The 72,089-nt window shown below is 45.4% G+C and overlaps 1 pseudogene; it reads right to left on the reverse strand.

Moving 5' to 3' along the window:
• Positions 1 to 7,167: 7,167 nt before the first annotated feature.
• LOC129690494 (60S ribosomal protein L24-like) lies at positions 7,168 to 47,803 on the reverse strand (annotated as a pseudogene).
• Positions 47,804 to 72,089: the final 24,286 nt, after the last annotated feature.

Consider the following 72,089-nt stretch of genomic DNA (forward strand, 5'->3'; position numbering starts at 1 on the left):
AGTACCTGTTGGCCAGTCCCAGGAGTTAAGATATAATGGCGGAGTTGGCTCTTAGGAACACCCAGCTGAAAGGCACGGCATATATGTGTGCTGAATCTCTAGACCAAAGGCAAAGTTTCATGTCTCTGTCAGAAGAAAGAAAGGTGCATCGACCTATCTAAACCATTTAACACTTCTCTAAGATTTGGGGACAAGTGTTCTTTATGTCCTTAAAAACCACAAGAATATGGCACTTGAAGGCCTACCTAAAGAGCCTCTTATTTGAACAAGTGAAATGCTTGTTCTTGGCACGTTTGTAGGGAGAGTATTAACGAAGAAGACTTAGATGTTGGAGTGATGCTGCTTCAAGCAAAGACTGTGCCCTAAAATAGTCACAAGGAAGTCAAAGCACCAACTCCTAACAGTTCTGGGCTGGTTTGAATAAGAATGACGCCGAGAAGCTCTTACAGGTTGGCCTGGTTGGAGTAGGCGTGCCCTTGTTGGAGGAAGTGTGTCAATAGGGGTGGGCTTTGAGATTTCAAAAGCCCAAACCAGGCCCAGAGTTAGTCAGTCCATGTGTCCATATAAAGCACACAGCTTTTTCAATGTATAATTAAATAACAAATGATGCTATGGGTGCTACAAAGAATTTATTTTTAATCATTCGTAAATTATACATCACTTTAAAGAGGGTTAGAAAACTGCCTACATCCAGAGACCCTGCTTCGAGAGTTAGGCCTTCTGTTTGAAAACAGCAGAAAGGAGGGAATGGAGGAGGAAGCGTCTATGTCTATGTAGCTGAAGAGGCTCTCCTTGGCTCTTAAGGAAAAAAAGTCACAGTACGGAGGCCACAATAGAGATGGAATTGAAATGAAAAATAACTCACAAATGTAAGGGTATAATGAATAAAATGTAAGGTAAAGTTTCCTTTGTTGGAGAAGAAGCATGGACGGTGGGTGGAAAAAATAATAAAATAAATGGCAATGGATAATAATAATAATAATAAAAAAAGTACTGGTTGGCCATTTGTATTTTTATTTCTTCTTTTGAGGATTGTGGAACAGACCCCTTTTCAGTCCAGCCTTTCTCTGCTCTTCTCTCCTTCTACAGTGTGATCTGGGATCAAGCTTTGTGCAGGAAGCACTCTCACTGCTGAGCCAACCTCAGCAGCCCACTCCTCAGCTCTTCTGCCTTTTTTGCTTCATTCCTCACTTTCCTCCCCTGCAGAGCCTCGGGCTTGCCCTGAGCAGTGTGGTGGAGCTGTCTGTCCGCCCCTGCTTTGACTTTCATTCCTGCTTCACAGCCCAGCAAGTCTTTATGTTTGCAGCACCATCCTGGACTTCCTATCTCCCGGCTCCTGCCACATCATTTGGGGTTCTGAGAGGCTCCCAAACAATTCAAGTAGGCTAAAACGCCATCTCAAGGAAGCATAGCTAGGGGCCAGAGAGATGGCTCATCAGTTAAAAGTGTTCTTGCAGGGGAGTGGAGGTTGGTTCCCAGCACCCAGATCAGATGGCTCACAACTATGTTGTTGGCAGTAAAATGGTGTTGGGCTAAAGCATGTTTATTATTAGCCCTGTGATTATCATGGTGGTATTATTCAACTATCACAATCAATAAGACACAGACACCTGTTAGATTTTATAATTCCTATTTACCTTGGGCTAGGCAAATATATCTACCTATGCTATTTTAATAACCTCCTTATCTACCTCCCCGCCCCCATCCAATGTCATCTGCCTTAGCACATTCCTACCTTCCATTTATAGTCTTATAAATACTTGCTTGTATTCTTCATCTAGGCCTTTCCACGCCATGTTTGGCACCCTTCCTCCTGGCCCACATTGTAGCCCGCGTGGTCGTCTTGCCGGCAAGAACGCACACGGACACCAGAATTCTTCTGCAGCAAGCGTTTATTCAGCAGTAATGAGAGGAAGACCCAGAGCCCCAAAATGGCACTCCTTTTATACCCTAAATGGTGACGTGTTGGTTCCTGATTGGATGCAGCCCATCAGGCCATCTTACATCACTAAGTGAGCCAATCCCAGGCTCGAATTCAGCTTTAGCGCATGCGCATAGGCAGTTGTTTACGATCTCTCACACACCGGATGCCGGCGCCATCTTGTAATGGCGTTTGCTTCAGGCTCTTTACACCACATGGTTCCTTCTCAATGTAAACCCATTGCTAACCCATCGTGGTGTCCTCCTGCCTTCTTTCTTCTTGTCTGTCTGCTTCCCGTGATTCTCCTGAACCCAAAACCTAGGGAGTCTTAGCCATGCCCACCACATTCTGCCCTGCCCAGGTTTTAGGCCTTTTAATCAACCTGTCATGAATAATGTCTTAGGCAGATTTACACAAGGATAGGTCAGTAACCAGATCTTGAAGGCCAGTAAGTAATATCAAAATACAAGCATCAGCCCAACCCCCAACACATGTGATGAGAAGGAATGCTTCCCAATTAATCCTGATTGGCTGATTAAAAGATCTGTAACTGGGCAGAGCAGAAGGTCCAAGGGCTTTGAAACAGAAGGGTCTTGGGAAGGAGTTTTAAGGTTTAAAACTCATGTTGACGCTAGGTTTAAGCAGAGAATTGGGGCAGTGGGGGCTTGTAATTAATTTGTGTGGACCAGTTGTTCTCAAGTCTGGTTGTGCAAGATGGTCGAAAGATACCCTTATTGCTTGAAGAGCCTAGCTCACACTCTGACTGCACCTCCACACCCTGGATGATTGTGTTGTGTGATCTGGAGTTGCCGGTCGTGGAAGTCTCTGTTTTCCTGGAAATGGCAGGATTAAGACAACACAAGACCGTGGGTACTTTTTGGAGTTCTGGAAGAAAACACTGTAAAAAAAAAGACAGCAGGAAAATACCTCATTACTCTTGTCCTTGTGCCTTCAGTCTTGAAGGGAGGGAGTTAGATTAACTAGCTTGGGGTTTCTAGAGAGAACATTAGTGAGTAATTAGCATGCCCAAGGGCCCAAGTAAGGAGTCAATGCTCTCTGGAAAAGATGTCCTAAGTGCTTGTTACACTTTGTAAGGCTGTGTCCCATTGACAGTCCCGTTTCATGGGAAGTGGCTAAGGGAGCTTCCATTCTGTGGCGCAGCCGCTGGTGATATCCGATGGGTACTAATCACTGAGATCGTCAAGGTGAAAGGGCTCTCTAACAGGCTCAAGCATGGCAAACATGGCTCCGGCAGGTTTTGCCTTCCTCTCTTCCCTCTCCCCTGCTTAAACTGTTAGATTGCATTCCTAAGCTAGCCCCCAAGATCCGGTCCCCTATTTGGCCACTGACTCATTTCTGATTCTAAACGCCAAGGTCCAGCAATCAAAATTCATTATTTGGCCACACTGGCGAACATGGCCAATCAGGACTTCCCAACTCATCCTAGCACAGGCTTCCTCCTTTTCTCCTTAAAAGCCACTCCTGCATTAACACCTGATGCTGCCTTTGCCCAATCCAAAGACACCTCCCCCTTGTCCTTTGAGCCGAGAATCTGGTGTCTGGGTGTATGCCGTATCTACTCCAGGGGCCCCCTATAGTCAACCCTTGGGGTTTAGAGCTGTGCTCCACTCTAGTTACTGTGTGATATTGGGCAGGTCCCCACCCCTGATCCTCTGTTTTCTTATATGTGAAATATACAGATATGCTGCAGGATTGTTCTGAGGACTAAACAAAATAGAACCCGTAAGCATTCAGTAAGAGTAAGAAGGTGAAACTGGGTCAAAAAGGAGGAATGGGACAATGGAGGTCAAGGCCTTCTAGTAACCATTGAAAATGGCCCATGGGATACAGTCCTGTTTCAGCTGAGTAGAATTCTCTTGCAGCTGTGATGGCATGGCAACCAAACCCCTTTAAGTCATAGTTCTATGTAATGAAATAGCTATAGTAGCTACTTAATAGGGCTTGTTTGGGGGCTAGGTGTGTGGCTCCGTTGAGGAGCCTTTGCCTAACATATGCTAAGCCCTGGGTTCAATCCCTAGTACTGTGTGTGTCCACACAGTTTTCATTTTGGAGTAACACTCAGATTGACGTCGAAGCTGCAAAGATGCTAGTGTCTCCGCTCTTTACATCTTACATTACCGTGGGAAATTTGTCAAAATCTCGGGTCTGTTTCATCGGCCCAGGATTTCCATCGATGTTGACTTTGTGTTCCAGGAGTCAGGAAACCACATTTCTTTTCCAGTCTTCTGTGGGCTTTGACAACTCCTAGATTTCTCGTTTTCCACAGCTCCAACACTCTTGAGGAGTCTAGCCAGGCATCCGCTGAGTGTGCATTTGTCTCAGTTCTTTCGGGCTTTGACCAGGACCAGGATTATCTCATCAGCATAGCATAGGGGTTTTGTGAGAGCATCTACTAAGTGGCCAGGGCGCTGTTTGGCAGACACTTCCATTATCTATGTACATTCTATAAGCAGAGAAAGTGACCCAGAGCAGGGGTTGTAAGCTGAGGTTTCAGCCTGCCTTCTGCATCCTCCTGGACAGATTTTTAATTTTAGCCTCTTATTCTACATTTAAGGATGTTTTTGCTATTAGGATTTTTTTTATAAGTTAAAAATTTATTATGTTTGTTTTATGTGTATGATGTTTTGCCTGCATGTATGTCTGTGTACCATGTGTGTCTGGTTCCCAATGAGGCCAGAAAATGTTGTCATATCCATTTAGAACCAGAGTCACAAATGATTGTGAGCCACCATGTGGATGCTGGGAATTTTGAACCCATATCCTCTGGAAGAGCAGCCAGTGATCTTAACCACTGAGTCATCTCTCTAGTCCCAGCTACTAGTATTTTTAATGATAAATGAATATTAGTTACTGATTGAAATAATAGAATGAGCTAGCGGCAAAACGAAGTACTTAAAAGGAGGCTTATTGGCAGCAGCTCTACGCTGCCATGCAGGGGAGGAGGAGGAGGAAAAGGAGGAGGAGGCAGAAAGAGCGAGAAGCATGTTCAGAGAAGAGGGAGAAGAAGAAGAGATACAGAAAGAGAGAGAGCAGAGGAGACAGACAGGAACCAAAATGTCCGGATTATATGGTGAAGAGCCTCCGGGAGAGGGGAAGCCCTGCCCATGTACTGGGGAATTCAGGGTGGAGGGCAGGGTGTGCCAGCCACGCCCTGCAGCAGGCAGCAACCCAGGATGTCTGAAACAGTTACTTTTATTTTATTTTGTGATAAATACCATGACCACGGCAAGCTATAGAAAAGAGAGGATTTTGGGGGCTATGGCTCCGGAGGGAAATTCTGTAATAGCAGGGGAGGCCTGGCAGCCAGAAACCGAGAGATCAGATCTTCGAATGAACACAGCAAGCAGGGTGAAGTGGAAGTGTGGGGCCAAGCTACCAACTCTGAAAACCTGCACCCACTGATGTACTTCCTCCGGTAGGCTTTACCTCATGAAGAAAGGTCTACTTCTTCCCCAAAGAGTGCCGCCAGCCAGGGCCTGACCACATGATTAAATTAATGGGCCTATGCAGGGGGTGGAGGGGGCATTTCTTATTTAAGCCACCACAACCAGTCTCTACAGAGCCATTTATCTGCAGTCACAAAGTCTGTGCGAGATACCCTCTGTGTCAGGAATGCCCACCTTGGGCACTGTGGGCAGATCTCAGGGACTCATAAGAAAGAACCTTTGGCAGTTGTTGTACTTAATGCAGCTTTCCAAAACTTTCTGTATTTCTATGCTAGCAATCCCGGGAGAGATTAGCTGAAAAGGAGGAGACAACACATGCCCAACCCTGCCACAAGGGCCTGACTAGACTCAAAGACCGTAAAGCGTGTGGAGGAAAGCTGCCACGATAGTTCTGCTTGAGATGTGGAGCCTGGCCTCCGTGGGGATCGGTTCTTCGACTGCTCTCCCTGACTGTCAGATCTCCAATAGGAAGCCTTTGCTCAGCTCACACAGAAAATGGAAAGCGACACTAAACAGCAGCGTAGCTTCACTCCAAACCTTCCACAGCCTTCTAAAATTATGCGGTTAAAGAGTCCACCAGATGGGTTGAGGAGATGGCTCTGTTGGTAAAATGTCTGTTGTGTGAGCATGAGGACTTTAAGTTCAGATTCTTAGCACGCACATAAAAACCTGTAACTGGCACCGAGGAAGTTGCCAATTTTGTCAACTCAATAACCTCCTCCATGAGAGAGCTTGTCTTAAAAAAAAATGAAACAAAATAAAGTAGATGCCAGTCACGGTGATGGGTGGCGCACGCCTTTAATCTTAGCGATCACGAGGCAGAGGCAGGTGGATCTCAGTGAGTCTGAGGATAGCCTGGTGTACATAGTGAGTTCCAGGGCAGCCAGGGCTACATAGGGAGTCTCTGTCTCCAAAAGAAAAAACAAAAAACTGTGTAGAATGAACCAGGAAGACACCACGTTGACTTCTGGCCTACACACACATACACACTGCAGGCAGCCATGTATGCATGCATTTTTGTTTTTTTAAGATTCTACTAGAATCAAGTGTCTAAGTAATATGATTTCAACAAGGGGATCAAAAGGGATTACAGTGAAACATTAAACCTGTAAAGACAAAGAAAATTGAAAGCAGAGGCTACCCTCTCCCCACTTCCTGTTGCCTCATTCCCGTGGTGCCTTTCTGTCTCTTACTTAGAGAATAATCTCCCCGGCCCAGGAGGGTTGTCACTTTGATTTCGGGGGCACCTCCTCCTCCTCTGAGAGCAATTCTTTGGATGTTAGAACAGCATCCTCGTGACCCACCACACCCCATCACACTCTGTGGGGTCTTCATTGCCTCCAGTGGTCCACCACTGTGCTTTGTGTTACAAATCTGAAAACCTTTAGCATCCCAGGTAACTCACCAAGTGACAGGTATTTTGATTTAACAACTGTCGGCTCAGCTCTACATGGCTGGGATACCTCAGAGAGCCAAACAGACTGGAAACCTGCTCTAAGATGCCTGATTCTCCCTGAAGTAATAGACAAGTGTAAGGTGTGGCTGACAGGAGGCACACACATGGAAATGATCACAGGGGAGCTGGGGGTGTGGGGTTGGAAGGGGGGGTTCCTGGTTCTCCCCTGTTGTCAGTACGAGGCTGCAGGGGAGGAAAAGCACCCCCATCCCAGATCTGCCCAAACTCCCAGTTTCATCTGTGTTGGACCCTTTCCTAGATCTCCCATAAAAATAGGCACCATATTAAATGTATCTAAGCACTCACATCCTGAAGCCGAGCTGTCACAGACAGATCTCCGGCTCAGCAGAATGCTTCTCTGGGTGACCCTGGGCAAGCTGCTCTCCCATGTCACAGGTTGTGGAGAGGGTGAAGTATGTTCCCATAGGACAAGTACAGCTGGGTCTGGAAAACAGTAAAAAGCAGACGTCATACTAACGAAAGAGTGTTGGCTGCCTGTACTGTAGGATGGGGGACGGTTTCTGCTCAGAAAATGACGGCAGCATGAGGTTGCAGGTCCCACTTCTGTCCCTCAACAGCTGTACAGCCAGCTGTGTGGGCTCCCCTGCTCGAAGCCAAGGCTACCTCACAAGGAACAATCGGGACTCTTCTTGTATTCATTGATGAGTCTCCAAGAACTGCTCTTGCTTTTCGATAGTGATACTAGGTTTTGTTTGGTTTTAACTTTATAAACAGAAGGTTTTTTCTCTCTCTCTTATAGTCATTTTAATTAACACGACACAGGCTTGGCAATTCAGTTCAGTGGCAGGCTTACCTAGAAAGCCTGAAGCCCGGGGTTGCATCTCCAATGTCCTGCTTCCAAGCAAATAATACATGGATCAATACCAGTTTGGAGAAGCAGAAGTTAACTTTCCCTTTTCAAGAACTGATGAACTATCTATCCATCACCCATGATGTTTTTGGAATTGAATAACAGGAAACTGTGAAAGATCCCCGGAGGGTATCTTCCGTCTGAGAGACCCCCTCCCAAGGAACAACGAGGCCATTCGGATGCAAACAGCAAAAGGCTTTTATTTTGATACACGGGTACCCGGGGCAGCAGACCTGCTGCCCCCCTGGGTGGAAAGCTGGGGTTTTTATAGGGTTTTAGAGCAGAAGCGTGGGTATAGAAGCGAGAAGCATGGTTACAGGGGGCTGATTGGTACGTTTACATGAGACCACGGTTTGCGTTAAAGTTTGGCAGGGACACCAAGATTCCAGGAACTGGGTGGTCAAAAGGGTCATGATGACCCCTTAACGTGGCCACCTGTTATTTTGTTTTTCCCTATCTCAGCTGGAACAATCTCTGACAGATATCCCATGAGGGTAGTCACAACAAGTTGTTTTTAACTCAACAGGGGCGGGCAGCCTGACCACAGATATCCCAAGTGGGTGACACAGCTAGGATTTCTCAGTAATTTTTCAGTTTCTCATCTGGCCTTCAGAGTTTTACAAAACAGTGGTGTCTCACAAAATGGCGTTAGCTATGTTTAACTTAGGGTGAGGCAGGGGTCTTTCAACTGTAGCCGCCTTTCAAACCATTTGACAGCTGTCAGATGTTACTGGTTACAAAATGCCCGTCCAATAAAGCTGGCAGTCCTGTGAGCAACCTTGGTTTGAGAAGGCCTTGGTGTGGGCATACTTATTAAAAACTCTTTTACTTACATTTTCAAAATGTTTTCTCCTTACTCCCAACACCAGGTAGAAGAGAGAAAGGGTTAGTGGGAGAGGGGGCACAGTTCTCTCAGCTACCTCCTGCTGGTTAGGGTCATCAGGTTCCTTGGAACCAGCCCAAACCTCATTTCAGGAGATCTCCAACTTCTTGTCTCACAACAGCAACCAGGAGCAGCAAGGGGGAAGTAGGAGCAGTCTTGTTCTTTCTCTGAGCTCCACATTCTCTGCGCTCTGGCATTTATTTTCTCTTCAGGGTCCTCAGATCTAAACTATCTGCAGCTGGCAAAGAGCTCCTCTCAGAACCAGCATGAGACAAATAGTTTGCTGCTGTGGACCATCTGAATCATTCCCACATCCCACACCTGGGATTAAAACAAAAACATGTTTATATCCACAACACCACAGGGATACTCAATGCTGGTAAACCTGCCATATTCACAGCTTATGTGAAAATATCCTGGGGCCAGGGGTGGTGACACATGCCTTTAATCCCAGCACTCTGGGACACTGAGGCAGATGGATCATTATAACTTCAAGGCCAGCCTTGTCTACAAAGTGAGTCCAGGACAGTCAAGGCTACACAGAAAAACTCTGTCTCAAACAAACAAACAAAACAGAACAAGAAAGGAAAGAAGGAAGAGAGGGAGGAAGGAAGGAAGGAAGGAAGGAAGGAAGGAAGGAAGGAAGGAAGGAAGGAAAAAGGAAAATACAGTTCTGGGCACTGAGTGTCCTGCCTCCCTCAGAGTGGTGAGGGTTAGCAGGATATCCACACCAGAGTCAAAACAGTCACAGAAATCATTCATGAGACGTCTCACTTTCTGTGCTCTGATGAAATAATTCTCACAGTTTTCTTTAATAAAAAGTTTCCTGAGGGAATAATTCTTCTCACCACATCACTGAACCCTAAGAGAAGTTTCTTTCTCTCAGTTCTGGGGACTGGAGATCTGCCGACATAGTAAGTTGCATGCCAGTCAGGGCTACACAGTGAGACCCTTTCCTTTACCTTGTTGAACACCTACCCAGAAGGAGCCATTGTTTTGATTTTATGTTGGTTGGCCTGTACCATGATACTGTTGAAAGCCATACCTGTGGCCCATTTTCAGAGGAATAAAATAGACAGCAAAAACTTCAGAGTATTGAGAAGGGATGAGAATGGCAAGACTGTCTCAGGTAGGAGAAAAAGCTTATGATTTTGCCTATGACTACAGATTTCTGTAAATCTCACCACCTTAAAATCCAAGAATGAAGCACTGAAGAGAAAATTCTGAAGGCTGAGTTAGCTTTCAGATGATGTGGCATTTCAGATGACACGCATTACTTAAAGGAAGGAAACTTTGTACTGGGCCATGGCCCCAGGATTCAAGCCAAGGTCAGTTAGCGCCATTCATTGCCTTTGAGCAATGCAGCAATCCGCAGGTAGAAACAAAAACAGAAACGTGCAATCACGTGGGAAAGGAAACCTGCTTGTCTTTTGCCTGCCAGAAAGCAAAGACAATGAAAAGAGGGATGGGGTCTCCCTAGCCCCCTCAAGGGCACGCCCCAATGACCTAACTTTGTGCCTCTATCCCAGTGGTTCTCAACCTTATAAATGCTGTGACCCTTTAATGCAGTTTCTTACGTTGTGGTGACCCCCAACCATAAAATTATTTTCATTGCTACTTCATAACCGTAATTTTGCTACCATTACATATCGTAATGTAAACATCTGATATGTAGATGGGCTTAGGCGACCCCTGTGAAAGAGTCATTCAGCCTCCGGACACTACTGCCCTTCTTGCTCTTCTCAGAGCTATGACAGAATGCCAGGGAAGGAAACTTAAGGGAGGAAGGGCTAGCTTTGGCTCTCAGTTTGGGTGCACAGTCCATCACGGTTGGGAAGGCATGGTGGCAGAAGCGTGAGGCCCTGGTCACATCTTATCCATAGTCAGGCAGCAGAGAGCACTGAACACTAGTGCTCAGACCACTTTGTCCTTTTCCTTCAGTCAACGGGTCCAGTCCAAAGCATAATGCCACCTGCATCAAGGTGGGTCTTCTCATCCCCGGCCCAATCTAGAAATCCCTCACAAACATACCATGGGCTCGGTTTCTAGGTGGTTCTAGTTCCTGTCAACCTCATGATCAATATGCCTTTTAGATTTTTATTTATGTGTGTATTTATTTATTTTCTTATTTGGGGGATGCTGGACAGCACATACATGCAGTGCCTATAGACGCCAGAAGGGGGCTCCAGACGCCAATTTAACTGGAATTAGAGGCACGTGAGCTGCCACGTGCATGCTCGGACCCCAACCGGGTCCTCTGCAAGAACAGTAAGAGCTCTTAACTGCTGAGCCAGCTCTCCTTCCCTTCTAATGACCAATTTTAACCGTCATGTGTTTAAACACTCCATCATTGCCCTAGAGCACGACAGATGGGTGACAAAGCCCTTAGCAACCGACTCTTGGGGAACACTTACGGTCCAAATCATAACAAGCAGCTAGAGATTAAACAGGGATACTGGCAAACTCAACAGGTCCAGGAAACGTCCCTTGCTTTTGTTTCAAGGACCTCTCCTGCAATAAATTATTAAACAGTGCAATTCTAACAATGAGATTGAAAGATCCCCGGAGGGTATCTTCCGTCAGAGAGACCCCCTCCCAAGGATCAACGAGGCCATTCGGATGCAAACAGCAAGAGGCTTTTATTTTGATACACAGGTACCCGGGGCAAAAAGTCTTTCGGAAGACTTCCGCGCCCCCTAGATGGGAAGCTGGGGTTTTTATAGGGTTTTAGAGGCAGAAGCACTGATACAGAAACGAGAGGGCATGGTTACAGGGGGCTGATTGGTACGTTTACACGAGACCACAATTTGCGTCAAAGTTTGGCAGGGGCACCAAGATTCCAGGAACTGGGTGGTCAAGGGGGGTAGGATGACCCCTTGACGTGGCCCGCCACCTGTTATTTTGTTTTTCCCTATCTTAGCTGAAACAGTCTCACAGATATCTATGAGAGTGATTAACACAAACTGTTTTTAGTATGACTGGGGCACCCTGACCACAGATATCCCAAGTGGGTGACACAGCTAGGATTTCTCAGTAATTTTCCAGTTTTTCATCTGGCCTTCAGAGTTTTACAAAACAGTGGTGTCTCACAAAATGGCATTAGCTATATTTAACTTAGTGTGAGGCTGGGGTCTTTCAAGATAAAAGCAAAAAAAAACGAATGGTACTTGGAGGTCAAACGCACTTAGTGCGCATGTGCGGTATGGACACCTGGCCTTCCGCACAATGCCAAGAACAAGGACCTGGGTAAACGCGACATAGTTGCAATTATCTTGTTTGCAGAGTTTCGTTTCTGAACACAGAAACTACTTGAAACCTGTATGAGAGGCACTTCCTCCGAAAGGGCACTGGGGAGCTGTAAGTTTTCGGTGTATCTTGGGCAGCGCCTGCTACCCAGAATCCGGGGAGAGGCCTTAACTAAGCCAAATAGAAAACACCCCTGTTCTGCAAAGGCCAACGAGCCTACTTGGGAAAAGCAGCGTTGCGAGGAGATTGGACATGCATAGTAAATAAACTATGAGTGTGTCCAACCAAGGAGGGCGAGACCAGGGGCAGCTTTTAGCCTATGCGCTGCCACAGTTAGCCGAAAGGGAAGCTTTTAAAAGGCAAAAAAATGAGGAAGACTACACAAAATATTTTGGTGCAATAATCCCTTGGCCAGGCAGATTAATGGACAGGGGTGTTCGAGGGTCAGAGGTCAGTCCAAGCTTAAACAGAAAATAGCAGATCAAATGTCCTTGCAGAATCGCCCTTTAGTGTAAGGTTGTGAGTCCCCGTTATGCAAGACTCCACGCTCGTCCGACAACTTCGTGCTTTTCACGCCCACCCTGCTAAGGTCTATCTCTACCGTGTGCAAACCCCCCTAAGTCACTGCTACTGTTTGTTCGCCTGTCAGGACTTGCTGTGCTCTCCAGCCAACAGTGTACCGTCTAAGGCCACCTTCTGTCGCCTCACTTGCCCAGAGACAACACACTAGGCCAGGCTCCTCTGGTATCCCTACTTCTCCGCCTCGCCCGCTCTGTGAACCGGAAGTGGCTGCAGAGAGTAGAAAGAAAACGTGGTGTATGGGCGAGAACTTCCATCATGGTTTAGCGTTTCAGTACTCTCAGTAATTCTCACCCGTGAGCTGTCCTGAAGGTTAGATGAGCGAAAGTACCTAGATTTTACTTTAGCTGAAATCTGAAGAGAGAGATGGATTTAAAGGCATGAAAGGTGGGAGCACTCCTTATAGAGCTCAGGTGCCAGAATCCGCACTGACCCGGGGAGCTTTATGTCCCCTTTGGACCAGGAAAATTGTCTATTGCTGGGGACATCAGGGTTCCCGAATTCAAAGCCTCTCAGAAGGGCCCCAGCGCAGGAGGCGGCTCAGCCACTTTGCGCCTGACTCTCCGCCCGGCTGAGCCTCAGCACTCTTGCCAAGACTGTGGAAGGCGCTAAACTAATCACTGGAGAGAAATGCTTCCCGTTCACTGCGTTTTCCAGCACCACCATAGCAACGTATGTTCTTAATTATGTGTCAGATTAGTTTGGCTCTGAATTTTAATTTACCACCTGAGCCACTGAGAAGGGGGGTTTACACAAATGGAGTCCGGTGTTGAGACAAATTAAACTTGTTCTGCCACAGGGAACTTTGTAAAGTTGTGAATGCTTGGTTACACGTGGAGAGACTTCACAGCTTCAACTCTTGTCTACTCACAGGTCCTAAGCAATTCTCTATGTAATGACGTCCTTTAAAATGCAGACTGATTTCTTTTTTAATCCACATGCTTAATCTATATTCCCATTACTTGCCTGTAATTGATTTTAGCTGGGTTTAATACTTTTTTGTTTTTTCTTTTGTGTGTGTGTGGTTTGGAAATTAGTATGTTGTATCTGGACTCAAAATGACAAAAGATGAACAATAATCTGGGGAGAGCAAGCGCAGGCTGTGCTTACAGGAAAGGTTCAGTGTTACACCAAGCTCCTCTGAGTATTCCCCTTATTCATCAGTCAACCTTCAAGAGTGTGTTTACTCAGTGAAAATCTGTCTAATAAACTTGTAGTTGGCCACGAGAAGATAAAAGACGAACAATGAACTGGGGAGAGCCTTGCTCACGGGCGAGGTTTAGTGTACACATGGCTCTTCTGAGGATTTTTCCCTTACCTCATCAGTTAACCTTTAGGATTCTGTTTGTTCAATGAAAAAAGTCATCAAGGAAGCTAGAGAGATGACTCAGCCATTAAGAGCACTTGTTGCCGTTACAGAGAATCCAGTGTTGTAAGTGGTAATTAATATTTACTAATAATTATCTTTTAGTAAAGCTGCTGTTAATCCTAAACAGCTGTATAACCAAATCACCACACAGAGACTGGGTTTATTTAGTTAACCTAGAACACAATGCCGGGCAATAGTTATTCTCTCTTAAACCTCCAAGCCCTTATAGTTTCCTAACATTTAGATTTTACCCATTTTACTTGCTGTTTGTGAAATCTTAGATCTGGTTCATTCTCCAAGTAGTTCCAAGATCATCTCCCAGCTCAGCTCTCCTCGCCCTGCCCCACCCTTTCTCCTCCCACTCATTTCCTGCCCTCTGGCTCCTCCCTTCTTTCCTATCGTCTGGCTCCTCCCATTGTTCAACATTGTGGCAAATTGCTTTATTTTGGCCTGTTTACACAAAGTTGAGACAGGATGCTTAGAATAAGTATCACAATGCAATATCCAGATTAAAACCAGAGAGTGGGGGGGGGCAGGGAGAAATCAGCATTTGAATGAACAAGGGTAAGGTGTATACATTTCAAAAGAACATTATACCAACAACCTAGCTTCAATTTTTAGCTCTCACCTGGTGGCTCACAACTATGACTCTGACACCAGAGGATTGGCTGCCCTCTTCTGACCTCCTAGGGCACCCACGTGGTATACACACACACACACACACACGCAAAACACTCACAATACAATGAAATGAATAAATCCAATAAAAAAATTTAAAAATGAAAGTCACTGAGGCCAGTTATATGTTGTATTAAAGAGTTTAAGTTAGCCTGAATATAACTCCATTTTGAAATAAAGATCTTGACTAGGAACTGAATTCAGGTACCAGGGAATATCACAGAATGTGCACTTGGCAAAAATAAAGTTAACTTTCCTAGCAACATCCTTCAGGAAATAATACAGAATAAATGCTTCATAGAAAATAGAGACAAACTCCCTGGCAATACTCAATGGGTATCAGTTGGAAATTGGGTGGGAAAATTCTTCCAAATGTTTCAGATATGGTTTAGAAAAATCGCTATTGTGATTATATGCCTTAGCCATTGTGATTGTATGCCCTGCTAAACTTCACCCAATTCTGTAACACCAAGGCTTATGCCCCCCTGTTGCCATGGAAATCCCCTGCTCACAGACTTTCCCTTTAAAAATCCTGTTCACTCAGAGCTCAGGGTCCCACTCCTCTACTGCTGCGCCAGTGAGACTTGGGTCCCAAGTTCGATGGCTCTCATAATAAAGTTCTCTTGCAATTGCATGGAGTTGTCTCCTGGTGGTCTCTGAGGGTCCTGTGAACCTGGCACTACAGTATCCAATCTCAAGACTCATATTCTGAAATCCTGACCTCCACCATTTCTGAGTATTATCTTAGTTTGAGGGAGGCTTTCCCCACAATTCTATGTATCCAACCCTGGATGTTGCCTGTGCTGTGCAGGTCCTCTCTACCCCTGAGTTGCATCTCCCAGCCTGAGGCAGGATCCTTGTAGAACTGAAACAAGTTAAAGTGAGTTCCTGAGGGTGAATACTAACTCTGTATGATTGTGTACTTATAAAAAGGGGGAAATTTGAACACGGAGATACACAAATGGGGAGACCATTAAAGAGACAGTGTGGGGGTGGGGGTATGACCATCTGTAAGCCAAGCCAGGTCTGGGCCACAGCCTTCCCTCACAGCCTTCAGAAGGAGTGCTCAGCTTTTGGAATTCTAGTCTCCAGAGCTATGAGAGCTAAGTTTCTGCTGTTTAAGCTACGAGATGTGCGGCACTTTGTGACAGCAGCCCTGGCAAACTGATGCAAAGGGATACCACATGCCGGACACCATTCTAGGTGCTGAGACACAGCCGTGACTAAAGCTCTGTGTGCCTGCCTGGAACCCAGGCCTCAGAGGAAAAGCACTAAACTAGGATGTAAATGCTCATGCGGAAACATGTCTTCATGTGTGCTGTGGGGCAGGTTGAGGGGACAGAGTGATGGCATATCTTCATTGATAATAGGGAGAGGTGGTCAGCAACCCTTTCCTGAGGAATGGTGCCAATGAGGTGGGGAGAAGGAGGTAAGGAACGAAGGAAGAATGGAAGCTGGGGAAAGTGAAGCAACCTGTGGCTATGGCAGGTGGCCCAGACCTCTGGGGCATTTGGGTTTCTTCCACGGGAGATAAGTCTATCAGAGGATACTGAGGATGAAATCTAATAACTTAAAAAAATCATTTTCAATTTATGTGTGTGTGTGTGTGTGCCTGAGTAGGCCAGAACAGCCCCCTTCCCCCTCTCCTGGCGTTGGAGTAACAGGTGATTGTGAGCTACGTGGGTGCTTGGGACTGAACTCCCTTTCCTGCAAGAGCTGTTCACGGTACATACTCTTAACTGCTGAGCCACCTCTCCAGCCTCCTTGACCTGAGGACTAGGACCACGATGGCTACTGTGTGATGAATAGATGTTAGAGGCAAGAATGGAAGCCAGTGGTCAGGTGTGGTGGCATATGCCTTTAATCCCAGTACTCAGGAGGCAGAGGCAAGGGGATTTCTGTGAGTTCAAGGCCACCCTGGTCTATACAGTAAGCTCCAGGACAGCCAGTACTACATAGAGAGACCCTGTCTCAAAAGGGTCACAGAAAAACCCTGTCTCAGAAAAAAGGGGGGTAGGGACACTGAACTCACCCTTTCTACACTTGTGCAGAAGGCCTTGAGAAGTTGGCCTTGTGCATCCTCCCAGGCACCTTAATCTTAGACTTCCTGCCTTTAGAACTGAGAAGCAGTGAATTTCTGTTATCTAAGCCACCAGAACTGTTGCATTTAGTCATGACAACCCTGGTGGCTGAAAATCAAGGGAGGAGTCTTTCAGGGCCAAAGTCACAGAAGATGGAGGAAGGCATGATCACAAATCTGGATTCCATGAGACAAGACCAGAACTTGACAGTCGTTTTGCTAGGGTCCAGAAGACGCTGAAAGAATGACCCCAGACTCAAGTTGCATGCAAGCAACAAAAAGCGTTTATTCTGCAGAAGACCAGCATGCTGGGGCTACCATCCAGGCAGAATGGTGACCCCCAGATGAGCACGAGAGCTCTACTTAAGGTAATCTAAGGGAATTTCAGGGACTGTTGGGTTATCTTTATTGTGATTGGCGCAGGTCAAAAGCAAGGGTACCAGTGCATTGATGATTGGCTAGGGCTAGCTAGAGCTTGAATATGAGTTGAGAGGCTCTTTAAACTGGTCCAAACTGGTGGGGGCCAGGGAAGTTGCAAGGGTCAACCCCTGACTGGCTTGTGTCCAGGGGGTCCATGGGCTGCTGCATTCCTGTGCCAAGAATGTTCTACTACAAGATAAGGCAAGGCTGCCCAGCACAGATGCCCCACCCTGAGATGAGATTCCTTCCCATTTTTGTGGTTATCTCCAGGCTGTTCCTTGGGTAGGGGATTGTATGGTCTTGTTCCTGGAATTGGTAACCTATGGCCTAGCTCCTGGGACTGATGACTTTTTGGGGGGGATGCAGGAAGGCCTGGTCCTTCTCAGTTTAATCAATGGCAGCTGCTAGTAGCTGCTTTCCAAGAGCGGGTCTTTCTGTAACCCCCATGTATCAGGGAAATCAGTGCTTTGCACTATGTGTTTGCTCTCAAGGAGCTCACAGTGGGTAAAGGACACACAGACAGTGTCAATCCAACACGATCAATGATCAGTGCTGCTTTAAGGAACAAGGCACATTCTCACCCAGAGGATCTGTCCCCAGGGAGGTGATGAGCATCATATCTGAGGCAGGGTTTGCCAAGACAGAGAATTGAGGCTCAAGGGAAGCGTGAACCCCTCCAAACAAACCAGTCATGGGGGAACATGCCCAAATTTCAGGACTCATGGAGGTTAAGGCAGGAGGATCGCCAGAAAGCCTCACAGTGAATTCCAAGCTAGAGGGGACTACAGAACAAGACCCTGTCTCAGATACAAACAAGAGCACAAAATGTAGATCAAAACACTTCTGGAAGCCCGAGCACTGGTCAGGTTGGAGGGGGTGGGGTGGAGGAAGCAAATTGCGGTCAGAACGTGAAAGGCCCATGGCGGATCATGCAAGCGGAGTACGGATGTTAGGCGATCTGTAAAAGAAAAAAAATCCAGGCCCTGCTGTCGAAGACAAGTTAAATGGAAAGCCACATTTAGGAAGTATGTATGGGAGAGGATTCAGTGTGATGGCCGTGATAAATGGGGTGCTCGGTCAAGGTGAGACCTAACAATGGCTTCTAACCTGCTTGGATGTCTGGGCTTGTCATAACACTAGTCATCACTAGGGACCAATAGGTGAGAAATAGGAATTTTTGCTGGCTGGGAAATGGGGCACAGTGGGGGTGGGGGGGGTGTTGATGAATTCTGTTTTAGACATGCTCACTTTGAGGGGCCTGTGGGAAATGTCAGCAGGCAGCTTAAACACCAATTTGGAGTTCTGGGGAGAACAGAAGCTGTGCACCGTTCATGGGATTACTCCGTACAGTAACTGGAGTCTGCATGTGGCCAAGGAGCAAACGGTTACAGCTATGGGATGTACACCCGCCAACACTTCGTGTGCGCTATCTGCTGCCAGCAACAGTATTTGGAAGAAACTATTGCCGTTGTTCTTTTCCGGTGAACAATCTGAGGCACTGAGGGATGTCAACTAAATTTCCCAAGCTCACACAGTTGCTAAGTGACCATGAATCCATACGACCTCACCCCAGGGCTCTGTTCTGATGTTTACCGTGGACATATTTATGATCAAGGGGCAACGGGAGAATAGTGTGAGGAGAAAGCATTTGCAGGGGACCAAACAACCGAACAAAAAGAAGTGACGTCTCAGGAACCAGAGGGAAGGCATCAAATGCTCAAAGGCCTACAAAGATAAGAGGGGGTCATTAGGAAGAAGCTCTGAAAACAAGCTGGGATCAGACAGCTAGGAGACCACAGAAGCGCACTAGCAGGAAGCAGCAGGGACAGAGGCAGGCAGTCAATGCTAAGATGGGGCTGCCCTTTGATATAAACCATGTCACAAGGGCAGAGAGCCCCCGAGGAAGGAAGGCTGGTGGGCTGGTACGGCAGCAAGCCTGTGCATGATGTCGTCTCTCCAAGCTGACCTCCGGTCAACACCCTTATCTCCAGTCTTGCGGGCTCAGAACCAAGCTTGCGAGAGCAAGGCTCCAAACTCATGTGAGCTTGTGTTTAAAAACAGGAATGTTGATTAGTTAATTGTTACTGAGTCATAAACTACAAAGGAAACCAGATGTTGATGGTTTGCTAATGGGAGCATTGCAGTTGGTAGGCAGCCCCTCAGTTATAATTTCAATGTTGCCAGGGAGCATGAGGTCCGAAGGAGAGGGCTCACCTACATGATAGGCTGGTGGTATTAACAGTGCCTCCGCTGCCATCATAAGCTGTGTTTGCGGACTAGTTCAGGTGCCCCTGGCCCATGGCCTTCTTCCTGGGGGTTGTAATGATGATTCATTGATAGATTTTCTTTCTCTTGATTTTGTATGTGTGTATGTGGGTGTGAGAACGTTTAAGGGTGTGTGACAGCGTGTGTGGAAGTCAGAGGTCAGCACTAGGTATCTTTGTCATTCTCCACCTTATGTTTTGAGACAAGGTCTCTTACCGAACTCGGGGTGCTCACAGATTTGGCTAGAATAGCTTTCCAATGAGCTCCAGGGACCCACTTGTCTCTGCCTACCTGGTGCTGGGATTGCCAGATGTGACGCCATGCCAGGCCTTCTACATGGGGGCTGTGGATTGAACTCACATTCTCAGGCTTACACAGCAAGCACTTCGATGGCTGAGGCATCACTTCAGCTCATCTTTGGATTGTTCTTTGGCAGAACCAACTCATCCTCATCGATTTGGTGCTTCTCACACAGGCTCATCCTCATGCTATCTGTACACAACTTGCCACGCCCAGTTGCCACCTCACTTAGATTATTTAAAAAAATGAACTTAGTTCAAACTTCATAGCAAGGTATTACTAAATTTTACTAAAATATTTATGTATTTTAAAAATATAAATAGATATTTTACTAGAGGTATTATTTTTAAAAGGACATTTTGTGTTACAAATGTGAATGGAGCAATGGGGTAATTCCTAGTGCTCTGGAGGTAGAGATGAGGAAATGAGGGGGAATTCCTAGGGGAAATAGGCTGGTTATGATACCCAAACTGATGAGCTGTAGGTTCAATGAAAGACTCTGCCTCAGTGAGTGAAGTGGAGAGAGATAGAGAAAGTGGCCCAAAAGGTACACGCATACGTACGCATACAAGCTGATCATATAAGCTCATGAAACAGTTTGAAATTTTGACCATGTGATATGCTCAAGATAAATCATCTTGAAACGCAGCAGTGATGTGAGCCGAGCGCCTGTGAATGCCTTTTTCATACCGCACCGTGTAATAACCTTTCTCAGAGGCTGGCACTCAGGACACTGCCCCAGACTGGGCAGCAGCAGACTTACAGGGAATTAGGAAGTGTGGGCTGCGGAGCCCGTTAGTCAGCCTACACAGCTATCAGTCTTTTTGTACTGGACTCTCTTTTCTTTTCTTTTAAGTTGTTGAGAGGGTTTTTCTGTGTACCCTGGCTGTCCAGGTCACTCTGTAATCCAGGCTGGCCTCTTTTTTAAATAGCACCACCACCATCTTATTTATTTATTTACTTATTTGTAGGAGAAACAATTCCCCAAACTTTTAATCATGTTCCAGTTTCTGGAATGTCCTGAAGGTTGCTGAACTCATGCCTAAAAGCTACACTTTCCTCATTTCATTCTGAAGTAAGTACCTTTTTCTCAGGCCTGCTGACATCCTGCAACCTACCCACATCTCACCTACACAAGGAGTGTGAATGAGATGGGGTAGGTAGCCTGAGAAATGGCAACTGTAAGGAAGGACGTATTTATTTTATTTTGTTTTTATTACATTTTTTCCCACTCCATTGGTCTAATTGGCCTTACTCTAAAAAACATTTGAATTTTTAAAAAAATTCTTCTTTCCCTCCTTCCCTTTGCTTCACCCCCACCCCAATTTTCCAGTTTCTAAAGTTAGTTTATGTATGTTAACATACAAAGTAATGGGACTAATCTCTGCATTTTCATACACGAGAGCCATTGAGCTCCGTTCTAATTTATCTCCCTCCTCAGCTAATTCTCCATGTCTCTTTCCCTCCTCCTGATCTCCTTCCCACCCCGAATGGTCCGCTCTTGTGCTTTCAGCTCAAGTATGCTCTCCTATCCTCTCTTTTTCCCTCCTCCACACCCTCCTCTCCTCTTTTGTTTAGACTAGGAAAACGTGAATGCTTATGAATGAGAGGAACAGATGAAGTTCAATGCCTGATAAAAGAGGCAACTGATAGAGACAGAAACCAACAAAGGGAGTAAAGGAGGGAGAGTCCCTCTGTGGCGGGGGATTTTGGCATGTTGATAAAGAATGCTCGCTTTACGTCAAGGGTGGAAGAAAATACGTTTATTTAGTGCACCATAAGGAGCCCACTGAGAATTATGTGTCTAGTTCTGGTTAGAGTGAGCTACTTCAAGGGCAGTTTCCCAGCAGGCAATTCCCAGCATGCACATGAGGGTTCTATGGTATCAGGTTAATTTTGTCTGCATTGCACTGTTTGGGTGGGACAAAGCTGTGGTTTTCTGTTTTGGAGATGCATTATGGACTAGGCTTGCATTAGGAACCCATTTTCTTTTGGGCCTCTCAATCATCAATCATGGTCTTTTTTTTTTCCTACCCACCATCCCCTGACAATGTAACAACCTCTCAAAGAGAAGCATATGCAGGGGCAGTTTGGGTGGACTGTCTGCCCTGCCTGGTCCAGAGAGCTGGAGACAGGTGGGGTTTCTGGTGGCAGGGGTTGAAAGCTTTGCTGAAACTCCGTCTAGAGACAGAGCTGTTGAACACCCAGAAGAAACACATTTGACAAGAAGATTAAGGACACTGAAGTCAAATGCAGGAAGGAGAGGGTGGTGAGTGGTCCTAGAATGAGAAAGAAGCAGGGTAAGCGTGACCATAGCCAGACATTTGTTTTCGATTCCACCAATCAAACACTTCTTTTATTCCTTGTACCTGAAAACCACTGGCATGTGTCGTGACATTTCAGGGGCTTTGCTGTACTTGTCCTGATAACTTTTACCTACTTTCACATGGCACAAGAGCCACCTTCAACAGTGGGTAGTAATCCAGGTCCTAGGGGCTTTGAAGTGTAACAGCTGAGAGTGAATTTAAGTTTTTTGATGTTGTAAAAGCTCTTGAGCCTGCTGTTCTGTTATTTGGTTTGTGAGTGGTAGGGATAGGTTTTAGGTTGTAAGAAGAAGACAGAGACCAGAAGGTTGACATTAAAGAAAATGGTTCTCCAATGGGGAAGACAGCAATGCCCTGTTGTGTCATGAGGGAGAATCTAGGGGTTTTGGAAGCCCCTGTGAGGCAGGACAGAATAACATGGGAGGCTGGATTGAGTATGGCTAATTAGTATGTGTCGGTCTCCTGCCAACGTCCTGGGGGTCCTACGGTCTGAGACTCAGAGGAGGAGTTAGGTATAATGCTGAGATAGTAAAGCATAGGCAATGGAGATCAAGCCTGAGGGTGAGCTGAGATACTCAGAAACCAAAGAGACAGGAGACAGAGTTGGCTGTCTATGGTAGTTAGGAAGGGATGCGTTTGGTGGGACACAGGGAAGGGTGGATGTCCATACTGTTATCAAGATATCACATGCTTCATTAATTTTAAGACCAGGAGCAATGTATCACAGGCTCACAGATTTACTTATCCCAAGTAACTCTTCGGGTTCCACTTTGAAGAGAAAGTGTGGATCCTTAACTGGTATATTGCTCTGAAAAGGCTAGCATGTATTGTCTCTCAAGGACTTTTTGGAAAGTAGATATTTATCCTGGACAGATGATTGTGGTGATTTATGGCTATTGGGGTACTTAATGAGGCCCTGAGGCATGCAGACAACACAATTGGGAGACACAGAGAGAGAGAGACTAAGACAAAAGGAGCTGAGAGTAAACCGTAAGAAACTTTACTGATCAGGTCAATAAAAGACCCTGTCCCAAACAAAAAGTGGGAGATCTCTGAGGAACGATACCAGAGCCTGCACCCTCTGGCATACCTCCATGCCCACACAGTGTTCTCAGACTCCTGTGGCCTCTGTTTGTTTATTGTTTTCTTTTTGGATTCAGAGTAAATCCCGTGTGATAAGACAGAGTGAGGAATGTGGATGGCACATGCGTGCTGGAAAGTTTATGTTTTGGAAGTTCAAGAAGAAGCACACTGGAGCCCTGTTAAGAAGCTTTCATAAAGCTCATAGGGTACCAGACAGTGCAGTTGAGAGCATCCTTTCCCTCTGGAGTCCTCAGGATCTGGTTCTTCCAGGGCCCAGGTCAACTGAAGGAGGAGGAAAGAAAAGTTGGAGAAAGGAAAGCGATTGCTAATAAACACAAGCCGCTGAAGGGATTAACCAGGAAGCAGGTTGTTTGTGCATTAGGGTACTGTGGCTCTTAGTGAATCAAAGAGAGTGCTTAATGGGAAGAACACTTAAGAGAGAAGAGGCTGGGGTTTGAGCAGGAGTCCCGAAAGAGAGCTGAGGAGGGACCAGGGAAGGCAAGGCACTTAGAGACTGCTGTCCTCAACTCATGTGTGAAATTCTTGACTTAACACCACAGAGTGATGAGGCAGAGTGAAGGAAAGTGAGCTTAGTGATGAAACACAGGGCTATAACTGATCTTTCTAGGGAATGCCCAGGTTCTAGCAGCCCCAAGAGGTTGGGCTAGGGCAGCTGTGTCCAACTCACCGCTGAAGAAGGTCAGTGACGGTGAACAGCAGAGAGAGGAGACCCATGCAATGAGACTACACTGGAGTGCTGATAGGAGCTTTAGGCTTAAACAGAGGAAGAACTAAATCAGTGCGGCTGGCCAGGTGTGGGGAAACACGCCGGTAACCCCAACACTCAGGAAGCAGAGGGACACAGATCTCTGTGAGTGCCAGGCCAGCCTGGTCTACAAAGAGAGTTCCGGGACAGCCAGGGCTACACGGAGAAACCCTGTGTCAAAAAACCAAAAATAAATAGAGAGATAGATCAATCAATCGATCGATCAATTGATTAATTAGAAATGAGTGCAGGTGGCCTGGGGTATGTTAGGCAAGCTGTGGCCCGGTTGATCATAGTCTCAGTTCCTGTTATGAAAGGTGATCCAAATAATTATTGTCATCTCTTGAGGGGAATCTGGTTTCCACAAGATGGTCCCTTCCGCTCTGCAGTGCAGCCTTCATGGATAATTACCCCCATCTGGGAGAAGAGGGGTGGTCTAGATGGAAAGATTTTCATCCAGGGTGACGCAGAAGTTAAGGACAATGACTGAGGTCTGTGCCTTCAGCCAAAGTAAGACAGACAGACACAGCATGAGGGTAGCAACAACAGCCTTTTTTTGTGCTTTTGACTGCCTTGTAGGCCCCAGTGAAGCATCCATGCTTTTAAACTCAAGTGGTTTCCGCGTGCCTGCCTCAAGACAAGATGTGCTTGAGGCACTGGTTCTCAACCTTCCTAACCCTTCGACCCTTCAATACAGTTCCCCATGCTACGGTGACCCCACCCCCAACCATTAAATAACTTCATGACTGTCCTCTTGCTACCGCTGTGAATCATAATGCAGATCTCTGTGTTTCCCAAAGGTCTTAGGTGACCCCTGTGAAAGGGTCATTTGACACCCCCAAAAAAGGTATGACCCATATGTTGAGAACCACTGATTTAGTGAGCGTCTGATGCAGAGGTTAGCAGAGGAAAATATCTAAGCACCTCGTGGTAGCTTCACCTGCAACGTGTAGGCTTTGGAGCTGCTTAAGGTTAAGATATTAGGGAAAACGCATTTTGGAATGTTTCATTTATCCTTCTTCTTCCATGGTGTTTGGTCCTGAGAAGGAGACTTTCTCAGGTACGTTATGGAGACTTGCAGCCGGAGAAAGGACTGCTGGCAGAGAGAGGACGCTGACAGAGGGGAACTTTGGCTGTACATACAGCACGAGGATGTTGGTCTTGGCATGTCCACCATTAGCCTTTCTAACAGTCTCACTTGTGAAGTTTCTCGGAGAGAGCAGTCGCCGAGATCAGGCTATGCCCGACTCTGAGTTACTTCACACGGATAAAAAGCGATTTTGTTTGGTTTTGGTTTAAGGTTGTATCTGGCCCAAAGAAACTCCGTTTTATAAGGAGCTTTGACTCCATCTCGAGAGTGGAGGATGACCTCCTGGGTGGGAGACACCACCATCTGTGTAGCACCACACACGTGGCACAGGCTGACGAGTGACTTATTCCCACTCTATGGTTTATTGGGGGCAACATGAAACTGTAGGCACACATGGGTGCATTAAAACCATATTGGGAAAACCAGACCTGAGAACTTACCGGACAGGTCAGCCCAAGGAAAGGTGTAACTCCTTCACCAGGACCCGATAAAATGATGGACACCTAACACAGCGATGATAACGGCTAGACACTGACCTATTCAAAACTGGTGTGTGCACCAAGGAGTGAAAGACAGAGATCTCCGAACTGACCCGAGACTTCAGCTCAGCCCCCCTGCTGTTGACTGGACCTGTTCACGCCCATTTGCCCGTCCACCCCCCCCCACCCATCTGGATCTATCCTGCTTTCATCTGGAAGCTGGACTCAAGTCTGTAGCATCAGTTTCAACCCTGTTCCCCCACAGCCTGTGGCACCTTCTTTTATGAGGTGGTTTGGGGTTTGCTACTGTATCAATATAGACCCTACTTAATTCCCACCAGCCTGCTTCAAAAACCTCTTGACTGCTGCTGGACTCTCTTCAACTTATAGGAATTAATTCTGTAAGCCACACACCTACATATATAAGGAGAAATATATTCACCCTGTGCCATGTGACATGTTATTGCAATAAAAAAGACCTCTATGTTCTTGTTCAGATGACCAAGGCATCTGGGATTATCTGGAAAACTGCTGCTGTTGAAACCACTGCATGTTGTGTGCTCCCCACAGTGGACCAGTTCCTTTGCATGTGGCCTGGTCAGTTCTGAAAACTCCTGAGTGTCAGAATAAGGAGAGTGAAGGGACCCTTTCCCTCTCACACCTCCTCTGTTTCCTAACTAGCCTCAGGTGCATTAAAGAACCAGGGTTGCAAGGAGAGCAACAGAACCAAAAATTCTGGGCATAGGGGTCTTTTCTGAGACTGATACTCCAACCAAAGACTATATGCATGGAGATAACCTAGAACCCCTGCTCGGATGTAGCCCATGGCAGCTCAGTTTCCAAATGAATTCTCTAGTAAGGGGAACAGGGGCTGTCTCTGACATGAACTCAGTGTCTGGCTCTTTAATCACCTCCCCCTTGTGGAGGGGGGGAAGCAGCCTTATCAGGCCACAGAGGAAGACAATACAGCCAGTCCTGATGAGATCTGATAGGCTAGGGTCAGATGGGCTAGGGTCAGAAGGGGAGAGGGACCTCCTCTATTAGTGGACTTGGAGAGAGGCATGGGAGGTAATGAGGGAGGGAGACTGAGATTAGAAGGGGATGAGGGAGAGGGCTACAGTGGGGATACAAGGTGAATAAATTGTAATTTATAGAAATATAAATAAAATTTTAAAAAGTGGAAAAAAAACCCAAACAAACAGGGGTGACTAGCCTTTCTGGAGACAAGGGTGGTATAGATAGAGAAAGAAAGATGAAATGTCCATCTTTTAAAACCTCAGGACATATGTACTAACCTATATAGAGATTTCACAGATGTGACTAAGGATTTTGATATGAGAAGACTGTGTTGGAGCATCTGGGTTTGAGGTTGTCATGATCACGTAGGTCCCTAAACACCAGGAGAGAAAAGTCAAGAGCTAGAAAGAGAAAGAAAATACAATGACAAAGGGGATGGAGGTTGGAGTGATGAGATTGCTGGTTCTAAAGATAGAGGAAGAGATCTCAAACTAAGAAACATGGCAGCTTCTAGAAGTTAGGAAAGTAAGTGTAGGTTTAACAACCATTTCTCCTTTGGATCTCCAGAAAGGACTCCTTGCTTTTATCTGACCGTAGCCTCCTCAGGATTTCTGACCTCTAAGCCTGCAAGACAATTGTGATCTTTGAAACCTGCTTGGTTTGGATGATTTTTATACCCCCCGCCCCCTCCCCCCACAAAGGATGGAGTTTTCAGAGAATGTGAAAGAGCGGCGGATTGTGGGCAGAAGGTACAGACATCCGGATATGTCTGTGTGCATGATGAGCCGCTCCACTTCAGAGGGCTGGGGTGGCAAGGGACGGAATCCTCTATGGAAACACGAACTTCAGCTAAAGCCAGGAAGGAGGGGAGGTGCCTCCAGGAAAGAAGGGCCCAGGGAACTACTTTAAGTTTTGGCAGGACAACAGAGATACCGTGTAAACAGGGAGACGGGATTGCTGGGACCAAGTGGAGTTGAGGGAATTGAATTCGAAGAGTAAAAGGATCTGCGGTCTCCAGGGGATAACAGGCTATGCACATTCCACAGGCCTCTAGCTGAGAATCACAGGAAAGGGAGGGTGGGTGGTGGGATCAGAAAGGTCGGAGACCGGGTGAACTTGGCTCAGAAGCTTTAATCAAATGTCTTTTCACTTCTTCTTTGATTTACCCACAAATAATGATGCATGGTGCTCATTTCTCCCAGCCTTGGTCAAATTCAGCAAAAAAACTTGTTTTGCTTTTGAGAGAGGGCTGAGGCAAATTTCATGCAGAACGGCATGTCAAATTAATGCTAATGAATGAATAATCATCATAAACAAGTCTAAATAAATTCACTTCCTGCTGCTATAATAAAAACGTTATTTCTGATTAACCTCACCAAAGCCAAGGTTCTCTGAACAAACTGCGTCTTTGGCACATAGGCTATGGGCTCCTGGACCTCAGCAGAGCAACATAGCCAGACTGTGGAGAGATGGAATGTTGAAGGGGCAAGACCCAAATGTTCCTGGGTTATCTCAGTCCTTGGAGCAGCCATTTTCTTTCAGCCTCTGTGTCTGACCCAGCATCCTGGGACTCTGGGGTAAAGTTCTTGGAATGTATCTCTAGCTTTAACAGAGATCTATGGTCTCTGCTAACGCCCAAAGCTAAGACAGCAACCGAGTCCCATGGGAAGGATCCCCTTGCTTAGTTAGTGTCAGAGCACCTGCCTGACGCTTCCACTAACATGTCTGCTACATGGATTGGTTTATGACCCTCTTTGTTCTGTGGCTATGAAAGTCCATGCTTCCTTTCCCATGGTGGAGCGGATGTGAGAGAAGCAGGTCATTCAGGGTAACGTGGACCCATGTTCCCGGCCCTTGCTCATTCATATTTGCCTCAGAATGAATTATTTTCTTATTGCCTTTAAAGCAGAGTTAGTGTTTCATGCTGCCGGCATTATCAGGCTCATAAGAACTCACTGGGTTTGATCGAATTACAACAAGCCATAGCGTTATGAGTTATGAGGGCTAGTCTGATCCAAGACTCTTCCTGAGGCTCTGGCGTGTAGAGAAGGAACATGGTTCCTTCATCCCATTGTATGGTAGCTTTCTGCTAACTCTGCCCCATTTCTTTCTTGGAAATGTTTACGATGTGTTTCTTTAAAGATTTATTTATGTATTGTATGTGTATGAGTGCTCTGTTTTCATGCATACCAGAAGAGTGAATCAGATCCCATCACAGGTGTTTGGAGTCACCAAATGTTTGCTAGGAATTGAACTCAGGACCTCTGGAAGAGCAGCCAGTGCTCTAAACCACTGAGCCATCTCCCCTGCCCCGATGCTTGATTTGGCATAAGACACAGCTTGTGCAAGACCTCCTGATCCCAAACTTTCCAGAACCACATGCTGGTAAAGGTCAGGGAAGCTTGAATTTAGCACCACGCAAGACCATGGTGCTTGCTTTATTTACAAGCTGGACAGAGGGACATTCTCTAGCAGCGATTCTCAATCTGTGGGTCATGACCCTTGGGGGCCTGTCCACTCCAGGAGAGCCAATGCCTCTGGCCTCTCTGGGCATCTGCACTCGAGTGAGTATACAGGTGCACAATTAAAAAAATAACAAAAATTTAAAAATGATCAATTCACCCAGGATTAAAAATAAATAAATAAAAGCAAAGGAAAACAGGAATTTTATCAGGATTCTGGTGGAGCTGGGTCAGGAAGCTGAGCGGGTCTAGGGTGCCCAAAGCACTGGTCTCTATCCTCAGATTGGAAACAACAGGATGTTTACAATATGATTCACAACAGGAGCAAGATTATAGTTATGAAGTAGCAAAAGAAATAATTTTGTGAGTGGGGGTCACCACAACATGAAGGGTTGCAGTGTTAGGAAGGTTGAGAACCACTGATCTTTAGAAATATCAGATTCAAGGCTATGAGGCCTCAGGCTCTTTACTCCTACTAGATGAGCTCAGCCTTGTAGGTTGGTCAAGACCCTCCTTTGGCATTTCTGACATAAAACCTACAACAGAGGCAGCCTTGGTGCTTTCCTACTAGACTGAGTACCTATGTCATAGACCTTAGATTCTCCTGACTTCATGATAATGGGAAACAAAAAAGGCCAACTCAAAGAGAGCAAGAAAATGTATTTCGGAAGGAGAGTTGGAGGAGACGTGGCCTTTGCCAACCATGATTTGGTCTTCTTGAGATGGAAGGCGTTCCAAAGCAAACAATCGCCTCAAGTCTCTTACTACATTAGCCAAACAGAAAAGAGCTCAAGGAGGCCAACACAAAAAAATGGCAGAAACCCAAACAGATCAGTTATCGGCAAGTCAGTGCTTTTACCCTGTTAGCTACACCCAAGTTTCTTCCTTGGTTTGGAAGGATGGCACATATTTTTAGTCCTAGAACTCAGGAGGAAGAAGAAAGCAGACTTCTATGAATTCGAGCCTAGCCTGGTCTACATCCAGAGTTAAAGGGTAGCCAAGGCTACATAGTGATACCTGGGCTTTAAAAAATAGTTACATTGTATGCTGACTACTTTGGTGTCAACTTGACACAAGTTAGAGTCACCAGAGAGGAAGCAGTCTCAACTGAGAAAATGCCTCCATGGCAAGCATGCAGGACATATTATTAATTAATGATTGATGGGGGAGGCCCAGCCCATGGCGGGTGGTGCCCTCCCTGAGCTGGTGGTCCTGGGTTCTATAAGGAAGCAGGCTGAGCAAGTCATGAGGAGGAGGCCAGTGAGCAGCACCCTGCATCAGCCTCTACCTCTTGGTCCCTGCCTCCAGGTTTCTGCTTAAATTCCTGTCCTGGCTTCCTTCAGTGATGAAAAGTGCTGTGCAAGAGTAAACCCTTTCCTCTCCAAGTTGCTTTTGGTCATGGTGTTTCATTAAAGCAACAGTAACCATAATTAAGAGATATTCCTTTAAACCATGGTCCAATTATGTCCTCAACTTTCAGACATTCCCTCTCCTGAGGTGGCGTAGGAGTTTCTCCCCACAAACCAGCAGTCACTGCCTTTCAGACTCTAAACTTACAAACTAAAAGTTCTTGCTGCATATATCCATTTTTGCATAATTCATCCATTTGTCCCTTCCTGAATACAAAGCTAATTGCTTCTTTAATTAAGCACTCTTCACTCGTGCTAAAGATGTTAACAAATTCCACAACATTTTCTGTTCTTTATTTCCCAGTGGATGGAGGCATGCATTTCCAGGAACCAGCTGGCACTGTTTATTTGCAGTGGGTATCAGGTGCTGGAAAGATAAATTACTGCTTTTCAACTCTCTGCTTCTTCTCCTTCCTGTGGCTGCATCTAAAGCTGAACTCGGTGTGTCTGGCTGCAGACACTGCTAAGCAGCGAGCCTCACCAAAGAAGGATCTCAGCTGATTTGGCAGTCTCCTGAGTCAAACTTCGCATTAGCTGTCCTGGAAACGCTTTTATCGGTATGCTGAGAGGTAGGAGCTAATACAGTCACACCGGCATCCCTGAGCATCGTCCATGATGTCACCCTGAGCAGTAAGGACATGAAGGTTGTTCCAGTCTATCTGACTATACCTTCTTTCCTAAACAGTGAGGTGTATTCTCAGGGCTAGTCTATATCTGTCTGGAAACTGAATGTTTTAACAGGGTCCTTCATGAGAAATGCATAGCACTCTATGCTTAAAAAGACCCATGCTTGTTTTAATGCTTTGATGTCATCCTCTTGATATTCTTAATAATGTCTCAATAACAGTCCCTTTCATTTTTCATCAAGTTCAGCACATTTTGCAGCTTCTCCAGGTCTTTCATTGATGAGTTTCTCATTTCTAGTAATTTTTTGTTGTTGTTTTCTCTGTGTAGCCTTGGCTGTTTTGGAACTCACTCTGTAGACCATGCTGGCTTCGAACTCATAGAAATTCTCCTACCTCTCCCTCCCCAGTGCTAGGACTAAAGGCGTGTGCCACCAGGTCCAGTGTCCTGCCTACTTATTTAATAGTTCACCTCTGACCGTTATCTACATGTCTGTATCCATTTTCCAGACTTTTTAAAAAGCCTCCTCTTCCACCGCAAGGCCTGGAGCAACATTTCTCAACTTGTGGGTCATGACCCCTTGCAGGTGGTCGAATGACCCTTTCACAGGGGCCACATATCGGATATCCTGCATATCATATATTTGCATATGATTTATAACATCAGTAAAAAAAATAATAATTTTGTGGTTGGGGCTCCACAACTGTACTAGGAACTGTACTAAATGGTCGCAACATTAGGAAGGTTGAGAGCCGCTGGCCTAGGGAATGGCTGATGCATTGTAAAGGCTCAGATGGTACTTGCGGAACACCTGAGTGCCCCGAGGCGAAATCCACAATATTCCCAGAGCAAAGGTAACAAGCTGATTATTAGGACTATGCCACATTTGGTGTCGGGTTCACCATCAAAGAGGTCATTAATACTCCCTCTCTGCCTCCTCCTCAGCTCTTTCTCTGTTTGAGCTGTAAGCCGCTTTAATGCTTGATTGCTCACTCTGAGTCTGAGCCCACCCAATTCTTGATCCTGTAAACTGAGCTGGGAACATTGTACTGACTCAGACAGCCGTGCTCAAAAAAACAAGCTGGCCGCTGCAGTCAGAGTTCAGGATTCAGATCTCAGTGCTTTGACCTCAGGTTTGCACGCACTTTAACTCGGGTCAGCTGAGCTATGTGACCTTGGAGAATAAACAGGCCTCTCTCCACACAGTTAGATGCAGAGGCGCCATCCTGCTCTCTCCCGGCAGCTGGCAAAGCATCTGGTGGACACTGGATACTATGGCAACACTAGACAGGCTGGGCTCAGTGGTACAGCATGTACGAGGATTCAGGTTCAATCCATGATATATATCCCCTACCCCTGCACACACACACACACACACACACACACACACACACACACACATCTTACATATGTGCTCTGGGTCATGGTGGAGGTATTGGTCTTGTTTTTGTTTGTTTGTTTTGTTAGCAGTCACTGAGGTTGAATATAGGAGGCCTTACACCAGGCAGGCAAGCTTTCTATCACTGATTTAAATCTCCATTCCACTTTCGTTTTACCTTTTCTTTTGAGACAGGGTCTCATGTAAGTTATTTAGGTTGGCCCGGAACTCACCCTGTAGTCCATCTGGGCTTGACCATGTGCTCCTCCTTCACCGTGAGCTTTGGTTTTCTTGGCTATGGAAAGACTTGATGGAAGGTGTAAAGCTGGGGCATGATGGGACACTCCTGTAGTCCCACCACTCAAGAGGCAGAAACGGATGGGTCACTTTGCCATTTTTATCTTCGTGTATTTATTTTTAATAAGCAGTCACGGATGAGGGGTGGTTGTCACAGGACTGGATGGTTGCTTTCATGTTTATTATCAGTAGCTTTTGGCTTGTCAACTTGGAACATCGCCTGCTAACTTCCTATCCCTGCCCTCCTTCCTTCTGACTCGGTTACAGCGCCACGCTCCATGCCTCAGCCAGCCACATCTGTAGCACCTTCCAGTTGGCAGCCCAACCACCACCACTGGTTCCATCAAGAACAGGATGTGCGTCTTGTTTAGGAAGTCTGTGACTGGAACTGAAGATGCTCTCTTCCCAGCAGTCCTCTGGTAGTTTCTTCTTGAGAAGATGATTCCATCCCCCCCCCCCCCGAAATGAACCCTCCACAGTCTACATGTAGTGTGGTCTGGAAACTGTAAATCAGCACAGAGCTTTCATGTTACAGTGTCCGGGCAGGCACATACTCGGCAGAACCCAGGAGTGCCAAGCTGGCTCTCTCTGCTCTCTCACGCCCGTCTGTGGCTGAGCTGTTCTGCCTTCCAAAGGAGACAGTTTGGAGCTTCAGATAGCAATGGTTTCTCTTTCTTCATCTCCCTTTTCAGACTCACATTGCTTTCCCATTATCTGTTTTTGTTCATACACCCTGTTTTTGTCCTCTTCCTGTTCTTGACTTTTCATGCTTTGTCCAGATGGGAGCCTCCTCTGGATTTAGAATGACTGCTGTGATTTTTTTTTCAACCTTTGCTCTGGATCAACTCTTTATTCTATCTGTATTCTCTAGGAATACTTTGAAAACTCTTATTCTCTTTGCTATTGTGACTTGAGTACATTTTTTAAAAAGATCCTTGGCAAAGTTGTTGATGCCCAGAACAAATGTGAAAAAGCAAGGCATGGCCAGAGGTGGTGGCACAAGCCTTAAATACTAGCACTTAGAGGGCAGGGGCAGGCAAATTTCTGTGAATTCAAGGCTAGCCTGCACTATGTACTGAGTTTCAAGACAGCCAGGGTTGCATAGTGAGACATTCTCTCTTTCAGTCTCTCTCTCTCTCACATACAAGCAGGTCACTGGTGGTTGGTGTGATTTTCATTCTTTAATGCTGGAGAGGCAGAGGCAGGAGGAGTCCAAGGCCTATCAAGTCCAGCCTAATCCAAGCTAATGAGGACTTACTGAATAAGGTGGACTCAAGGTTGACATCTGGCCTACATGCACACATGTGCATCCAAACATGAACACACACACACCACACACACACACACACACACACACACACACACACCACACAAATCCTTTTCTGTCATTTTCATCATATCCTGGGGGGGGGGGGGAAGAAATAAGAAAACAGCCTGTTCTCAATCCACTATCATAAACTCAGATATGATCTTAGTGTAAACTGTTCTATCTGATCTTCCTCAGTGGAAAAGAACTCAGAAAGGGTTTTTAAATTGGAAGAGAGAAAATACTCAGTAAAGAGAAGGAGATTTTATGAATTTTCTTTGTGTTTCTGGACCATCTGGTCCCCCAACCCCCCACCCCCTTTCTGTTCCCCTTCCTTAACTTTTTTGTTTTGCTCTGGTTTTTGAAAGTCTCAATGCGCAGCCCTGGCTGCCCTAGAACTCAGGACCAAGCTAAACTCACAGACGTCTGCCTGCCTTTGCCTCTAGGAATGTTGGGATTGAAGGCATGTGCAGCCATGCCCAGGTTTTCCCCTCTGTAACTTTTGGGATCCTGCCCTCCTTATTCTCTTCTCAATTTAAGCCTGTCACCTCTAGGAGTGGTGGTACACGCCTGCGATTCCAGCACCTGATGGCTGCAAGCAGAGGATCACTGCACCCTCAAAGCCAGCCTAGGCTCCTGGTGAGTTTGAGGCTAGCCTGAGCTACATACAGAGTGAGAGCCTGACCCAAAAACAAAGCCGATACAGACAGACAAGCAAATCCTCCTGCACCTATTCCATTTCCTCTGCTTCACCCTCATTCTTCTGCCGGCTCTGTTGTTCTTTTACCTACTAGTTAAAGAGTTTCCAAGTTTTTGTCTCCAATGCCAATGTGTTTCCCAAACCACACCTTCAGTCATTTTTTTTTTTTTTTTTTTTTTTTACCTGCACCTGCCACAGGCATGGTGGCTTCTGAGCCAAGGCCAAGGTTTTTCTGGCACACTGCCTCTAGTCTGTGACTTATCTTGGTTAACAAAACTATCTCCAAACAGTCCCTAAAGGTAGAAACGTTGCCTATACCTCCCTGTGACAGACGATGGCCACAACTTATCTTCCATTCTTCCTGGATATACTGTGTTCCCCAGTGTCTGCCACTGGTAGGGGTGGCTGGTGGAGATGGGAGGAAGCACATGCCACAGCAGGTCTGCCCTATGACAGCTGTCTCCCTGGAGACTCTTCACTCCTTCCTTCTGTGCCTTTTTTGCTGACTAGAGGTTAAACAGGTTGTGTTTTCTACCCTGTACATGTTGGATAATATATCATTTTTTTTTGGACTCAGGAAAGGAACCAACAGTCTCACAGGATTGCTGCCAAGAATTTTCAATGAGATGGTTTTCTTTATTTGTTTTGAGACAAGTCTTGACATGTTGCCCAGGCTTGCTTCAAACCCACAATCCTCCTATATTGACCTTCCCAGAGCAGAGATTATATACATGAGCCACCATGACCAGCTTTGTGATGATGTTTTTTTTGTTTTGTTTTGTTTTATTATACATCATTTAACTAAGCTATGGGGCCAAGTTGTTTTGTCAAACACAAGTCTGAATGCTGTTGTAAGGTACTTTATACATGTGACAGGGGTTAGCAGATGCTGGTCAGCCTCCACAGTGAGTGGATCTCATCTGATTCGTTGGAAGCCTTAAGAGAAAAGAATGGTGCTTTCTAAAAGAAGGAGAAAAAGGAGGAGTAGAAGGAGGAGGAGGAGAGGAAGAATATCATGCCTCAGGGATCCACAGACATGCTGTCTGCGTTTCTAGCCCGCTGGTCCTATGGTATGGAATTCAGAGCTGCCAGGTTCCATAACCGTCTAAGACACGTTCAGTCTTTCAATCTCTTCATCAATGTACTTATTATCGTCTCTCCTGGGAGAACCCTGACTAGCCCACCATTAGGAGAGCCAATTCCTTTCACTATGATTGTTCTGCCATTCCTATCAGCATTCAGTCTGAGGCTGTGTCTGTGTACTCACCAGACCCTGCTCGAGGTCACAGAACAGCATTTTGAAGAGTTGAACACAAGTGCCGCTTGCTTACTGCATCATAACAGGGTTTTATCGACTCACCAAGTAAAAAAAGATGCTCGGGCCTTTGGAGCCTCTGTGTGATTTTTGTTGTTGTTGTTTTGTTTGTTTTTGTAAGCCTAACAAAGCTTAAGCAATAGCGTGATGGCACACATCTTTAATCCCAGCACTCTGGAGGCAGAGGCAAGAGGATCAATTTCTGATTTCAAGACCAGCCTGGTCTATAAAGTGAGTCCAGGAGATCCACGGTTACACAGAGAAACCCTGTCTCAAAGGAAAAACAAAACCCCAAACAAACCAAACAAACAAAAGCAAAGCTTAAACATAGTGTGGGTCACTAAGAAGAAAACATATCCTTTTCTCTATGAACTGGTATCAATTTAGGATTCCAACACTGCATACTCATGAAATTGAAATATCCTTTTGAAACGCCTGACCTTTCTCCCATCCCATATCTGTGTAAGAACACAGACTGTGGAACATTGAGGAGCTTAGTATAACCTGCAGAAAGATACTTTTATCTTGAAGAGGACATAAGGTTGCAGGTAAGACGTGGTGATGGATGACTTTGGTTGTCAAGTTAATTGGATTGAGAGATAGGTAGGAGATTAGAGACACTCACCAGTGAGTACATCTGTGAGAGTATTTCTAGTGACAATCAGATCATGGAGGCCCTAACATCGCTAGCTGCTTAATCTATTGATGTACTGAAATTTAATTGACTACTGGGGAGTCAAGAGGAGGTGCAATCTGGCTGGAGGGAGTGGGTCCTGGGGAGATACTTTTGAAGGGCTAATATTGGCCCTTGCCCTTCCTTTAGTCCTCTTCGCTGCCTGGCTAGCATGAGGTGAGCAGCTTTTTTTTTTTCCATGCCTCTGCCACCATGATGCCCCATCACATTTCCAGCCCAAAGAAGTAGATGCAACTGAAACTTATAAAACAATGAAACAAAGTGACTTGTTTATTTTATTTTTCTTGGTCACTTTATTAAGTGAGACCAATTTCCATACCCATTTCTCATTTCAAATCCAGGTTCCTCACTGGTGCCACTTAAGGGCCATCTACTCCTGCTCCATTCTAAACTCATCCCCATAGACCTAGCTTATTCCACTCATTGTGTCAGAAGCATGCAAAATAGCAGCACCGGTTCACGTGATCCAGGCCTTCACTGTTGTGTGCCATTTTCCTCTGAGACTAAAACCTTCCATCTTGGAGAGAATCTTCTTAACACAAAGTATTTTAAATGGGAAGTGCAAAACAAAACAAAGCAAAACAAAAAACCCAAAAATCAGACTATGTTAAGACAGACAGGAGAACCTGAGGGTTCAAATGACCTTTCACAGGGGTCATCTAAGACCATTGGAAAACAGATATTTACATTACAATTTGTAACAGTAGTAAAATTACAGTTATGAAGTAGCAATGAAAATAATTTTATTTTTGAGTGTTACCACAACTCAACAACATGAAGAACTGTATTAAAGAGTCACAGCATTAGGATGGTTGAGAACCACTGAGATAGGATGTCGTTAAGAAGGTGAAACAACAGAATGTTCAAAGGCAGGGAGAAGTGTGCTGTCCTGCAGGGAAGCTCATTAAGCTCAGGGAATAAACAACTCAATAGTTTCAGGAATTCCCTGAAACTGACCAGATTCCCTAGGCTCCTCTCTTTACAAGCTGCTGTAAGCAGCAAGGGCTGCTGAGAGACACTCTCAGACAAACTGACTGCCCAGAAGGAGGGCCAGCTTCCTGGGAGAGACTCTCTTCAACCTGTTGAACTGTAGGCTGTACAATACACTCCAGATTCCCACCTTTCATGAGCTGTCACTCATGCTGGACTGGGTTTTGGCGAAGCAGCTGTCTTTCAGTCATTTCTGGTCCTGTAAGTAACCCCTCACCCATATTCATGTAATTAACCCCTATATAACTCATTGGTTCACAAAGTTGGACTTCGATGGGATCCATACTTTGCTCTATTCTTGGCTCCCTATATGGGAGCCATCTTTCTAAAAACAACTTTTTTTTTTTTTTTTGCTTGTTTTTTTGTTTTGAGGCAGGGTCTTTCTATGTAGCTCTGGCTGTCCCTGGAACTTGCTGTTTAGACTAGTTTGATCCTTGAACGAGAGATTGGTCTGCCTCTGACCTTCAAGTGATGCTGTTCAAGGTGTGTGCCACCACACCTGAATAAGTTAAGTTGTGGTGGTGAGTCTCCATTGTCTCCTAAGTGATTTAGCATCACTTAGGAGACAGATCCCTAGGAATGTCTGTAAGGGTGTTTCCTGAGACTAGTAGCCTAAAATGGAAGAGTTTCCCTGTATGTGGGTATCACGAGCCCATGGGCTTGTCCCCAGACTTAATAAACAAGAAAAAGAGCAAGCCAGCTGTGTGCCAGCGGCCATGCGCCTGCTACCCCTGACTGCGTACACTGCACCAAAAGGTATCTATGAAGTACCTACACAGTTGTGTGTTGAATAATGAAGTTGAATACTTTGGCCATCAAAGTGAAACTATGGGACTTGTTCATTTGAAGGCGGGGACAGTAGTAGGCTAGAGACAAGCAGAGTCAAACAATCACTACAATATGATGACATACAAACTTGTTGAGAATCTTCTGTTGTGTGTCATTTTGTTTAAAGTGACATTTAAACAAAGACCTAAGGGTTGGCTGAGTGGAGAGGTAATCAGTGGTGGCTGATGGTGTCTCGTTTCTGACCGAGCAAAGTGATATGCTAGCCCTGAATTTTTCTGAATGAGAGGAGGCAAGGGTTAAACCAGATTCAGGCTGCTACCCAAACATGCCTTTTCTAGAAAGGAAGGGTGGTACTAAAAAAAAAATTGAGTTTAAAAATTACTTAGAAAAATATTACAAAAGTTCACAAAAAGCCCAAGCTTGATTTATACTTTGTAAAGTCCTAAACCCTGTATTTGGACATATATTTGGGGCAATCTCATTGAAGACCCTAAGCTGAGAACCTCTCTGGCCTCTGGATCCATCCTGTTTAGGGGAAATAGCATATACACTTGGCATCAGGCAAAAGACTTTAGCCTATAGCTAATACCTTCCTTAGATATAGCGTAACTTTTTCAACAGATGGCTGTTCACATTCCATAATGTTAATTCTCTTTGATACTTGAAAGACACAGGCTAAGTAGGTTAAGGATTAAAGGAAGTACCTGAGAAAGGCATTTTTTTTTTCCTGTTTCACTTTAGTCATTTAAAAAAGATAATGCTTAAGAAGATGGGATGGAATTTCCTAGCAGAAACCACAGGATCCGGTTGCGGTGCCTCTGGGTGCCAGGGGAGGCAGAGACAGCATGTTTTAATAGGTGCACTTTCAGCCCTTAAAGCCTGCCTCTCCTAACAATAAAACATCCCAAAGCTTCCTCAAGCGCTCTGGAGGTGACACCCACCAAGACCATCCCCATCTTCCTTTAACGTCATGCAGAAAAGAATGTTCTCAACAGAAAGAGGCGCATACACGCAGGAATTAAAAACCACGTTAGGGAACCAAATATAATACATGTGAGAAAACTGGGCCACGGTGCTGCCTTGCGGTCTACGCTTTCATCTAAAATTTCCCTTCTGTAGGACTCACCATAAGCCTCTTTGAAGTTGCTTCTTCCTCCATCTCTCAGGCTGCTTCTCAGATCAACTTCAGGATCGGCATCTTTACATTTTGTGACTTTGGGAAGGGCAGTATTGTTTCATGATATAGTGGTGACTTCGTGTCCCGCAGACCTGTGAGATCTTCCAAACAAACGTCTGGGTCACAGACAGACAGACACACCACGAAACTAGTTGAATAGTCCGAGAGACACTTTTCTTAAGACTTAAAGTTATGACTCCTTTATTTGCTCTCACTGTCTAAACTGAACTGGACTGGCAGGACCTCTACAGCTCGTGAACTTTCAATCCAGGGACTGTTTTTCTTTAGTCATTAGTCACTAGGGTCTCCTCTCCTAAAAACATCTCACAGCAGCCCAGGGATTAGAGAATATCACCTCACACTGGAGGTCCTTTGTTTCATGGCTGTTCCTTTTCTGAGGACACTATGCTTTCCAAAGCAAACTGCATGAAGCATCATCATTATCATCATCAAAACAGTTAAGGTTGAAAGACAATAAAGACCAGAGCAAGGGCACACAGTCAGTGTCCTGGTCTACCTTCTGTTGCTGTGATGAACACCATAGGCACATCTGTCTATAGAGGAAAGAATTTATTTGGCTCACACATTCTATGCACAGTCCATCACTGAGGGGAACCCAGGCAGGAACTCATGGAAGGAACCTGGAGGCAGGAGCTGATGCAGAAGCCATGGAGCGGTGCTGCTTACTGGCTTGCTCCCCATGACTTGCTCAGTTTGCTTTTTTATAGAACCCAGGTTTGCCTGCCCAGGGCTGGCATTGTCTTCTATGGGCTGGACCTTCCCAAATTAAACATTAATCAAGAAAATACCATAAAGACTTGCCTATAGAAAACCTGACGGAGGTGTTTTCTCTTCCTGGATAACTCTTCCTTTGTCAAGTTGACAACAGCTAACCATAACCACAGGGAAAAGGAAAAGGTAACTGAGGCCAACATTTAACAGATCTCATGGTTTCTTAGTTACTTGTTTATTTTACTAGTTTTAATTTCATTTCTTATCATTGGCTGAGTTTAATGTAAAATTTTTAGCATTTGCAGTGTTGGCCTGGAGGAGGAGTGTTGGGATGGAGGTAGGGTGGCCCTCCTGACATTTAGCCTCTTCTTGTCAATCCACAGGCCAAAGCAGGTGGAGCAAGAGCTCCTTGACACCACGACTTGAGGAAGCAGTAAATTAGCCATCAAATTAGCATCACTCAAAATGGTGACTCAGCACTGAGGTATCTCCCAGAACCAAGGAGAGAAGTGACGAGGGAAGGCTGCTACAGGCCCTATAGGGGCAGGGGCGGAACCCTGAAATCCTGAGTTTCTCTTTGCTGTCCTGTCCCGTGACTGTTTGCCGCTTCTGTCCACGCACATCCTCAAAGCCTCTCTCTCTGTGTTGGGCTGCTCTGCCCTCTGCCAGTGCGTGTACCGAAGGATTTTTAGACTCTGGGAATCACATGACACACACGTGACTCAAAGAACCCATGGCTAGAATAGTTCTCAAGGAAAAAAGATTCAATGAAGCAAAACCCCAGAGCTAGCCACAGCATGTTGTGCCTTTATTTCTGTTGATTTGATTCAGCTCTAAGGAGAATGTAGAGCAAGGAATGTGAGAACATCTCACTTGTTTAGTGAAATTCGTTCACAAGTATCTATTGAACAAAGTAAAGTGGCAGTGTAGGAGGAATAGCAGAGGGTGATCAATCTGAATGAAAGCCTTCAATCTCTCCCCACAGTCTTCTAAAACCACTGTGATTCTCGTAGGGAAATGATTCCTAACCGGCCACTGTATTCAGGCACAATTGTGTGCAACCAACATCACTGGGCTCCAGAGAAAACACATTAAAACATCTGCAGTGGTTTTTTTTTTTTCTTTTTCCTATATTTTGACAAAAGAATGCTTAGTATAAGAAGATAACTGAGAGGTGCTGAGGGCCAGTGAGCCTCTTCCTCAGTTTCCACTTCTTGACTCACAGTGTTTCACATCCCAAGGAATGGCTGAAAACAAAAGGAGTTTCAATTCCACGTGCTAATGAGTATGTGGACTAACTGAAACGCTCATATGTTTTAGATGGATGTGTAAAATATGCTAATCCAAGAAACTATTCAATTATAAGTCTACCACACAATCTGGCAATTTCACTCCTTGGGTATGTTTTCAAGAAAAAAAATGGATTCATATGTCCACCAGGAAACATGCGTACAAGTCTTTATGGTGCTTTTTTCTTAATAAGGCAAAGCTGTAAGCAACTCACCTGTTCAACCATGGCAGGGTGGATAATAAACCGTAGTATGTTTTATAATGGGCTACTACTCGGCAATTAAAAGACAAACTCTTGTTCACTCAACAAGATTCATGAGGCTAATAGACATAGTATCTAATGCAAGATACACAAATCAGAAGAGCATGTACCGCAAATGTGTTGCACATGATTCCATTTTTAGGAAGCTTAGGAATCAACAAGTCCATGAAGATGGACAGCAGATTATTATCACCTTATTATTATTAGCTTATTGACTGGAAGGAGTCCTGAGTGAGCAACAAGAGATGATAAACGTATTCTATATATTGACTGAATGGTTATTACATGGGTATAGACTACATAAATTTTTATTTTTTTATTTACTTTACATCCTCTTTGTTGCCCCATCCCTCCCTCCCTCCCTCCCAGTCCTCCCCTCCCTCCCCCTCCTTTCCCATTCAGCCCAGCTCATCAAGTCACATCAGGACTGAGCATGTCCTCTTCCCCTGTGGCCTGGCAAGGCAGTCCTGCCAGGAGAAAGTGATCAAAAAGCTGGCAAGTGAGTCTGTGTCCAATGCAGTCCCCACTTTCCTTGCTAGAAGACCCTCATGAGGCCTAAGCTGCCCATCTGCTACATCTTTGTAGGAGGGTCTAGGTCCAGTTCATGCATGGTCTTTGGTTGATGCTTCAGTCTCAGCAAGCCCCTCTGTTGGTCTTCTTGTGAGCTCCTGTCACCTCCAGGTCCTTTTCTCTTTACTCCCACTTTTCCACAAAAAGCCCTACACATCACCCAATGTTTGGCTGTGAGTCTCGGCATCTGTTTGGAAGGATATGAGGGGGACTCAGGCAGAGACTCCTAATATTAGAGACCACAGAGACTGAAGAGGACACCCACTCTCCTAGTAGAGGGGAACACCAACCTCCCAGCCCCCCAAAAAAACTTCAACCCAAAACTTACCCTGCCTATAAGATGTGGAGGGATAAAGATAGAGCAGATAGAGCAGAGACTGAGGGAACGCCCAATAAAAGACCCACCCTATCGGGGAGTGCCAACCCCTGACACTATGAAAGATGTTCCGCTAAACTTGCTGATGGGAGTCTGACAGAGTTGTCCTCTGAGAGGGGCTACCCAGCAGCCCCAAAACAGATGCCGAGACTCATAGACTACATAATTTTTAACCAAGTTGTACACATTAAAAATGTAATTTTTTTTTTTTACTAGAGATGAGTTATATCTAAGCTAAAAGCAAAAAATAAAAATAAAAAATAAAATAAAATCTACCCCAAAGGGCCTTGGAAAGATGTCTCCACGCTGGAAAGAGTTCCACCAGAGCCCCTCCTGTACCTCCTGCCCTGACGCCACGCCTCGCTTCTCCTAGACATGGCTTCCAACTGTTTTGTTTCAATGACACCTTGTGAGTGAATAACAGTGAGACTCCCACCAGCCTTGTCTGAGGGCCATGGACTAGGCACAGGGTAGCAGTTTGGTGCTTGGCAACATGGTGTGTAGATGGCAGGGGAGATAAGGGTATAGTACGCTCGGTACACATTCCACCCTGCGCCTGGGGGCGATTCATAGACAGAAGAACAGATTTCCTTGGCATGCCGGTTTCGCTCAGAGCCTGTTCTGGCTGGAAATACTGGCACTCTTCACTTTTTCCTCCCTCTGTTGTCGACAGAAGAAGTCTTTGTACAAGGAGGCAATCAGGGATCTTGGAGGCCATCGGGGGCTCCTCCTCACTATCAGTGATACTCTGGAGAAAGATAAGGTCATGGTGTCTTTTGTGTACGATAGCCATGTAGAGTGAGAAGTGGGCTATCTCGCCCACCTTCGGTGCCAGGGCTTTCTCAACACCATGCTGTGTCCTAGACAGGTAGCCAGTGGTCTCCAGACCCTGGTGAGACTTGGCCTTTCTTTGTGCACCTCAGGATGTGCCCTTGCAGTTAATCTCCAAAGCAGCTGGATCCTGTTTCTTTGCACAGGTTAAATGACTAAGCCGCTTGAGCCCCTCATCCCTAAGCCCCATGAGAAAGAGATGAACTGCTCGTCTTCCTTATAGGAGCTGACAAGGGGCAGCACCCCGTTCCCAGGGCCACCAAAGAGCAGGGGCTCCTTTTGAACTGGGAGCATCAGTTGTGGGGCTGAGTTTTACGGTTGGGAAAGCTCCTCAAAAGGCACGGAGGTTCCCCTTCTCTGTCTCCATTCTTCCCTGCTTCCCTAACCCCCCCTATCATTTGTACCATCATTTTTCTGGGGCAGCTTCTGCCCCACCCGTGGGAACTTCCAGCCTCTGTTCCCGAGCTCCCCCACCCCTGCCCCTTTTGGTAGGAGAGTAAAACAGACCACTCAACCCTCCACTCCTCCTTTCTTCTGGTCTTCCTCTCTCTTGACCCCACTTCACAAGTAAAGCCCGTGAAATTTTGAGAGACTTCCTTTATTTAAATTCAGACACACCTTGTTTTTTCACTTTAACCAAAACACACCAGCAAGATCAATCAGATGATCACCTAATGTACGGCTTCTAGTGTTCAAGAGTTGTTAGAATGAAAAAATAATTTCACTTATTATTGGGGGAGGGAGCTTGAGTGTGTCACGTGGTGCCTGTGTGGAGGCCAGAGAATAATTCTGAAGAGTCAGTTCTTTCCCCTTTATGTGGTTCTGGGGATAGAACTGAAGTTGTCAGCCGTTTATAGCAAGTGCCTGTCCCTGCCGAGACATCTTGCTGTCCAAAACACTGACTGTTGGTACGAAGTGGGCATATACAGGTATCATGATACTGTCCTCATGTTTACCTCCCTAGCCCTCTCCCTGTTTTCCTCCCTCACATCATCTTCCATTAGCTTTCATATTCTATACATATGTATAAAACTACCTGTCTGTTTTATATAAATGCAGAGCGCGGGGGGGGGGAGGTCTAGGTCAGTGTGTCTAGGAGTTTTCACTTTTTGACCATTTATTTGTTTTACGTGTGTGCATGTTTGGCCCGTGTGTATGTATACCACACGTATACCTGGTAATGCTGAGGAAGCCAGGTCCCCTGGAACTGCAGTTCCGATGGTTGCAAGCCATGGATGGTATGGGTGGTAGGAACTGAACCTGGGTTCTCTGTAAAAGCAGCCAGTGCTCTAATTAGCTGAGCCACCTCTCCAGCCCTACAGGGGAGTTAGATGTTAATTCTTGATCACACGGCCCATCACTTGGGCTTAAAAAAAATGTAATTCAAATGCATTTTATTTCAAACAAATTTACAAACTAGGAGAGCCTTCCATATACCTGTCCTCCAACCTTGACTTGCTTGCAGCTTGTCTTTGTTTCATGTATCTGTCATATTATCTTCACTTCAGTACTTTAAAGCAAATCCCAGACACCATTTCCTTACGTGCTCTGTAATTCACTGTTCTCACTTACCTACACATCCGTGGAAAAATATAAAGACTAAAGATAGAAGAAAACCATCGTAAATTTAAAATAAAATTCATCTCTTTTGGCAAATTTATTTGTAATTAGGAAAGAGCCACTGTATTTACAGTGTAACAGACTTCAATTGTGTCCTATATTATTCTAGAGTCTCAGAAACGAGAAAATTCACACTAAAAGGAATACTTTTTCCCCCCAACAAGTGTTTATCCTTAACGTTTCCCAGCTATATCCATTTACCGTGCTGTTCCTACCCTTTGTGAGAACCGTGGGCTGGAATCAAAACATGACACTTCAAATAGAAAGCAAGAAGGAAGATGGCCGTCACGCATTGTGCCCTGTGGTTTGCAGCCTGTAGGTCTGCAGCTTACTGAGTAAGCCTGTAGCTTGCTCAGAGGTCTAAAATGTCTCTGTTTTTAAAGTGTCTAGCTTGCCTGGTGCCAGATGGTTATTTGATGTTCTACACATTCAAACAATCCAGAGACAATGGGAGGTGCCATGCGCCAGTAGGTCAGAGCCAAAGAGCAGCAACTGCAGCCTTGCTGTGGGAGTGCCCTCCTTCCTCTGTTATGCTGGGTGTTCTTTTCCAGTGAAGCCAACCCCTAAGTAGATCTGGGGTCCCTAATGAAAACCTTGATGTGCTCAGATCTGACTAAGCTTTGGAAAGACATCCAGTGAGGTCCCCGTGCTTCCTACTATACAAATATTTTCTTTTCTATGAATCACTGACTCAGAAGGAATTCGAAGCCTGGAAGCTGGCATGGCATGTTGGCTTTTAGTTTGCCTATTCTTTAGCTCTCCCTCTGAGAGAAGAGGCAGGAGAGAATGGCTCATCTCCACTGTGACTCTTAGGATACATGTAAAGGGTTGAAGGTTTAGCTTGGAATCCATCAATGGTAGCTCTTCACATTTCAATGTGGGAAGGAGCTAAAAGAAAGATTTTTCTCAAAATTTCTTGGGTTGGGGAATATATTTCAGTGATAGAGAGTTTGCCCAGCACAAAGAAGACACTGGGGTTTGTCCTTTTGTGTAGCATTTTATTAGACAATATCAATTATCTGTATTAATAAATAGAGGCAAGGATAGTTTCTGGGGGCTGAAAGGCCACGGCTTCATGTGTGTGGGAGGATCCTGTGGTCTCTTCTAGCCCCTAGGTCTTTTGTTGGGGATAGGGGTGGGTTTTGTTGTTGTAGTTTGATCTTTGTTTTGTTTTGATTTCTGTTTTAGTTATTCAAGACAGGGTTTCTCTGTGCAGCCCTCGTTGTCCTGGAACTTGCTCTGTAGACCAAGCTGGCCTTGGACTCACAGACATCCACCTGCCTCTGCACTGACACAGAATCTTGCTATGCAGCCCAGATAGATAATTTACCATACACCTGCCTCAGCCTGCCGCATGTTGAGTTTACAGGAATGTGGCAACAATAGTCAGCTCACCCCTACATCTTTATTACCTTTTAAATTTTGTTTAGTGTGTGTGTGCACGTGTGTGTGCATGTGTGTTAATGGCAGCACTCTTGTGCCATAGTGTGAGAAGTGTGGAGATGAAAGGACAGTGTTCAGGTTGTCAGGCTGGGCGGCACCTTTGCCCTCTGAGCCACTCCTTTGTCCCCTTACGTCTTTATGCTAATCTTCCTCTCAGTCTGTTTTTTCTTAGAAATCTTGGGCACTTTGGCCTGCGAAGGAACCCATAAAAGAACAGTATTAACGTACTTATGTCTTTCCTTGCTCTGGTCCTCTGAAGAAACCCTGAGTGCCCAGTTTTCCAGCACTTTAAAAACTTTCGTTCCAGATAAGACATTGCAACCCACGAGCATAGCTGTAGTTGACAACTGATTCGGGAGCACAGATGCCCAGACTTTGTATTTTCTTTGATTAGGGGCTAACAAACAGGTCTATTTTGCTCACCATCTTTGCAGCGTCTTTTTCTAGGAAGATTGTTATCCTGAAGTAGGCTTCCTTTGTTTCTTTTTCATTTAAGTTATATTATTTTAAAGATGGTATTTTTTATTACTCTTTGAGAGTTTTGTACATATATACAATGCATTTGAATCACATTCACCCCCACTTACCTTCTAATTCCTCCAAAATCTACACCCCACCCCAGTTCCTCAGCCGTCCCAACTTCTTTCTTTCTTTCTTTCTTTCTTTCTTTCTTTCTTTCTTTCTTTCTTTCTTTCTTTCTTTCTCTCTCTCTCTCTCTCTCTCTCTTGTTTAAAAAAGATCTTTATTTTAAACTCTGATCTACCAAGTGAGTGTTTTTCACCAACTCTAGGAGCAGAGACCTTCACAGGCTTCACAATCTTTTGTTTAGGTGCTGCCTTTGTGGGGGGCCTTGGCAGCAGCCATTGCTTTCTTCTTTGATGCCTGCCTAGCTTTTTTTGCTTCCTTGGCAGCCCTGATAGCCTGCTCTGTCCGAGCTTTCCTAACTTCTGGTTTCTGATTCCTCTTGGCCATTCTATCAGCAAGAGGTGTACCAGATGGCCCGTTGGAATTTGACAGCGCGGCAGGTTCTTTTCCCTTGAATTTCCTCCAACTTGTCCCTTCTTGTGTTTTCTTCTGTAGAGGACAGTCCTGTTCATCTGCCGAGGATTCCTTTTGGAAAAGAATGAGGACTCACATTTTGTATTAAGAAACTGGGAAGCCCTCCTTTCAGTCAAGGCATAGCACCGCCTGTGCCTGGGGTAGATCTTGTGCACGCTGAAACTGCACAGCTCAACCTTCATGGTGATAGCTGCTGTCCTGCTAAAGGAAAGATTAACTTTTTTTTTTTTTTTAATAACACACGGAGTCCACTTTGTGCTGCTTATATACTTATGGGTGTGGGGCCATCCAATGGAGCATGGGCTAGCTACCAGGGGCTGTACCCACAAAGAAAACTGGCTCTCCCTCCCTCCAGAAGCCACCAACTGCTGGTAGCTCCCCAGCTACATGTGGGGGCTGGCATGCTCCTCCTCCTCCATGATAGACTGTTGACTGGCTTGTTTTTGTGCAGGACTTAGGCAGTCACAGTTATGGCGAGTTCTTCGATGTCGTAGTTTGGTCATGTCCAGAAGATATGATATAGTTCTTTATACCTAGGCCTCAGGCTTTTACAGTCTCTGCCCGCCCTTCTGTGCTAGTCCCTGAGGCTTGGTGGTGGTGCTAGAACGGAGACAGATGCCCATCTACGGCTAAGTTCACCACAGGCACTTATTCTCTTCACTTTGACCAGCTGTGAGTTCGTAACCTAAGAGGGATATGATCGGAGATTGCTGATATTCTGCAGTGTGTGCCTTCATGACTGGACAGGAGATTTTTTAAGAAAGGCCATGTTTTTCAAAAGACTTCATCCCCCAGAAAGGTGAAAACTCATTCTTCTTTTTTTTAAATCAGAGTCTCTGTGCAGATTTAGAGAAAACATAGTTTGCCTTCTCAGCCTTTGCCTCTCAGTTGCCTCTAGCCCCATTACTCTGGCACCCTGAGAGATGAGACACCTGCGGCCATTTATCTATCTCTCTTAAGGGTTGTTACAATGACAGGAGTTCTAAAAAAGTCTGCTGGCTAACACTGCCAAAAAGCCACATTTTAGCCGCAGGAGGCTGAGTTTTCCCGAAGGACTTACCAAATCTTCAAAAGCGATGAGCCCCCTTCCAGTCCGTACACATGAATTTATTGACAGATCCCCGCTTTAATGCAGGGGGACGGCAGGAGGCTGATTCAGTTCATCCCTGTGGTGCTCCGTGGATATCTTAACACATTTCATTATTTTTAGCAGTGTGGTCCAGCGGACTCCCACCAACTGTCATTTCTGTAAGTGCTGAAGTCTTCTGCCGATGGCAGACTTAGTGTGCGTGCCAGCAAGTGTCTTGACCTACTTGGGCAGATGAACAGTATTTGAGAGTTAATGTTCACCTCCGTGGGTGTAAATAATGGGTATGTAAGTAAGCATTATTAGGAGTGACAGGGTCTGAATTACAGAGAAGGCTTTCGGTACGAAAGTGGCAGTGCAGGCACTTGTTACCGGTACCATGCCAAAGTTGCCAAATCGTCTTCATTTTAAAGCCCCGAGTTCAGATTTCCAATTCTGCCTTGATGCGAGGTTTTTTTTTTTTTTTTTTTTAATTTTCTGCTTCATATATTTTGAATTTCTGTTCCCTCTTGGTATAAAAAAGGGTCCTTGTTCACCACCCCTGAGAACATCTCTCCAAAAAGTCACTTTGGAACCTGCAGCTGATGACCTCCCCAACAAGGTGTTTACAGACTTCAGATCCTAAGCATTTGGGGGACTGTAAAATTGATGATTTGAGAGCCCCAAACATGAGCTGATCTTTAATGAAACAACATAGAGTCTCAGGCGGTATACAGAGTAAGCGTAAGTATTATTCTCTTTTGAAATTGCTCTTTGTGAATGTGTGGGTTGTGGAAATGTTTAATGACCGGGGTTTGTGGGAGAAGAGATATATGCATACATTTATTATAAATCTTTATTTATTATAAAGGATGTGTAGCCACAATTTATAGCTAATCATTGTTTATTACTTACTCTTTATTGTAAATTTCATTATGGCCAACTGATTCTCAAGGAAAGCTGTCACTGATTTTTGCCAAACTTGTGTTTATAACCAACCTATAAATTGCAAATCAACTCTAATTCAGTGAAGTTAAGACTGTGAATAAAAGTTTCAATTCTCACCAGTTCAGCAAAGGAGTCCCTCATGTTGGTGATGAATGAGCAGATTCAAATGTGAATGTTAACTAATATTTGCATCTGTACTAATGAGTAAGATGGAAGCGAAGCAATGAAGGTGTGTTGAAACTTCACTAGTTCATCAGTGACACCAGTGAGTCTTCGTGCAATGAGATACAGTTTCAAATACTACAGTAGAAAAATACTGTGCCGTTATTTTCTAATAGTCACCGTGTAATGACTATAGCAATTTAAAACCTAATCAGCAGCATTAATATTTTCTGTATCACTTTCTTTGTCACGTTTTATTACAATGTATTTACATATATTAATTATACAAAGTAAGCCACTATCACTTTCATGGGTAAAGTAAAAGGAAATATATCGAGTCTTAAGTTACAGTGTTTGCTTATTTCTGAGATGTAAATATTCCCACCATAACTATTTCAAGTTATCACTGTGCCTGCAATACTTGAAGTTTGAAAGAAATATGATGTAGTGCTTCCTTATCTGATATTTTTGTACACAGATTCAAGAAACACAACCTCAAAGTCTGAAATGGTAATAAAATACAGTAAAAGAGTCTGCAATGGGTTCGGAGGATTCGGGGTTTTGTTGTTGTTGTTTGTTTGTTGAGACAGTGTTCCTGTGTAGCCTTGGCTGTCCTGGACTCGCTTTGTAAACCAGGCTGGCCTCGAACTCATAGTGATCCACCTGCCTCTGCCTCCCTGAGTGCTGGTGTGTGCCACCATGCCCAATTTGTTTGGAGGATTTCTAACTTTTGCTTTTATTTAAACTTATTTAATTGTATGTTTAGGTAATTCAAATTTTAATAATGACTGTTTAATAACTTTATGACAATAAATCAGTTCTGGGGAGCCCACAGGAACGGTCCCAAACTTCGCCCTAGGAATCTACTGCTGGAGCTGGTGCTGACACTCTCAGTGGCTGCTTGGAATAGCACTGAGCATCAGTCTTAGACACGTTGAAAAGAACTACAGATTAGGCTGTCTCTCCCATTTTTCCACACATGCTCATGCATTTGTCTCTTTAATGCCCAGAAGGCAGATGTTTCCTTTTGTTTCATTTTTAGATCGGAAGAACTTTACCCAACATTTGGGTCAGGCTCTTTTAAGACTTGGCTCCAGGATAATTTTAAACCTTGAAAAAAATCACTGAGAATTCCCTAAGTTTTGACTTTCAGGAGGAGTCCTCAACCCACTTGCCTCTCATCACTTGGCTTCCTTGTTCTCTCTGGTGGCTGTAGCCACCTTCTCCTAAATATCTCAGCTGCCCTCTTCAGGTTCACAACTCAGGGGCATCAGAGGTTTTTACAAGTGACATATTCATGGAAGTTTCCCCCCCTTCTTCCTTCCTTCCTTCTTTCCTTCCTTCCTTCCGTCCTTCCTTCCTTCCTTCCTTCCTTCCTTTCTTCCTTCCTTCCTTCCTATCTTTGTCTTTCTTCTGTACAGAAGAACCTCATGCACGCTAGGCAAATGCAATACCACTGAGCCAGCCTTTTGTGACCATTTAAGAAAAGTACGAGAAGAAAGCATGAAGAGGTTGCTAGTAGGAAAATGAAGGCAGATCAATGCACTAACCCTAAGAAAGAGGCAAAAGGAAACTTGTCCCTCTCTGGTTTTCATGCTGTAATTTTTTTTTTTAGCTTTGAACACAGCTATACTATATATTCTGTATATATGGCAGAGCTGAACAAAGGCTCAGCTGGCAAAGCAGTAAGTAGTTTCTAGTTTCCTGTTCCTCTCAACACAATGCAGAGTCCAGAAAAGGGAGCTTGGAACCAACAATAAATAACCTAATGGCCATCACAGCCATCAGCCTAGTTGGTCAAGCCGGAAGCATAGACACAGCCACTGCTCCCTCTCTCCAGTCCTCATATCCAGTTGGTCACCACATCCTGAAGGTTCTACCTCTAACACATATTTGAAATCTACCCACTTCTCTCTTTCCTCATTGCTCCCTAGCCCAGACCCTCACAGTCCCTGGTGGATGACGTCAGCGTTCTTTTTAACATGGATTTCCTAATTCTTTGACTGCTGAGCTGCGTTCTTTTTTTTAAATACATAATTGATCTTTTTAAATACATAAATGCTCTTCATTTTAGATTTCATATGTAAGTGACGTCATACAAACTTGGTGTTCTGTGTCTGCCTTCTTTAGTAGAGCCCAATGTCTTTCAGATCCAACCATGTTATAGATTGCATTATCTACTTTATAAACGCTGATTAGTATTCACATAACATATTCATATGTGGTGATTTCCTTATGCACTTCTTTGTCGGTGCCAGTTAGACGGAGGAGTTGCCATTTGGTTTTTCATAACAGAAGCACCAATTTACATTCCCACCCGCAGTGTACATGGGCCATCTTCTCTCCACAAGCTTGTCAACACTTGTTATCTCCTTTTAATGACAGTCGTTCTCCTAGGTGTGAGATAGCACTTCATGGTGGCTTTGATTTGCAATTTTCTGATGGTCTGACTTAATGGAGAGTCTTTTATGAAAAAAAAAAATCAATAAACAGAAACAAAGTGGAACCATGGTTACCAGGGGAAGGGAAAAGTAAATAAAGATGTAAGGAACCTTTGCACTTGTTGGTATGAAAAAGTCTAGATGTGTGTGTACAGCATCTCTCAACTACTATGTTAATAATATTATATCTAAAAATATGCTAAGAGAGTTCATGTGTGCATGTGTGTAAGCTATGTGTTCTTGTGTGTACACCGTGTGTGTGTGTGTGTGTGTGTGTGTGTGTGTGTGTATAGGCTAGAAATCAACATCAGATGCCTTTGTTACTCACATCCCACCTTGTTTTTTGAGAGGGTCTCTCTCTGGACCTATAACTCACCAATCTGGCTAGACTAAGCTGGTTGGCAAGCCCCAGGGATCTGCCTCACTTTGCCTTCCCGTTATTGGTATTCTTGGCATGCACCACCATGCCTGGCTTTTAAGACTCAGGTTTTTATCTTTGGTTGGCAAACACTTTCTTGAATGAGCCATCTCTCTAGCCCTTAACATATTTTATGTGCTTTTAACAGACACCCACACCCGGATCACTATCTATGGAAGGTGACGGCACATGAATTTGTTTGACTATTGTAATACTTTGTTTTGTTTTGTTTTGTTTTTGGGTTTTGGTTTTTGGAGACAGGGTTTCTTGGTGTAGCCTTGGCTGTCCTGTACTCTTTCTGTATACCAGGCTGTCCTCAAACTCTCAGAGGTCCTCAAACTCTCAGAGGTCCACCTGCCTCTGGCTCCCTGAGTGCTGGGATTACAACTATTATAATAATGTTTTACAATGTATAGGTGTGTATAAAAACATCATGCTATACACTCCAAATACACATGGTAAAACATCAACAGGCTAATGGCTTCCTGCTGTACATGGAATAAATGCAAACACCTCCCTCTAGTTTGGATTGCTTCCCTGACTTTGTCCACCATCACTCCAGCCATTGTGGTTTTTCTTCCATCTTTCAGGCATGACAACTTAGATCTAGCTTCAGGCCTTTCTTTTCTTTCTTTTTTTCTCCCCTTTTCTTATATCACACCTCACCTGCTTTCTCAGAGTGGACTCCCTTTAACCATTCACAAACAAGCTCAGATGTCACCTGCCCCAGGCCTTCCCAGGCTACCCCTTCCAAAGCAGCAAGATTTAAAGGCAATTGCAATGAGAGCCGTGAGAATATTTTACAATATTCTCAAATTACAGTATCGTCAAATATTTGACAATATTTTACTCACCCCTCTCTTCTTGGCATCAAGGATAAACATCATCAAGTAGAAGACATTTGTTGAGTTAATGACTCTCAGAATGATCTTGCCTCATCATACCCACGACAAAATGAAGATACAGGGGGGGATGGGGGAATTATTCAATGACAGAAAATAAGGTTTGAGCCTACATAGTTTACTGTCAAAGCCATTAACTTTAATACAATTTTCAGCCTTTAATTTGAGCCTTTAATGCACCCAAATTGCATGCTTTTCCAAAGAAACTATAAATACAATTTTCCCTTCATCTCCTGGGGAGAATGTCCATTAGTGTTTCATGACTAGGGCCTGTTCCACTGTGGAATGAGCCATGACACCCCCACTTGTGAAGGTCATGGAAGAAACTGACAAGGAGCATTTTGAGTGAGCATGACTGCTTTATTTAGAGAAGGTAATTTTTTTTTTATAAATGCCACCATCCTCAAAGAACACCAAAGATGGTATAAATCTTCCCTCCTGAAAAAGAAAGCCAAAGGTTGAATTTCCAGCAGTAATCGGAACACAACAGCTTCATCTGAGCCCTAGTTTCAAGTTTTTCTTCTGATCCCCCTTGGCTGCAGAGCCTGATCCTCCTCCTCTGTGACAATTCTCTGGTTCGTGCAAAGAAGCAGGGGCAACATTCCTTGACATTTTGTCACCTTAAAATTTCAAGTTAGTATTCTGGAAGGATTTCACACAGGTCAAGTCGGCATTATCTCAAATTTCCCACGAGTGTGCCAGCCATAATGAAAGACTGCTAAGAAATACTTTATTTCCATCAAAGAACTACTTGGGGGGAGGGAGGATGGAGCCATGGGCGTTTCCCAGTGCCTTAGGCTTCAAAGCCCTTCTAGATTGGCTCCTTTTAGTCCCTTGAGTATTAACTAAGATCATACTGGAAAATCTTGTCAAGATCAAATAGTAATATGTTCCTAAATTATGGGATTATTTTCTGTGCTTTAAGTTCTTACCAAATCTACATGGATTAGCCAGGCCCAAGTATTTCACAACAGTCTACATACAATCCTTTGGCTTGCTAAGGTTTCCCATCAATAGATTATCTGGTTGGAATAGCTCTCTACTTACCAGTAATCCCTTCTGTCAGAAATTAGGTTAAGACAAAGCAGCGGAGAGAGGGGATCCAAAATGGACCAGGTGTGGACATGGCCCTGTGTTTTAGGAAATTTACAACATATTGCAAATACAATGAACATGTTCTGATGGTCAGATCCTGTTTTTGTGCCCAGTGCTGGCAAGAAGGTTAAAATGCAAAACTATCTGACACCTTTTTTATACAGCTTTGCTTGTCCTGAAGGCCAGTGACCTGTGTGGCGCTAGTGGCAAATTTCTCGCCACAGCACAAAAGCCTATTAACTGAACTAGTCTCTTCTTCCCTCAATACCACAACTATTAGGTATTTTGCCTTATTCTGACATCTTTTGACATTCTAGGAAACATTGCACTGTAACATATTTCCTCTTAGAGGATTGGCAAAGAACAAGAGCCAGACAATTCTGCGTGTTGACAAGGATGGGGGGGGAGGGGAATGAGGGTACTCATACAGTCTACAACCTGGTCCATCCCCTTGGAAATCACAGTTTTAGGATTTAGAATTGTCAAAGGCATGGGTAACCATAGGCTCCAAAATCCTGCTAGGAATATGATCAGCATGGTTGCATAAGAAAATTCAAGAATGTTCATGGCAGCTCTGTTGGTAACTGTAAAAACTGGAAACAGGGAAGGTTTGCATCACAGGTACAATAGATAAATTGTAGCATACTTAATGCAATAAAATAGGCTCTATTGATTATAATGAACTCACTAGTGCTGTGTGTTTCACTGTGTATGTGTGTGTATATATGTATATATATATATATATATATAATGTAATATATAATATGTATATATTACATTTACTGTGGGTGGCACCATTCCCCAGGCAGAGGGAAAGTGGAGAAATTGAGCTGAGCACAAGCAAGCAAGCAGCCAAGCAGCATGCATGCGTGCATTTCTCTGTTCTTGACTACTGCAGCTATGTGAGTTCCTGCCCTGGCTTTTTCACAAGGAAGTGCTTGGAACTGTGATGCAAATGAACCCTTTCTTTCCTTCCTTTCTTCTTGCCGGCAGGTCCTCTCACAGCCACAGAAGTGATGCTGGGACACAGTAACTGTCAGATAGGCCGCTGTTCCCTCAGAGTTAAGAATGCAGTTCGTCAGGCCCATCAGATGCATTTCAAGTGCTTAATTAACTACCCGGGGACTAATGTCTGCCATGTTGGACAACACAAATACAGAATTCCTTGATTATTATGAAAAGCCCTACTGGGTCTCGCTCTTACAGAAGAACATGTGATAGCATAACAACAAAGGAACATGTCCGTGGCCATGGCTGCTTGCTTGCTTGCTTGCTTGCGCTCAGTTCAATTTCTCCACGCTCCCTCTGCCTGGGGAATGGTGCCCCCCACGGTAGGCTGGGTCTTCCCGCATGAATTGACTTAATTAAGACGGTCCCCCACAGACATACCCTCAGGCTAACACAATGTAGACAACCCCTTATCCAGACTCCCTTCCCAGGTCAGGACAGAGGGTTACATCACCCTCCTTAAGGGCTAGTACTGCACCAGCCCTGGTGGTACATGCCTACAAGCCTGGCATTTGGAGGCTGAAACAGGACGAGTGCAGAGAATCTGTGACCCCCATCTCAAATTACAAAACCACACAAACCAAAGAGCAGGGACTATAACTGTGTTGACCTTGTAAACCCTAACCTTGTGTCCGACCTTCACTGTCAAAGCACCTACCAAGGCACTATTTGATGGAGGACTTTGACGACTCTCTGCTGGTTGATTTCTGGACTGAGTGCTTATGGCACCATGAACTTGCGTGTACCCCAGGGAAATCTGCTTTGTCTCCGTATATTCATTCACCTATTAAATTAACGAGTGCTATGTGTGAGTTCTGTGTTCAACTATGAAGGCCTAAAAAATAAAATGACTCAAAACAATCCTTTTCCTTAAGGACTTCATAGTCTCCTCTGAGCAGTAATCCTCTTAGAAATAAGATGAGAGGAGATGGTTCATAGGTAAGATAAAGAGTTAACTCAGATCCCTAGTGCGCATGTACGGGGCTGGACATGCGCACTAGGAATCCCTAGTGCCTGCCCGGAATCCCAACACTGGGGAGGCAGGTTCCAGAAGCATGCTAACTGGACGGTTTAGCCAAATTGGTGAGCCCTGGCTTCAGGGAGAGACCCTTCCTCAAAAAATAAAGTAGAGGGGGCCTGGGAAGATAGCTCAGCAGGACAAACGCAAGCAGAGCTTGGATCCCAGCGTTCATGTCGCAAGCAGGGTGCTCCCACGGCTGCCTGTGAGCTCAGCGTGGAGTGAGCAGAGGCAGGGAGACAGCTGTGCTTTGCTGTCTGCCCGACTAGCTAGAAGAAAACAGAAACAGAAAATCAAGATCTACATTCAGCCCAGGGATCCTGCCTCAAAGGATAAGAGAGAGAGAGAGAGAGAGAGAGAGAGAGGGGGGGGGGTATCCAATGCCCTCTTCCGGCCTCCACACTCACAGGTATTGCGCGCGCGCACACACACACACACACGCACACGCAGGCAGGCAGATAGACAGAATAAAGTGGAAAGTGATAAAGAAAGGCTTCATTTACCAAGGTTTCTATTCACTCACTCAGTACCTGTGGCAGTTTACTTGATTGAACTTGGACGAGAATGATAACAACAATAATAATAGTGTACTTGAATGAAGACGGCTGTACTTGTTGAGAGACATCGGTCTCATTCATCCGTGTACTTAACAAACACCTACTGATCATCTTTGGCGGCCGTCTCCTGCGGCTCTTCTCTATGCCACGGTGAGAGAGCGGTTCTTACCCTAGGATGGCGAGGCTGGCTGGCCACACACAAGGCTGCACTGTGCGGCGGGGACTGATAGCGCATTATTCTCCTGTACTCACAGCCCGAGGGCAGAACATCCTGTACCGCACACAGCGCCGCGCCGCAGAGTGGACAACCGAGTTCTGCCGAGGGGTTGCAGTATCAAGAGGGCGAGGGAACCCCTGGGCTCCCAGAGGCGATGTGCCTGGCTTGACGGCGTAATCCCACGGTTCAGCAGGGAGCCCATTATGCAAGAGTGAATGAGAACTGTGCCGACCCATCCAGTTTGATAAGAAACGGGGAGGGGCGGGCGGCCACTCAGGGCCCTTCTGATTTTACTAGATGTCAAGGTAGGGTGTGGACTGAACTTTAGCACCATAGTGGGTGCTCTCAGGGGCAAGACAAGGACAAGGTCCCTGCATCCACGGGTCTTGTAGCTTAATTTTTAGGGCATTTTGGTGGACGTGGTGAAGTAGAATATGCTTTACCATAGACACCGTACTCCGCCTGTCCCTCTTAACAGCCCAGCATGGGTCGCAGGGCCAAAACGGGTAGACAATGGAGCATTGTCCAGTGGCTTCTTTTTGGCCACTAGAGGGCATTTTGTGCTTTCTGCAAGGGCTCCTGGTTCCTGGGGTTTTCCTCAAATCAACTCTGCTATACATTAGAATTGAGGTTTCTTTGTTTTTGTGCTCTTTTTCTTAAAGATGGGCTGTCATGCTGTCTAGCACTGAGCTCCTCCAGACCGTCCTGCCTCTACCTCCAGGCGCCGGGATCACATGTGCGTGCCACTCACTACTCCAGGTTGTATGCGGGGCCTGGGACCTAAGCCGAGGCTTCATGCGTGTTAGGCTAGCACTCCGTTAGGTGAGTCACCTTCATGGCCAGGAGGAAACGTAAACAGAGCTCCAGAGAGTCCAGTCAGTGGGAGTAGGGTGTAGGGTGGCACTTCAGGCTCCATAGTTTGCAGATTTCCCCACACGTTTCGGGTAGATGAGCAGAGCAAGCAAGCATTTCAGTAAGCAGCTCACAGGGCCTCTCTCGGCCTAAGAAATAAAACAAGGACTTCTGGGACGTTCACCTATGTCACACATATAGAAAGTATTCTTCACATCCTAGATAACTGCTACCTTTTTTCCTTTCTTTCTTTCTTTCTTTCGCTTTTGTTTTTTTTTTTTTTAATCTGGTATGCCGGGGATTGAACCCAGAAGCTACTTCTGAGTTTATTTTATTTTGTTTTGTTTGTTTGTTTATTTATTTATTTGTTGTTTGAGACAGGGTTTCTCTCTGTAGCTTTGGCTGTCCTGGACTCACTTTGTAGAGTGGCTGGCCTCAAATCACAGAAATCCACCTGCCTCTGCCTCCCTGAGTGCTGGAATTACAGGCGTGAGCCATTGCGCCCAGCTTTATCTTACTTTATTTTTGGTTTTTCGAGACAGGGTTTCTCTTCATAGCCCTGGTTGTCCTGGAACTTGCTCTGTAGACCAGGCTGGCTGGAGCACTTCAAACTTGGGGATCTGCCTGCCTCTGCCTCATGAGTGCTGGGATTAAAGATGTGTGCTACCACCGCCCGGCTTTCTGAGTTCATTTTAGAAGTGAAATTTGATTGTCATTGGGTTCCGAGTTCTAATTTATCGATTTTTCTTTCTCTTCCTCCTCTTCTTTTTATTCCACACCTGGCATGCAGAGGCACACAGCGCCCATAATCAACGATGTTACAAAGCACCAACGTGTCAGCCCACAGGAAGCCTGTCGGCCAGCCACATTAAAAACAACCAGTACGCACAGGGCTCGATGTGGTGTGTTCTTGCAGCGCAAGGCGGTGCTCCTCGGGGAGCTGATATCTGCGCAGTGCAGGGCTCACTCGCGGAGGCGCGGAGTCACTGCGCCAGCCCAGCCCACGCTGACGCTGTCACTGAAAGACTTACGACCCTTGGGACCACCACTTCTGCTGCACTCCTGTTAAAGTCATTTACAAACTGTTAGAGCCCTAACTGACAGAGCCCAGGCCTCACCAGACTCAGCTCACCCACAGTCACTCGTGCTGAGTTATGGCAGCATCCTACCAGAGAAGGAAGCCTTCTGGCCCCTCTGGTAGCCTTGAGTTCAAACTCGAAACCCGAGATTGGTTTCACAGCAAAGCAGAGGTGGGAGGGTTGCACCTCCCCTAAAGCCCCAGTGCTTGGAAAGACCGTGCTGTGTTTTCCGGTCTACCTCAGCATTTCCCGTTGGCAGGACTGCTGTGAGTGCTGTATTAGGGTAGCGGGATAAGCAGGGGTGGGGATGGGGTTGCCAGCAGACAGGATAGCATGCTCTCCCCTTCTGTTTCCTCAACTAGCCTCCCCCATCTCTCTTCTGAGCCAGACATAAAATTTCTCTCTTCTTCTGCTCAGAGAAAAATTGCTTGCAAGAATTCACTTCTGAAGGCAGATAGATACTTGCAAGAGTAGCCGGCCGCTGCCGCCACCGCCACCGCCACCACCACCACCACCACCACCAGGCTTAGCTAGGGTCACCCATCGGGGTTATAGCTCTGGATTTTCTTCCATCTCATTTGATTCTGAGCAGCAGTGCTTGGGGGTCTTTGTTGCTGATTTGTTTGATGCTGTTGTTAGCAGTGGTGTGGATTTTTTTGTTTGTTATTTTTGTTGGTTTATTTGGTTGATTGGTTTGGTTTGGTTTTGGTTTTGGTTTATTCAGTTTGTTTGTCATTGTCTGGAGACAGGGTCTCACTACGTAGCCCCGCCCTCCCCCAATTGGGCTTGAGCTCAGGATTCTCCTGCCCCAGCCTCCCGAATGCTGTTTTCTTGGGAGTGATTTTTGCTCTTCCTGTCACTTCCTGGAGAGTTGCGAAGTGTGCCCCCCTGAGAATCTGCAGTGAGTTCCTTACTGATAAGGTTATGCTTGTTTGCTGGTGTAGCTGCTTGAGGCTAAACTAGTCCATGAAAACAGTTGAACCAGAGTTATTTATGGACTACAGCCTGTCTTTCAAAGCAGTGTGCTATGAAAGCTGCGTGTGCCCTGGAAGACAATGCGAGTTCATCTAGCAAGCACAGGCATCCTGCCGTTTTAGGTAAACCGACAGTTCATCCCTGCCCCGCGGTGACTTTTAAGAACACACAAATACTATTCTATTTATTCATTGTCAGGAATTTTTTTTTTTTCTCCCTGGGATAAAATATGAACAGCTCCTTCCAACCAAGACTATTAAATAATGAAAGTCAGTGTATCTGGTCCTGAGGCTTGGACAGCAAAGAGCTGCCCCTGAGCCTGCTGGGACTTGACCTGTGCTAAAGAGTACAAGATAGCTTTTTAAAAAGGATTTTTTCCCCTCCCAAACCAGTTGAGGAGGCTCATTTATGAGGCTATGCAAATCAGACACATTCCTCAGTGTTTGCCTTTGAATTAGTCACTTGTGCCACTCACTCCACGGCGCAGGCCTAGAACAACAGTCACCCAATGACTCGAATGAGGTCGTCCATCCTGACACCCAAGACAGCCAAAGAAACTCAACTGTGATCCAAAGGCATAGGCGTGTCTGGGTGTGGACTTCTAAATTACCCTCTCCCAAACTAAACAGGCAATTAGAAATCCATATCAGATATGCCAGCCTCAGATGGTGCAAGCAAAAAAAAAAAAAAAAAAAAAAAAAATCCATTTACATTAAAATGATAACAAGCTATCTATCACGTTCCTCCCTCCTTATTTTCATAATTATCTGCCATTTGCAAAATTCATTTCTAGTCAAATCAAGCCTCACAAGAGAACATTCGATAAGGATCTGCTTTTCTTTTTTTTTTTTTTCCTCCTTTTTCTTTTCTTCTTTGGTTTTTTGAGACAGGGTTTCTCTGTGTAGCCCTGGCTGTCCTGGCTCTGTAGACCGGGTAGGCTGGCCCCAAATTTACAGAGATCCACCTGCCTCTGCCTCCCGAGGGCTGGGATTAATGGCGTGCACCACCATTAATGGCTTCTTTCTTTTCTTTTTTTCTTTTTTCTTTATAAAGCCAAGCTGCACCTTTAACAGCTAAGAAATAACAGCTTAGCATTTCGTCAAATACCTGCATGCTCCTGAGCTGTGTCTTACCCTCTGTAGCTCACGTGACTCTCTGAGGACTCCTGCTGTAGGTCCTGTTGGGTATTCGTATTGCAGATGGGAAAACAGGCTCAGAAGCAATGAGCAGCTGGAGTTAGCAAACAGGGTGAGGTGGAAACAGCGCCTACACAGAGCCTTGTAAGTCATTTCCTGCTAGGAAAGTGCCACCCTCTCATATACCAGCCCCCCCCCCTCCACTGGCTGCACCCACCTAGAGAGGACCCACTTTCCTAACAGGAACAGAGGCCCTGCATAGGCTATTGGGAGCCTTGTGAAGAGAAGCCGGAGTCAGAGCCAGACAGCAGATTCCAACCCCTGGCTCCACATTACGTGACCTTGCCAAGCTTGTTTTCCTACCTCAAAGGGCCCCATAAAGTCACAAACTGTTCCCTTGGTCAGGCCTATAGGTGGGCATGGGGGAAAGGTGAGTCAGCCCTGAAGGAGGAGGAGTGGGTAGGTGCCCTGTAACTTCGGAATGGGGGAGGGTTGAGAATGACGGCAGCGGCGGCATAGAATGCCCCAGAAACAGCTTGTGGCCTGAGCTGGGAGGGCAGCCCAACTGTGGGAGTCCGGGTGGCTCTGGACGAAATGGCTGCAAGTGCTCTCATGAGAGACGTCATTTCAGTGCAATGATCCAGGAGTCAGGAGTTCTTCTGCAGACTCCGCCACGGGCTGGCATTGTGACCTTTGGCTAGACACTAGCCTTCAGTGACTTCTGCTTTTCCACTGAAAACACAGACAGCGAAAACAACTAGGGAACACTATGAAGAGGGCCAGATAGTAGTTGGATGACTGGGTCACTTGCCCAGGCTTCTGGTCCATTTCTCTTAAGCCCCACCCCCTTCTTTCCTAGTCTTTCCACAGGAGAAAAAGGCTACAAAACTCCGTTAGCATTACTGGTGTCAATAATCAAAATATTGACTTTTCCAAACCGTTTTCATCCAAGGAAAAGGCAAGGTAGGATCCAGCTGTCACTGAGTGAATTTTTAGACATCAGATGGAAGTTTTGGGTCTCCCCATGTCTTAGTTAGGGTTTTTATTGCTGCAGCACAACACCATGACCAAAAAGCAAGTTGGGGAGGAAAGGGATTATTTGGCTTGCACTCCGGAATTGCTGTTCATTGGGGAAGAAACTCAGGAACTCAAACAGGGCAGGAACCTGGAGGTAGAAGCTGATACAGAGGCCATGGAAGGGTGATGTTTAAATTCCTTGTGGCTTGTTTAACCTGCTTCCTTATAGAACCCAGGGCCACCAGCCTGGGGATGGCACCACCCACAATGGGCTGGACCCTCCCCCATCAATTACTAATTAAGAAAATGCCTTACAGTTGGGTCTTACGGAGGCATTTTTCTCATTTAATCTTCCCTCCTTTCAGATAACTCTTTGTATGTCAAGTTGACATGGACTAGCCAGCACATTCCAGAGCTTGTGCTTAACAAAGGTGGGAGGCTCCGGATCGGTTGCCTGAGGGCAGTTCCATAAAGTATGTATTTTTTTTCTAAACGTGTGCATGTATTTATGCGGTAGAACATTGTCAGTCATTGTAAGGAGACATTTATAAAGACAATGATGTAATGTTAGGCTCAACTCTCAGCCATAATGTGAAAGAGAAAAAGCAGAGCCCCAAACCTATGAAATCTAACTACATAAAAATTGTGATTCTGCACGGAGAAAGCCTGGGGAGGACTACCAAAAATGAATAATTTTTGATTATTGGAGTGGTGAGATCTCGAGTTAGTTAGGATAGTTTAGTGAACAGTATCCTGGAGGCATAGCTCAGTGGGAGAACTGTCACCTAGCACAGTCCAGGCCCTGGGTTCAATCCCTAGCACCGAGGAGAAAAACAGAGCTCCATGGCAAACAACACCACGATATGACATATACTCAGAAATACTGAAAATAGAAAGAGAGGGAGTTTCAACATTCTAAAAAGCACGTACGGAAAAATGATGACACAGACAATTCAATTCCCTGTTGATATGATTTCAGGCTGGCGATAGATCTTCTCTTTACATAGCACTAGATTTGAAGATTTAGGATTTCCTAAGGCCTTTAGATGCCACCTGAGGCTCTGTCAGTAGCACACGTGTGCCATTAACCCATGCCAAGAGGCTTTGCATTGAGATTGGTGTTTTGTGAGGAAGAGCTCCCCAAGAGCCTCTGGATAAATCCTGAGATCTCCGTGAGTCTGTGGACAGACTCACGTGGCTACTCTACTGCCTCAGAACTTTTACCTGGTGATAAATCAGGCACACGCTTCATAAATGTTTGCCAGGTGCCTAAGTGATTCATTTCCCCCACAGTGCTCCGGGACTCTGAGAGCCTCCTTGGCTTAATTACCATCCTTTGTGGGCTTTTCTCAAGGAGCACTCACAAAGCTCCTATCAAACAGAGAGCTAATAATTATGTCATCCCCATCCCTCAAAGAAAAGGTGGATTTCTAAAACATGTCAACTGCGCTCTTAAAGGAAGAATGGACATGGAAAGTTCTGATGCGGCCACCACTCCTCTCCTTGATGGGAATATGCCCAGGGTCTCTGATCTCAAGGCACCCCTCTCCCTTGCACCCTTGAAAAGCAAGCGTGGCCGGTCACAGATAGTTCAAGGAATTTTATGAGTAGTGTGATTCAGCTGGCTCAGTTTGCAGATTTGTAAAAAAAAAAAAAAAAAAAAAAGAGACCTGAAAGTGAACTGACTCGCCTAAGGTCATCCAACACATCAGGGACAAAGCCAGGCTCCCCCACTTCTGAGGGGCTAGAGAAGATGACACCCACAGCCTTGGGCACTGGGCTGCCATCCCTGAGCTGCACCCCCAGCCCAGGAACCTTTCTTTTCTTTGGAAATGTAACTCATTCTGAGATCGGTCAGCTCAGGTTATTACTTTAAGTTAACAGACCTCTGATCCCCGGCACGGTAATTTAAACTGGCTAAATGAAATGTGAGAAGGTGTGGTGTGGCATTTCCATGGTTGTGGGTGTGAGACTGCTCAGTTAGGATGTGGGGTGCAGGTCTAGAAGTGGCTGGGGGATGAATGAATCAAACTTGAAACCTCACTACTCCCAGATACCTCAGGAGAAGGTGGGTGGTGTCCTAAGTCCCTAGTTGAAGTCAACCCTCCCTTGGATCTTGAGTGATTTTTTTTTTTTCAAGACAGGGTTTCTCTGTGTAGCCTTGGCTGTCCTGGATTCACTTTGTAGACCAGGCTGGCCTTGAACTCACAGAGATCTGCCTGCTTCTGCCTTCTGAGTACTGGAATTACAGACGTGCTTGAATGATCTCAGAGGAGAGGTGCCGATGCCTTCTTTCCTAAGTTGGAGGTCCTAGGATGAAGCCTGGCCTTGACCAAGGTGGGTGGTGAGACTCCTCACAGCGGCTTTCTAGTGGCTTTCCCGACTGCCCACTGGACCCATCAGCACACAGTCTTCTTATGAGACAGGATGGCCCCTACCGCAGGACAACAGCAATGCGTTGACTACCTTCTCCCTGACCCTGAAGAAACCCTTTGGAGCTCAGCTGGGATTTCATCTAAAGGACAAAGGCCTCCCAGGTTGGCTCCTTCATCAACAGGTGGCTCCCAACTCTGCCGGTCATCCATCGGGACTTCAAGGAAGGACCAAGTTCTGCCATGTACATGTGGAATCCAGGATACCAAATACAGCGAGGGTGCTGAGATCAGCACACGTGTGTGCTTCTTTCCCTATAATTCTCATCACACTAAAGAGGATCGTGTACTAGAGAGCTGCACTCCCTGGCCTTCTACATGCCACAACATGCTAGGTGAGCCCTAGGGAAGCCAGTTGGGGATTCTCTCAGTACCTCCGTGGCTCAGCAGCTGAGGAAGATGCTAGCTGAAGAACTGCATCGCCTAAAATTTACTATCCTTTTACTATCCTTTTGTTATCCCCACGAGTTCCATTTTATGCAAGGAGAAGAATGGTGATGTCTAGCTATGCCTGGCTTGGGACGATCCGGCTTAAAACTGTGCATTGATGGATTGCATGGGCCAGGTGTTCACACGTCTTATCCCTTTCGTTTCAGAGCTCAGTGGAGAAAAGAGTCATGGACAGTTGTCTGACGCACTTGGCCATCTCAGTCCCCCGGGTATCAACACAAACCTCAGCCATGCTGAGCACTCTGAGACACTGTGTTTGTTTGTTTGTTTTTGTTTTACCTCCTTCTTATTATTTTCCTGCAAAAGGAAAGCGTGTGTGTGTGTGTGTGTGTGTGTGTGTGTGTGTGTGTGTGTGTGTTGGGTATGGTGCCTCATGCCCATAATTCTAGCTCTTAGGAGGCAGAAGCATGAAGAGCCTTGTAAGTTTTAGGGAGTTCTATAGAGAGAGTTCTAGGGCAGCCATAGCAAGAACCTGCCAGGAAAGAAAAAAAGAGAGAGAGAGAGAAAGACCCACAAGTATACCAGAGAATGAATAACCATTAACATGTATGTATATTTTGGGACCTTCAGCCACCACTTTAGGTAGACAGGATTATAGGGCAATGGTGTGCGGGGGTGATCTCTGGCCAGGACCAGGTCTGCTGTGGTTTGCCATTCTGCTTCTTTGGCTCCTCTCATCGAACAGTCTTGAACTATTCCACCCAGATTCATTATGAGAGTTGACCTCTACCAACCATCTTCACCTTGGGTATATTCAGCAGCTCCTGAATTGTGAGGAAGTACATTTCTGTTGTCTAGGCAACCTGCTCCATGGCATCTTCTTTGTGGCACCCCAAGCCGAGTACCGGAGTTTGGAAGTAGGAAAACAGGTGCAGCTTGGTAACAGTATGTAGACACACGGAAGTAGCCTGGCAACTGGCTAATGGATGGAGCCCTGCAAGTCTGAGGTGAGGATGCCAGAAGTTCTGGGTTCTGCTGAGGGCTTGCTTCCTGGCTGCAGATAGCTGCTGCCTTCTTGTCCTCATCCCTCTGTGTCCTTGTGTGGCTTTTTCTTAAAGAGGGATCTCTCTCTTTCTCTCTCCACTCCTCCCCCACCCCAACCCTGCTTCAATTCTTGAAGACAATGCCCTCAGTGACCTCACTGGAAACTCAATTAACTCCCAAAGGCCATTTCCAAATAGTACCACACTAAGGGTCAGAGCATCCCTGCTGTGACCTTAAAACTCATGAATTTTAAGGGAACACAAATGTTTGGTCCACAGCACAGGGGGAGGCCTGACCTGAGAAAGCATGCTGTATGTGGCAGGCACTTATCCCTTCCTCCCGTCTTCTGTCTCTACTATACGCCATAAACAACCATTTTCTTTTCCATCTTAAAAGGACTCCTGCTGTATGCCAAAATGCATGAGTGACGTAGGAGCTGCTGAGCACCGATTCCTCCCGCGTCCTTGGAGACTTTCTTCAAATTTCACTTGGTACTAACTTACGAACATTTCCCCACGTCAATAATATTTCCCTAAAACTATATTTCCAGTCTCTTGAGAAGCCTGAAATTTTTCATAAAGCATCATTTATTCAACAAACTTCCTGTTGTTGGAAATGTATGTTGTTTGCAGCTTTCGATGGCCAAATAACAAGGTCACAGGGCCAGGGAGCTGGCTCAGGGGCTTGCTGCAAAGACACCGCCCAAGTCCAATCTCTGAGGCCCACTGGTGACTCCTGTAAGTTGCTGTCTGATTTCCAGGCACACACTTGGAGGCCTGCAGGAGCAGACACAATGAACAAGCATAAACACATAAGTAAATATAATTTTAAAATGGAAGATTACAGCGAATGGCTGGGAATAACGGTTAAATGTTTTGCTCATCTGTTTCTTTTTCCAGGATAAATTCTTAGGAACAGAATTGATGGAAAAAAATAATGCAAATATGTTGCTGTTTTGTTCTGAGACAGAGTTTCCTGAAGGCCCCACTGGCCTTGGACGTACTGTAGATATAAGTATGACCTTAGACACTTGATTCTCCTGCCTCCACTTCTGAAGTATCAGGACTGCAGGATTACAATGCCCAGCATTTTGTGTTTGTTTTGTGGTACTAAGGATTTAATTCAGAATGCATACCAGGCAAACGCTCTGGAGTAAGCTGTGCTGAGAACCTGGAATGTATTTTGAAAGCATTTAGTACATAATTCCTGCTCAGCTCTAGACAAGCTGCTTTAATGTTCCGACCCACCAATCAGAGTTGTACCTTATTCACTGAGGGTTAGCGTTCTGCTGCTTCCTTCATCCAAGTCTTGTTAGATAAATCACAGAAAAGAACATTGAGGTGGGAAGAGGCAAAACTCAAAGGGGTTTTCTTGTCCCTGTATTTCTTACTCCAGACAGACTAGACTTCAGACATTTCCTGTGCTCCCTGCCAGGGTGACCTAACACAAAGTTAGGTCTCAGAGTCTCTCTCTCATATATATATATATTTGAGTGTATATACACACAAGCATGTATGTCTATACACACACACACACAAACACATTTATATATTTATATATAAGAGAGCCCTTATCACAGACAAGGTTGATAGTTTCTTTGCCCTTCAGTGACGTTGAGTCAGAAATGATAAACTGGGAGAAATCCAGTCATAGGCTTTTAAAAGGCAACCCTGGTTCTCCCTCCACATTTGGGACAGTATCCTCTAACAGAAACATTAAACAGCTGGCAAGCAAACTTCCTGGATTGGCAGGGACTTGTCTCAGGAGTTTTACAGACATTACATGCTTGGGTGTTTTTATCCTTTGTTCCAAACATTTAACTATCTTACCTGCCTCCAGGAAAAGGGGTCCAGAGAGCCTACTGTCATCCGCTTATTCATCTCTTCTTTCTCCCCCTATTTGAAAAAAAAAAAAGAGATTATAATATAATTACAACATTTCTCCCTTCCCTTTTATCTCTCCGAAACATCCCCTCCTTCAAATCTGTAGCATCTCTTTTCACTGATCGTGGTTGGTGTATGTATGTAGATGCAGAGTCTCTCTTCTTACAGGCAACAATAGTGGCTGACTCCTAGTGGCTGCCTACTCTACAACCGCTGTATAGATATTTGATGCCTCTCCACTTATTTCATCTTTGCTAGCAGCCTTTTGTTGTAGCTAGCATCACCATCGTTAAGTGCCAGCTTTTGTACAGACGGAGAAACGAAGGCACGAGAAGTTAGGTAAGTCACGACCAGTGCAAAACAGACCTACAAAGACAGCCTGGCTCTAGACACCACAACTTGTAGCTCCTGACTCTCTCTCTCAGCTCTAGCTGAGACATCCCACCCAACACTCTTGACTTGATGAGCTGGTCATGGCGGCGCAGACCTGAAATCCCAGCACTTAGGAGGCAGAGACAGGAGAAACACAGGTTCAAGGCTGCATAGTGAGACCTGTAACAACAGCGACAGCAAAGCCATTGGTTGTAAGGACAGTGGCCAGGCCCCTCCTCCACTGCTGCAGAGGCTCTTTCGTGGGTAAGTGTCCATCCCTTTGTCCACATCTTGCCTTCCTACCTATTATTGTTCTTTGTTTGTATGTTTATCCGATTCCATGTATTTAAGGCCACTTCCCTGAAGCCTCTGTCTGGATGTGGTTTTGGGTTCTCTCACCTGTGTTTAAGAATTTATGTCGTCACTGTGGTTCAGGCTGGCTGGTCCCTTTCTCTGCCTCTCAGCCCAGTTTTCAAGCTAACAATGATTACTTTATATTTCATCTGTAGTCATAGCTCATTATGACTGTGACCACAACAGCTATGACATTCAGGAAGCAGCCTATAAAACTGATTTAGTAAACACATTCCTGTGTTGATGAAAGGTGCATTATTCACTCAGACCCAGGGCAGACCTTTCCTTCGAAGCTTCAGGGGAGTGGGGGACAGAGGGCATCACACAGTCAGCATGTGGGCATTAAGATTCCTCATAAAGCTTCTTGTTTGTTTCCCTTTCCTCTAAGGCCGGCAGCAGGGCCTCCCTTGGGACTGTCGACATTCAGGAGGAGAGTGGGTAGATTCAAGTGGCAGTGACGACTCGGGGCCCAGTCTTTCACCAGGTTTCAATTGCCCATGCAGAGACCTGCATCACTCAGATCCTCCCGACCCGAACTTTGACTTCTTTCTGTGGGGAGGAAATCTTGGTAGCTGTGTCAAGCCACGGGTGAGAAGCTCTTCAAGGACAAGCTATCAGTCAACGTGAACAGGAGGGTGATCTACCCCCCAGGGATTTTGGGGAGTGTCTGATAGGGAGGAGCAGATACAACTGAAGAGGTAAAAGATGGGCTGCGGCCTCAGCTTAGACTAAGATCCTTTGTAATCTCACAAATTGTGATTTCACCCAAGGTTCTTGATCTACGTGGAGGGACCCTCAGTTGTAGTTCTTTCTTTCTTAGGTAGGTGTACATGCATTGTGCCTACAGATGTATATACAGATGCATAAATATAATCACAATTTTTCTTATTCTGTATTTTTTTTCTCTCTTCATGCCCACCACCCCTGTCTTTCAGTTCTGGAGCTCAAAGCCAGAGCCTGATACATACGAGGTGAGCACACTGGCACTGAGCTGTATCCCTGGCCCTCTCCCTCTTCTCTCTGCCTCTCTTCTCTGTCCCCCTTTCTCGCACAAACTGTCTTCCAAGGAAAACATGTCGTCTCCATGTCTGTAGCCCCCGAAGTTCTGTCAGTGTTCATTTAATCCAGTTTACATGCACATACGTTTCATACGGGTTTTCATACGTGTTTTTCTAACAAAGGTGGGGTCATGTTCATCTGACTTCCTAGAGTTTGCTTTCCTTACCCAGTGGTCTTCGCAGAAATCCCTTTAAGTCAACGTGAACGGCCGTGCTGCAGTCTTTCTCAGAGCTTCATGTTATTAATGGTGTGAGCAAGGCCACAGTTTCACTGGACTCTGCCCCGTTGGTCCACATTCATATTGTTTCCAGACTTTTCCCACCAAGAGTAAAGCCGTGACGAAGGTCTTTGTAGGCCTATGTGATTTTTATTTTATTTGTGTACGCTAGATTCTCGAGAGTGGGATAATAGATCAAAGTGTACACACGTTTTTATTACTTATTTTTTGGTAGTTACATGTATAGAACGAGCGTGCTCATAGTCGCTTTTACCCTCTTCTCGCCTACTTTTGCTGGCTCCCTTCTTCTCAGCTACTGTCCCTCCTACCCACATTTGCATGTTGGCATGTGTGTAGGTGTCTCTGTGTGCGCGCACATGTCTGTGTGTCTATGTGTGTTTCTACGTGTGCCTGTGTGTGCATGTGTGTATCTGTGTATGTGCATGTGTGTTTCTGTCTGCATATATGCCTGTGTGTGTCTCTCTGTGTGTATCTGTATATGTATGTCTATGTGTCTGTGCGTGTCTCTCTGTATGTGTATATGTGTGTGTGTCTATCTGTGTCTACGTGTCTATGTGTGTGCCTCTGTGTTCATGTCTGTGTGTGTATGTCTCTCTGTGTGTATCTGTGTGTGTGTCTCTCTGTGTGTATCTGTGTGTGTGTGTGTGTGTGTGTGTGTGTGTGTCTGCAGTTCCTGTGCTGGTCGCCACAAGCGCTGTGTGTTGGCGATGGCTGCAGCTGTGCAGTATCCAGGAGACAGTGTTTCACAGTGCTCCTCCATCCCCTGACTCTTCTGAACTTTCTTCCCTGACTTCCGTGAAGTTCACTGAGCCCTGAAGAATGTGATGTCAGTGTTTTATTAAGGCTGAGCATGCAACAGCTAACTTATTCTCATCACTCTGGACAGTTATGAGGCAGCGTTAACATTTGCTCTATGAAAAAAAAAAGTTTCTCTGCCTTGGGCCAAGGGTAGCACTAGGCTGGGCACGAACCTAACATTTAGGAGGGCTGCTGGGTTCCGGCTCAGTCCCAACTTGATTTCTGTGCACACACATCTTCAGTGGATCTTACCGTTTTTTGTTTTTCGTTTTTTTTTTAATTCTTATCTGGGGGGGGGGGGTTGAGGCAGGGTTTCTCTGTGTAGCCTGTGTAGCCCTACTTGTCTGGAACTTTGTAGACCAGGCTGACCTTGAACTCACAGAAATTCACCTGCTTCTGCTTCCTGTGTGCTGGGATTAAAGGCCGCCACCCAGCCCTTTTTAATTTTTTTTAAATAAAATATTATTATTCGAAGCCTGGTTGATACTCTTTTTATACTGTTTGGATTAAAATAGCTTTTCTAAACAGATAATTTCTACTATCAACAGCATTTTGCCTATTAGTTGTTTTCATCCCTTGACTTATGGTAGCAACTTTCACCTAATCCTTCTGACTCAAGCTTACTCCACTTCCCAGAATCAGCTTAGAGTCACCTCCCCAGGGTCGACTCCCTTGACCCTCCCTTCCTCCACACAGCCCAGGAGGGGCTGGCTCTCTCTCCTCTGCACAGACCTTCCTTTCACGTCATGCTAAGCTTGCTGGCCCTGCTGCACTGCATGCTTCAAGGGACAGAACCGGGATCCTCGTCACCTTGAATAAACCCAGCACCAGACGGAATGCCTTCCTTGCCACTTCCTGCTCAGTCCGGAGCTGACACATGACATTGATGTGTTTTTATGTCCTTCACATCAATTAAGTGGTTTATTTAGTGTTTCTAAAAACAAATGGATTTTGAAAGATCAGACTCACTCAGTGTTCCTGAATGAGATGGCAATAGTGCAAAGCTGAAA

The sequence above is a fragment of the Psammomys obesus genome, unplaced genomic scaffold (genome assembly GCF_907164565.1).
Source record: "Psammomys obesus unplaced genomic scaffold, mPsaObe1.curated_primary_1811, whole genome shotgun sequence".
NCBI classification, from domain to species: Eukaryota; Metazoa; Chordata; class Mammalia; order Rodentia; family Muridae; genus Psammomys; species Psammomys obesus.